Below are 72,089 nucleotides of genomic sequence, written 5' to 3'. Positions count from 1 at the left end.
ACATTCCTATTCATTCTATAAACCAAATATTAAGAGATTTCTTATTTCAAAAAACATTTTCTAAAGCATGCAAACAAAGAACAGAAGATAGTTATAAAATGAAAATATTTATTTAGAAAACGATATATACAGTATATAGAAACAATGATCCAAGCAATATAAAAATCAGGGAAGTGGAACAATAACATCAATTCTAAGATGGCAAAGTAGAAGTGATCTTCCTGACATCTTCTCATCCTGATAGAAATAGTGACAGAAAATCGATTATTTTGTACCAAATCTCAGTCCCATCATGTCATCAGGATGAATTGTGGGGGAGGTCTTGCTCCTGCTGTCCCCGGTGGTTCTGGTTCTCTGGGTTGGACTCCTGACCTTCTCCTGGGTTCTGCTCCATGGTGATGGTCATGTCTCTTCCCTGGGCACTGGGCAGTGGCAGGCGAGGTGCCCAGAAGTGGAGCCGCCCGTCCTTGGACATAGAGCACAGCACGTCCTCGGGATTCACGTCTTCTGGGAGCTCGGCTTCTCTGCGCCACTCTCTGTATTCCTGGAAGAAGCCGCCATTCTCCGTCTCCCTTTTCTTGTCGGATTTTCCCGCCACAATCAGTCTCCTTCCTTCCGTCCTCACTGTCAGTTCTTCTGGAGAAAACGGACTCACATCCAGGGAGAGCTCAAAGTTCTCCTTCCCGTCTTTGCCCTCGGTGGGGGATTTGTCTTGGGGGGCGGTGGGGTGTCCGCTCTGAGCCCCCCTCCCCCTCCTCATGTCCGGGTCATTGGCCAGGAGATGGTAAGCCTGGTGGAAGCTCTGCTGATTTTATCATCCAATCATGTGCAAGCTAAAATGCTGGTTTTATTTTTCCTTGCATGTCCCCCTCGGATCTACAGCAACTTTACTTCCAAGTGCACTTGCAGTGCAAAGTGGATTTTCCTTTAGTAAATAACCCCCATTATGTAGATTAGAACAATGTATATATTGTATATATAGATCAGATACACACGGTGAAGCTGATCTCTAGGACAGACAATATACACAGCATTTTAACCCTTTCCTAACAGCTGAGCACTGCTGGGAAGTCCCTTTATTTTGTACAAACAACATTTTTTTAGCCATTGATGGTGAGACCTTCCTGGGAAATAATGGAGAGATCATCCGATTCAGAATTCTCCATGTGGGACTTTATCCAATGAAATGCCACACATTAACCACGTGTCTATCTGCATTTATGAACACCATGGTAGACAAGTGGTTACATCAAGCACACAGCTGCTTCGGCATCTTTGTGCTTGACACCGGCTTTAAAAGCTGGCAAACAGATTTCCAATAAAAGTGATCAGGTGGCTCCCGCAATTGTTCCCAGGCTCCCCTATGCCACCTGGGAGAGACCATCCCATTCAGAATTCTACATGTGGGACTTTATCCAATGAAGTGGCACACATTAACCACGTGTCTACAAAGGTGCATTTATGAACACCATGGTAGACAAGTGGTTACATCAAGTACACAGGTACTTCGGCATCTCTGTGCTTGATACCGGCTTTAAAAGATGGCAAACAGCTTTCCAATAAAAGTGATCAGGTGGCTGCCGCAGTTTTTCCCAGGCTCCGCCTATGGCACGAGTGTGCCTGGGAGTGTAGGTAACGGTATGTATAATGGAACTCAATGAACATCTATTCCCAGAGAAGTCCTGCAAGCAATAACCACGGGAGCAATGTGTAATAAATTACTTCCACAGTCACAGCTACTAAAATAAAGTTTGCTTTGGGATTTATTTTGTCCCTTAGAAGCTCCTATAGCAGCCATGTCAGCATTTAATCTCCCTGGCGGTTAACCAGAGTCTGGCTCGGGTTGGGATTTTGCTAATACAAGCGGTAACCCCGAGCCAGACTCGGGATCGCACCGCTGGATGCAGGGAGGACACAGGGAGAGTTACTTACCTTGTCCCCTGGATCCAGCGATGTCCCCCGCGCTGTGTGATCGAGCTGTCCTCCGCTTGATTCACAGTGCCGAATGCCACCGAGCTCCATTCCCTGTGACGTTACGGCGCACGGGAGCGGAGATCGGCGCCAAATTCAAAAAAGTAAAAAGACACAAAACACACACAGTACTGTAATCTTACAGATTACAGTACTGTATTAAAAAAAATCACACACTCCCTTTGTCCCTAGCTGTCTGTGCAGTGCCCTGCATGCACTTTTATATTATAAATACTGTTTTTTTCTGCCTGAAATTTGGAGATTGTCCATAGCAACCAGAAAGTGTCCCTTTTTCAGTGTTTTAGGATTTGATTACATTATTGAATAATTTTATTATTCTTTATTATATTATAAACTTTATCACACCCGGGATGTCTGCTAGACTCTGGTTTGAACAGATTTAAGTGAGTTATTCCTAAGAATTACAGGACTACAATATAAAACGGCAAATTTCCATGCAAAATAATTGTACCGCTTTCAGCACCTAAAACCAGAATGAATCATACCGCCAGGGAGGTTAATACTGTTGATGAATTTGTTGCAAATCCTGTACAGCCCACAATAAATGGTTTACAAAGATAATTGTAAAACGGGCGTGTAGCTAGAGCAATCACAATCATTCTGGTTGGTGTGCTGGACAACCTGTTACCGAAAAAACACTCTAAAAATGAATGTCTAAAATGCACGTTAAAACATGCATCAACGCACATCAACACACATTAGCATGCGCATAAAATGGATGGAAATGTGTATTCATTTTCCCTGCATTTTACTGCAAGTCAGCGTCACCTATAGAGAATTTTCAGTACCGTCATTTTTGTAATTCCATAAGCATGCGCAAGACTTGACATGTTTGGTATCCATTTACTTGAAACAACCCATCTTTTATATTTTGCCAAAAAACTCAGTATAATATTGTATTTGTTTGTACTAAAATAAATTTGAGCGTATTATTTTCTGAAGATAAAAGTTTGATAAATAACTGCACAAATATCGTGCAATATAAAAATTGCAACTGCCACCATTTTATTCTCCAGGGTCTCTGCTTTCAGAAAAAATAGACTTCTGGAGGGTAAAAAATGCAGATTTTAATGTGAGCAGAAAATGTAAAAAATTTGAGTAGACAAGTGGTTAAAGTATAATTGTAAAAATAACTTTAGGCTGGTCCTATGCTCGTCTGTGGCTGTCAGGCACTATTGTTCACTCTCACTGTCCATAATCAAAAGAACACAGAAGCGCTCCAACTACCTGTATGTACACTATAAAGCTGGCCATACATTAATACAGTGGTGTGAAAAAGTGTTTGCCCCCTTCCTCATTTCCTGTTCCTTTGCATGTTTGTCACACTTAAGTGTTTCGGAACATCAAACCAATTTAAACAATAGTCAAGGACAACACAAGTAAACACAAAATGCAATTTGTAAATGAAGGTGTTTATTATTAAAGGTGAAAAAAATCCAAACCATCATGGCCCTGTGTGAAAAAGTGATTGCCCCCCTTGTTAAAACATACTATAACTGTGGTTGTCCACACCTGAGTTCAATTTCTCTAGCCACACCCAGGCCTGATTATTGCCACACCTGTTCACAATCAAGGCATCACTTAAATAGGAGCTGCTTGACACAGTAAGGTCTACCAGAAGATCCTTAAAAGCTACACATCATGCCGAGACCCAAAGAAATTCAGTAACAATTGAGAAAGAAAGTAATTGAGATCTATCAGTCTGGAAAGGGTTATAAAGCCATTTCCAAAGCTTTGGGAATCCAGCGAACCACAGTGAGAGCCATTATCCACAAATGGCGAAGACATGGAACAGTGGTGAACCTTCCCAGGAGTGGCCGGCCGCCCAAAATTACCCCAAGAGCGCAGCGATGACTCATCCAAGAGGTCACAAAAGACCCTACAACAACGTCCAAGGAACTGCAGGCCTCACTTGCCTCAGTTAAGGTCAGCGTTCATGCCCCCACCATCAGGAAAAGACTGGGCAAAAATGGCCTGTATGGCAGAGTTCCAAGGAGAAAACCACTGCTGAGCAAAAAGAACATCAAAGCTCGTCTCAATTTCTCCACAACACATCTTGATGATCCCCAAGACTTTTGGGACAACATTCTGTGGACCGATGAGACAAAAGTGGAACTCTTTGGAAGGTATGTGTCCAAGTATATCTGGCGTAGAAGGAACACTGCATTTCATAAAAAGAACATTATACCAACAGTAAAATATGGTGGTGGTAGTGTGATGGTCTGGGGCTGTTTTGCTGCTTCAGGACCTGGAAGACTTGCCGTGATAAAAGGAACTATGAATTCTGCTGTCTACCAAGAGATCCTGAAGGAGAATGTCCGACCATCTGTTCATGTACTCAAGCTGAAACAAACTTGGGTTCTGCAGCAGGACAATGATCCTAAACACACCAGCAAGTCCACCACCGAATGGATGAAGAAAAACAAAATGAAGACTTTGGAGTGGCCTAGTCAAAGTCCTGACCTGAATCCTATTGAGATGTTGTGGTATGACCTTAAAAAGGCCGTTCATGCTCGAAAACCCTCTAATGTAACTGAATTAGGACAATTCTGCAAAGATGAGTGGGCCAAAATTCCTCCAGGACGCTGTAAAAGCCTCATTGCACGTTATCGCAAACGCTTGGTTGCAGTTGTTGCTGCTAAGGGTGGCCCAACCAGTTATTAGGTTTAGGGGGCAATCACTTTTTCACACAGGGCCATGATGGTTTGGATTTTTTTTCACCTTTAATAATAAACACCTTCATTTACAAATTGCATTTTGTGTTTACTTGTGTTGTCCTTGACTGTTGTTTAAATTGGTTTGATGTTCCGAAACACTTAAGTGTGACAAACATGCAAAGGAACAGGAAATGAGGAAGGGGGCAAACACTTTTTCACACCACTGTAATTTTTTGGTTCAACCAGCAGGATCCAATTCTCCTATCCACATTAATTGGTAAACTGCAATATGTTACTGTTTTGTTTTTTGATTCAGATACACTTTTAATTAAACACAAATACAAAAGCAGCAAAGTAAAACTACAGTTTAAAACTGTAGTTATATAATGTTTGGCTGAGTGTGTCTTCCAGAAATATACAACTACAGAGGAGACTGAAATGACACAGCAAATCTATAAAGTACAGATGAATAGAGAGAAGATCTCCGCAGTATAAAGAATTCTCTGGCAATCTCCAGCTGTCACCTTGCTCCCGCCCACTAGTGTTGTAATCCTCCAGGTTTAGGTTGGCCCCTCCCCCTCCTCCTCCTATCTCAGAATTCTCCAGCACTCTCCAGCACAGAGTACAGAGTTCCAGCCGTCACTCAGAAGTTCCTGGCCCCGCCTCGTATTATACATGATGTGTCCCTCCAGGCCCCTCCCCCTGGCTCCATATATGGAGAGCACATGGAGGGGTACGAAAGTGGCTCAGGCAGTATAAAAGGAGCCGGGCTGGGAGAGGGTCTTATTTCATTTAAAACTGTAAAAGTGTATATGTATGTATATACAAAAGTGTATGTAGTGTATGCACTAAGGTGCCCATGTGGTTTGATCTATATTGGACGAACAAAAAGAATGCTGCGTTTAAGGATATCAGAGCATATTCATAATATTAAAATCCGCTTCAGAGACCACAATGTCTCATTGCACTTTAAACAGAAACATGGGATAGATGCATCCGGATTGGACTTCTGGGGTGTGGAACAGAACCTGCCACATTGGAGAGGGATCAATTTGGTTTGCGAATTATCCAAACGCGAAACCAATTGGATCTACTTGGTTGACGTATTGGCACCCAAGGGCCTAAGTATTGAATTAGATATTAACTGTTTAATCAGTGACACATAGAATGTCTGATGAGACAGTGATCCTGATTGACCCCTCCCCTTCTCAGATATCTGTTTATTATTATAATTTTTATTATAATTTTTATTATAATCTCGGTTTATTGATTTAATGGATGTTTTAAAATGGTATGCGTATATGCTTGTGGGAATATGGGTTTACAGTTTCCCAGAACAGTTTGTTCTTATCTGGGAATAGAAATAAACTCTATCGGCAACTAATTCCGTCAACATACCGATAGTCATGATACTTATTATATCCTCCTTGGAATGAACATTTAGTTTTTAGATTATCCTGGTGATTATTTTATTATTTTATTTTTATCTTTAGTTCTATTGATTTTTGGGGTCCTCTTTTGTTATTTTTAAGATATTTCTCCCCCGAGAGTATTATTAAGATATTTCTCCCCCGAGAGTATTATGAAGATATTTCTTCCCCTGAGAGTATTTTTGTTCAGGGTGCAATTAGTATAATTAGCACTATAATGAGTTGGTTCATTCTACATATAGTCATAATGAATTAGAATGGGTTAATTAATAACAAGGTTGCGGTCTTTTATATATGCATATTTTTTATTTTCATATTTTTTATGCAAGGAGGGAGAAATATATTTTATATATATGTTTTTCTTTATATATATATATATATATATATATATATATATATATATATATGCATATTTTTTTATATTTTTCTTACATATATGAATTTGGCTATACATGTTTTATACATATTTATATATTGTATTGACATTTCTTTTAATTATTTTTGATGTATGAATTTATATGGCCACACACGGGAAACAGAGAATAGAAGGAGTACTAAAATGCTTAAATTTTCAGTGTGAGTGGACATAAAAATGATTAAATTGTATTAATATATAGTATATACAATGCTGATTGGATAGTGTATGGGGAATACCCCAATCCCAATAGTGTAAGATCGTTCCCGTTTTTGGCCTGATTGTAAACAGTGATTGAGTGGTCATTCATTTCTCTGCTTTGTGATTGATGTCAGATGTAACATTATGTGTAGACCAGTTTAGTTTATTTACCAAAAAAGGTGACGATTGGTACAATATTTCCAGTGTTTAGATTTGGGTTGACAGAGGGATGATGCTTATTGGCTGCCCGGACTATCTGTTAACTATCGAACGCGCCCGGTTGGCTGAGACAGCCGTGGAGCGCATATAAGAATAAACTTCTGGTTGGTGAGTCACGCCCTCAGATGAAGTCGGATATGATGAAACGCATCAGAGTCTTGACCCACCAGAAGTGACGCCTGCGCCTCACGAGAACAATACAGCTAACCGGACGTGAAGGGATACTTCCTGTGTTTCTATACGGACGGATATTCCTAGTGTTTCAGCGGACGATTCGGTTTACAGGTACAGTGCACTTTCTTACTACATGCTCTATGTTATATTTTATTTGGTACACATATTTTAAAAAGGGTTATTGGGCTATTTAAATAAAATTTTTAAAGCGGGATCACACTATGTGGACATTACTGTTTTTCATATATTTCCCGGAGCCCTGGTGAAATTAATCCTGACATCTAGTGGATGGTGGAGGAATTCTGGAGAGTGTGCTTTCAAGGTGCATTTACTTATTGGGTCTGGTGAGTGTATCCCCAAAAGGGGATTTATTTACCACACATGGTGAACCGTGATGGAAGCTACATAGATCACAAGAGACTTTTCTTCTGCTCTGCATCTTTGACCACAACATATGAATGTAATGAGTGATATGTACACAAATATGCTTAAAGGATAAGCACTGCTGCAATTTTATTGAGACTTATCTTCTGTATCATGTCCGCAACCTCTGACATCTCCTGTATCATGTCTGCAGTCTCTGAGGGAGTCTGGATAGGAGTCAAGAATGGGAGCACCACCGGAATGGGGGTCATGGGAGAAGTCAGACATGTGTGAACTGTGGTGAGAAGACCATAGGATAAAACCAGAGGAACTGAGCTGGAGCCAACTGACTGAGCCCTACATGGTACACCTGAGGAGGTCAGTGACAGTGCTGCCAGGCCAGCCTGCCAGAGGGGGGTCACTGATGCAAGGGGGGAGTGAATATGATAATGTAAGGGGGCACTGATATAAAGTTTTTCCCCTTAAATCAGTAACCCCCCCACCTTAGTGTATTCTTTAGGCAGAAGGTGGTCTCTGGTCAACAGAGTCCCCGCCCCACCCCTCCCCACGTTCCTGGTGTCCCCCTTGATGATTGACCACTTTTAACTGGAATTTTCTTATATATATATATATGGAAAGGCCAGTATGGTGGCCTGGAATTATGGGTGGAGCCCGGTGGAGTATATAACCAGCCCGTTCGCCTGGCTCCCTCGTCGGTTCCGGTGCGCGATATCTGATACGTCAGAAATCAAGGGCCGACTATCCACAAGACTTTACAGTGAGCCGGGTTCGTGAGTTCCTACGTTTTCGTCCGCCTCGTGTCGACAAAGCCTTGTCGTTCGTCAGCGTCCGTCTGGTTGCCGTCTGAGTCGCTATACTCTAAATCGAATTTTCCGTTGTCGTACAACACGTCTGGGCCGGCTGTCGCAGGTAGGGCTTCGGCACCCTTTTCGTTCATGTGTTATTAAGTCACGTAAACTAGATTCCGGAACTCACGAACCACTCACTCTAGATTACACGAACGTCTTAACTTATATTCGATACCTCATGTCACTACCCCTTCTTCGAAGAAGTCGTTGTCACCTTTTCGGTACTTGTCGTTCGTGCCGACAGGCACTTCGTTTCGTAGCACGTCATTGCTAAACCGAACGACTCATTTCGTCGTGTTCGAATCGATCGAACCGTTTCGAAAGCACAGCTGTCTGCTTGTCACGCTAAATTGAGCAGTCCGGGCAATGTCAATCTCAGGTTGTTCAAAAAAAAAAAAAAATCATTTCATACCGTTTGTACTATGTCCGTCAGGTCATTTCTTTCCATGTCAATCATTGCAGTCATTTCAATCATGCCAGTCGGTTATGTCGAATCATTTCATTTCTGCCACTTCTAACCATGTTATCATTTCTGTCACTTACCACACTCCGATTCGAATCCCGTCGCATCTCTAACGCACCGATTCGCTTCGAAGTGCCCCAAGGTTCGGCCTCATTTCTGTACATGCTCCAGAGACTGAGTCACTCGCAGGTTCAAGCATGGTCCTTGATTCTAGTCTTTGTCATGGCATATCATTTCTGTCACTTATTACGCTCCAATTCGAATCCCATCGCATTCCTTATGCATCGATTCGTTCTGGTGCGCCCAGCTGCTACACCTCATTTCAGTACCCCCCCCCCTTTTGCCTGAGCTCCACGTGGCAGGGTCCCCCCCCCTGCCTGAGCTCCACGCGGCGGGGTCCCCTCCCCCCCCCCCCTGCCTGAGCTCCACGCGGCGGGGTTCACCCCCCGCCTGAGCTCCACGTGGCGGGGTTCCCCCCCCCCTGCCTGAGCTCCACGTGACGGGGTCACCCCCCGCCTGAGCTCCACGTGGCAGACCCCCCCCTGCCTGAGCTCCACGTGGCGGGCTCCACCTCCGCCTGAGCTCCACGCGGCAGGCCCCCCCCCCCCTCTGCCTGAGCTCCACGTGGCGGGCTCCACCTCCGCCTGAGCTCCACGTGGCAGACCCCCCCCCCCCCCCCGCCTGAGCTCCACGTGGCGGGGTTCACCCCCCTGCCTGAGCTCCACGTGGCAGGGTCCACCTTCGCTTGAGCCCCACGTTCTATGTGCAATTTGCGTTGGAAACAAAAAAGAAAAAAAAAAATGGGGAAAGGGAAGGAAAAGGAAATTTTGCATCTGCGGCGCAACCAAGTCACGTCCCTGTCGCCATATGCACGTTATTCTAAATTCGGTTGTCTGCTCGTTTTATTTATGTAGCTCGTTTCAGTTATGTCTTTCATCACATTTCAAGTCTTACCTCCACTATTTAGCTAGACATCTCTCTGCAGGTATAGGAGTCTCATACAAACTCACCTTCATCTCCTCAGATCAGTCGAGTTTTCAGTAGGTCCAACCTGCACCGGGTCGGACGGTGCCCCCTTAGGTTCCGTATAGGAGAAAAACCCGGACCCAAGGATTAATAGGCTCACCAAGCCTGGATTTTGCCACCATGTCCCAGGCTGGCAGCGAGGACTACACGGCTCCGTTGTCTCCGTCTCTCGTCTCAGAGAGCGGCAGCCAAAGGTCCTTCAGATCATGGACCATTCCCAGGCTGACAGCCGAGTTGAGGCGTAGGGGTGTACCCTTCCCAGCTACAGCCAGAAAGGCCGAGCTTTTCGGGCTCCTTTTTCCTCCCCCAGCCGCGGTTGAGGATAGTGTCCAGCAGGCCTCCCTGGGCTCTATCGCTGCTTCCATCACGCAGCTTCACACGCTGGTGTCATCCCTGACGACCTCAATGTCAGAGGTTCAGAGTCGGGTGGCCCTCCTCGAGACCCGCCCAGTTGTTTCTCCTCCTACACCAGCTTTACAAGCAGTGGAGAACACCAGCGCAGGTACCCCCGGGTGTACACCAGTAGTGTACCCTTCTCATTTAATTTCAGCCAACGTCAGGAAGGACATCCTAGAGGGCAAAGACGTCAATCTGGCTTCACTCCTGATATCCATTCATGAGCTGGCAGAAAACAAAGCTTACACTTGGGGGGACGTGTCGGTGGTCCTCAAAGCCAAAGACCCCAGGCTGGACAGGAAGCTTTCTGTCACCGAGTTCACCTTGGCCTTCGGCATGCTGAGGGATGTCATCTGCTCGGCCTCCCCCGGCAGGAGGGAGGAACTGGATCGTTACCTCCACGCGGTAGTTGACCTGGGGTATAAATACGGCGGTTTTTCATTTTATGACTATCACCGCTCCTTCTCCGCTAAGGCGGCCGCCAGGCTTTCCCAATTTCAGATACCTACGGATTGGAGTGTCATGGACACCGAGTTATTCTGCCGACACTTCGCAGGGCTGCGGTCTCCCCTTTGTGCCATTTGCCAGTCGGCTACTCACACCGCAACTTGGTGTGCCAGCTCAGTGGCAACCCCGCCCGTAGACGGTCCATCGACCTCAGGTACCGCCCAGGCCCTACCGGCGCCGGTACGCCTGCCGCAGACGGATAAACTGGGGCGCCCGGTCAAGACCTTGGGAGGCGCAGCCATCTGTAACAACTTCAACAGCGGGTCGTGTAATTTCAGCCAGTGCAGGCTGCTTCATGTATGCTCACGATGTCATAGAGCTCATCCCAGGCTCATGTGCGAGGTCAAGCAGGCTAGAAAATCTTGACTAAGCCGGGTCAACGTGTCGTGGCTCAGTGTCTACCTCGCCAATCATCCCACCCCCTCACTTGCCACCTACCTAGTTCAGGGCTTTACTCAGGGCTTTCATACAGGACTTATCTCTCTCCCTCACCTTACACACGAGTGCCAGAACCTGCGGTCAGCAGCCACGGACGTACAAGCCATCGACCAGCTATTACGGGCAGAGCTAGACCGGGATTTCATCATAGGCCCTTTCACAAAGCCCCCATTTAACACCTGGCGAGTCAGCCCTATTGGGCTTGTCAAGGGCAAGTTCTCCAATAAACTTAGGTTGGTCTACGATTTGTCAGCGCCTTATTCTTCCTCTGTCCCCAGTCTTAATTCTCTTATCCCCTCTGAGGAGTTCTCCCTTAAATACGCATCCGTAGACATGGCCATCCAGGCCATTCTCAAGTCAGGCACAGGAACATGGCTCTCCAAGGCCGACATCTCGGACGCCTTCAAGCTCCTTCCTATCCATCCATCTCTCTGGTGCTGGCATGGCATCAAATGGAGGGAGCTCTACTATTTTGCCACTAAGCTAACCTTCGGGTCCAAGAGTAGCCCCTGGCTCTTCGACTCGTTTGCGCAGGCTCTCGAATGGATCTTGCTGCACGTAGCCCAGTGCCAGGGAGTCATACACTATTTGGATGACTTCCTGCTGGTCGAGTCACCTGGCTCCCTTCCAGGGGATCTGGATAAACTAAGGGTGGTCTTCAATAACCTTGACGTCCCTATTGCTGAGCACAAGGTGGAGGGCCCTGCGCAGGCAATCACCTTCCTCGGGGTCAGCTTAAACACCAGCACTATGCAGGCCAGCCTCCCCCCGGATAAACTAAGCCGCATCAGGTCGGTCATGAGGGACTTCACCCGCACCAGAACTTGCACCAAGAGGCAGCTACAGTCCCTTCTCGGTATGCTTAATTTTGCTATGCGCATCATCCCTCAAGGTCGCGCTTTCGTATCACGCCTGTTAGTCCTACTGTCTCATTCACAAGACCCGGAGCATATCCTCAGCCTGGACCCCGCAGCTATAGCAGATCTTGCCATGTGGGAGGAATTCCTGACGTCCTGGAATGGTGTGTCCCTATTCATTCCCTCCGTGTCCTCCTCGTCACCGCAGGTCGTGACCGACGCAGCGGCCTCCACGGGTTTTGCGGCAATTTTTGGCCACCTCTGGCTCGCAGCCCCTTGGCCTCCTCAGATACTGGCAATTCCGGGCTTCACCGAGACGTCCTCCCTATTCGAGTTGTACCCCATCGTAGCCGCTGCCCACACGTGGGGCCGCAGTTGGTCCGGTCAAACAGTGACCTTTTCAACGGACAATCTCGCCACTGCGGAAATCATTAACAAAGGCAGGTCTAAGTCTCTGGAGATTATGTCCTTCCTGCGGCGACTGGTCCAGCTCTCGTTATTGTTTCAATTTAATGTTCATTGTGCCTTTATCCCCGGTAAATGTAATCGGGCAGCGGACGCCCTCTCCCGCTTTAACTTAGTTTCCTTTTTTGATCAGGTGCCCGGAGCCGGACCAACGTCAGCAGTTATCCCGGACTGGTCTCAACTGACCCTGGATTAACCCCTCACCTAGTAGCCGCGACTCAACTCATCAATCACTCCCTCGCAGACAATACCCGCAAGGCCTACCAAACAGCCTGGAGGGCCTTTAACCGTTTCTTAACATCTCACTCCACAGAGACCTCCCGGGTCAAGCAAGTCCTGGCCTTCATTGCCCATTGCCACTCGGACTTGGCGTTATCCTTTAACACGATCCGACTATACCTGGCCGGGGTACAACATTTTACGTCCCTCCAGGACCCCGCTGGACCCTCCTTGTTCACTTTTCACGCCATTCGGGCCGTCATGCGTGGCATCCAGAAACGCCAGCCTACGGCCTCCCTCAAACGCCTGCCTATCACAGGAGACGTTTTCAGAAACATGTCTGATATTCTGGCCACTGCACCTTTCGGACTCCACACTAGTATCGTTATACAAGCAGCCATATACCTGGCCTTCTACGGCTTCTTGCGGCCAGGCGAGTTTACCTCCAGTAGCCCCTCAGCTCGCACGCTATGCAAGCACCACCTGGTCAGGCACGGAGACCATTTCATCCTACATATAGCAGTATCCAAGACGCAGCAGCTTGGCCCAGGTACGGACATACATTTTTATAAAACTAACAACCGCTGGTGCCCGGTCGCCATGCTCACCCGCTTGTTGACCCTTCTGGCCGATCAACCAGGAACTGGCCCGCTTCTGCCATTCCACGGTAAGCCACTGAACGCAGCCCAGTTCATGGAGCATGTCAGGATACTCCTGGGCATCCTTCACCTCAATCCGGCTCACTACTCCGGACATTCATTTCGGATCGGAGCGGCTTCAACTGCCTCCCGCCAAGGGGTCCCGGTCCACGTTATCAAAAAGTTGGGTAGATGGAAGTCCACCTGTTTCGCCCGTTACATACCCAATCCGCAAGTAGAGATGGCCCAGGCCTTTGTCAAGCTCACCCAGTAACAAACTTGAATCAATAAAGGCATTCCCTACCTGTATGTTTTTGCCCCCTTATTTTGGTATACCCTACGTTAGGCCAGGGCACACTTTCAGGTCCGGTTCAAGTAAGCGAGTTTGTGTTAACCTTGTTTGTCATCCTTATCCGTATCGGTCAGAGGGCTCTGGGCCATAAATGGAAAGGCCAGTATGGTGGCCTGGAATTATGGGTGGAGCCCGGTGGAGTATATAACCAGCCCGTTCGCCTGGCTCCCTCGTCGGTTCCGGTGCGCGATACCCACCCACCCATCCCCTGTCAGGGCATTTCTCAAGCATTATACTCCTCGGGCGAGTACTCATTTCACTCCATTTCATTTTCATTTCATTTATTACTCATTTCTCTATCAAGGGTATGCCCCCTTATTTTGGTATACCCTACGTTAGGCCAGGGCACACTTTCAGGTCTGGTTCAAGTAAGCGAGTTTGTGTTAACCTTGTTTGTCATCCTTATCCGTATCGGTCAGAGGGCTCTGGGCCATAAATATATATATATATATATATATAAACAGCAGCGGAATTATAGGGGTCTCCCAGTTTCTTCCCCTGTCCCCATCCAAAACTATATTTGTATGGGATGCCCTTGCACAGGAGTTTATTTTTTAAATTTCCCCAGCCAATGGACTGGGATGTTGGGGGGAGGGTGAGGTGGGGGGGGGGGGGGGGGTTGGGCGCAGAACCCTCTAGTGGTACTGGGATGTGTACAGTTAGGGATTTTTTTTGTCTAGGAATCTAGGAAGATTTAAGCAGGCTTAGCAGGAAGCCAAACCTGTGTGTTTGATTCTGGACTGGCAGGAAAACAGGAAGAGCTGAGTGACTCACAGACAGCATCACTGAGACCTCCCACTTGTTTCCAGAACATGCTAGAATCTTCTAGAAATAAAGGAGAGGAGAGGTGGATCTGCCTGGTGTATTCTGAGGGTCCCGACCAATCCCCAACTTGGATTGGCAGGAGGCAGGCCCCCTCAAATACTCAGGGTCAGCCCAGCTGGGGAGGAGTTGGTGATTGGGTGGAAGATGGAGATGGAATGTTAGGCTGTCGTGGCCTTTGAGGGAGCTCCCCGGTCTGGGGGGGTGACCTTGGGCCTGGGCTCAGGTGCTTACGAGACCCACTTACAACCCACAGAGGTATCCTGATCAGGAGGTACAGGAGGAGCAAGAGAGGACAGCAGGAGAACACTGTTGGGTAAGTCTCCAGGAGTTCCACAGAAGCAGCCAGGAGGGCTGATGTGTTCACGCAGTCAGGAGAACTGGGGAGGCATACCTGAGAGGACTGGAAGAGTACAGTCTGGTATTAGTGCAGAGCCAGTCGAGTGGACTGTGGTGGCATGAGCAGTGGAAAGAGGCAGCTGCAGCCAGGAGGGCTGGCAGGGCCTGACGATGTGCTGGGATCAGTAACCAGGTGAGACAGCTAGCACTAGGACTACAATTTTTGCTACACCAAAGGGGTCCGCGTTCCCTGCCTGCAAAGGGCATTTGCTAAGGCCTGGCAGAGCCAGTGTCAGGCCTAATCAATAGTGCTAGCTGGTCCTGGAAGTGAGAAATCAAGTGATGTGCTGGAGAGTGATATCAGTAATCATGTGATGTGCTGTAGCTGGAAGTGAGGAGGTGTATATACAAGGATTGTATATAGTTGAAGTCCCAGTCCTTTATTTCTTCAATAAAGTGGGCATCCCGTACTTACCCTTACCCCATCTAAGTTTAAGTCCCATCAATAAAACATAAAAACTAAGTACAAGGACTGCTTCTTGAATCTTGGGTGTCTGAAGATTGTGTACAGGGTGAAAGATGGACTACAACTACCAGCAGCCCCTACCGGGGAACCGCAACATAACCGAACTGAAACATACAGGGGTCAAACTTAAATTCAGGTATATTTTGTAAGGTTGGATAAACCCTTTTCTTTTTAGATTGGGCACTGAGCTTTAAAAAAAAAAACACAGGATACAAACACTTATTTTTTTGGAAGGTTATTCCATAGTTTGTGGTGCATACTAGCTCATTATGCCTTTTGCCTTACAGGGATATTAAAAAAAAAAAAGTGTCAGCGGGTATACAACCACTTTAACAACCAGTTAGGGGGCAGGGACAGTAAACATACAGAATGTAAGGCCGCGTACACACGCGCGGACTGTTGGCCCAACTTTGTCCGTCCAACAGTTTGAGCGAACAGTCCGCTCAAACTTAGCATGGACGGACATGGCCACACACGACGGACGAACAGTTTGCTGAAACCGTGCGCGATGACGTGAACGGCACGTACGACGGGACGAAAAATACGACGTCCTATACACTGCAATGCAACCTTCCGACGTGGAAATCCTTTCTGAGCATGCGCGAGACTTAGTTGGCCGAACAAGCCTACACACGAGCGAACAGTCCGCTGAAACCTTGTTTCAGCGGACAGTTTTTCGGAATTTCCGTAAGACCTTGTTCGGCCAACTGTCCGCTGAAACTGTCCGCTGAAGCCCCACACACGAGCGGACTGTCCGCCCAAACACTGTTCAGCGGACAAGGTTGGGCGAACAGTCCGCGCGTGTGTACGCGGCCTTACACAGCATACAGAGACAGGAACTTTGCCTGTCTCTGCAAACCAGCTTGCATTTGGTTTTAATTACCTCCAGTTTCCTTATCTATGAACTGTATGTAATTATTTTTTAATTTGGTGCAGTAATAATGCCACTTTGAAAAGGCAGCTTTATTAAGAACTACCTAGATCTGCCACAGCTACTGAAAAAAGTGGCAGGGCATTCTGAATCGGATGCAGGACCTTTTAACAAGCCATATCAACAGTAAAGTTGAGCAAATGCTTTACTGAATTCTCTTAAAATAGTCTTCTGAGGTTTGAGAAAATAACTTTCAGCCCCTAGATTGGAAGAAACCTATTTAATATGCAGTCTAATATATTTGTTTGCAGGTTCTAATGAAAATGGAATAAGTGCTAAGAAAGAAAATTACACACATTGCCAATTTGCCACGTGTGACCTTTTTTTTTAAAGAAAACCCCACAAAATGAGTGGGGTGAATGAGTGAGGAAAAGCTTATCAACGGCTCTCCCTGTTTACATTGTGATTGGACACGGCTGATCACATGGGAAAGAGCCTCTCTCAGAGGCTCTTTACCAAGATTGGTGTAGCGGTGTGTTAGACTGACACACCGCACCACCGATCGCCGCGATGCATGCCCCCGCGGGCGTGCGAGAGCGGTCGCTCTGGAGGGCGGTCATATGACGTCCACCCAGGAGAGCCGCGCCGCCCAGCCGTCATTTGACACAGACAAACTTGCCAAACAAAGTTTTAATTCACATTAGACTTCATGGAAATTCAAATTTACTATATGGCTAAAAGTTTGTAAACACCTGCCCCTTACACCTGCTTTATGGCTAAAAGTATGTGGACAACTGGACATCCCTCCAAATGACTGAGTTAAGGTGTTTCCATTGAAGGGTGCTCTTAATTTTAAAGACACAAGGAAATTCTAGACAATTGCGCACTTTCAACCTTGTGGCCACAGTTTGGGGAAGACCCTTTTCTGTTTCAGCATGACTGCGCCTTCTATTCCAATGAGGTTTTAGTGACATACAGAATGTCTGAAAGGGAATGACTTGTACTGTATTCTTTCTTTAGAAAATCCATGGTGCTTTGTGAACCCTTTGTCACACAGTAAATATTTATTTGTAAAACTAAGATTGTGTACACATAATAAAAAAAAGATATTAAACAGTTTAACCACTTGAGGACCGCCGTATTGCCATTGTACGTCAGCACAATGGCACAGGCAGGCATAATCACGTACATCTACGTGATTGCCTTCCAGCGGGTGGGGGGTCCCATCGGACCCCCTCCCGCTGGTTACGGCGGTCCGATTCGGTCCAGGAGCGCTCCGTGATGAGGGGATGGCCGTTCGTTTTCGGCCACCCCCTCTGGATCGCTCCTGGCCAATGAGAAGCTTCCTCCCCTGTGTATTGTTTACACAGGAAGGAGGAAGTGATGTCATTCTCCTCGGGGCGGTCTTTTTGACCGGACTACGAGGAGAAGAGTAAAAGTAAGTCTGCACGAACACTACACTGACATGTAGGTACACACAGGCACACAAACCCCCCCCGATCCCCCCCCCGCCCCCCCTCCCCCCCCAGTCACAGTGTCACTGATTGCATTGATCATTTCTTTACTGATCAATGCATTCAGTGTCAGTTGTGACAGTAAAAACTGTCAGGACAGTTAGTGTTAGGTCCAGGGTAGCCCCCTATCACCCCCCAATAAAGATTTAACCCCCTGATTGCCCCTAGAGTTAACCCTTTCACCCCCTTTTGCCAGTGTCACTAAGCGATCATTTTTCTGATCGCTGCATGTGTCGCTAGTGTCGCTAGGTAGCTAGTTATTTTTTTAGGTTCACCGCCAGGTTTTTATATCGCTAGGTACCCCGATATACTACCCAATAATGTTTTTAACCCCCTGATTGCCGCTAGTTAACCCTTTCACCCCCTTTTGCCAGTGTCACTAAGCGATCGTTTTTCTGATCGCTGCATTAGTGTCGCTACAGTCGCTAGGTAGCTAGTTATTTTTTTAGGTTCACCGCCAGGTTTTTATAGCGCTAGGTACCCCGATATACTACCCAATAATGTTTTTAACCCCCTGATTGCCGCTAGTTAACCCTTTCACCCCCTTTTGCCAGTGTCACTAAGCGATCATTTTTCTGATCGCTGCATGTGTCGCTAGGTAGCTAGTTATTTTTTTAGGTTCACCGCCAGGTTTTTATATCGCTAGGTACCCCGATATACTACCCAATAATGTTTTTAACCCCCTGATTGCCGCTAGTTAACCCTTTCACCCCCTTTTGCCAGTGTCACTAAGCGATCGTTTTTCTGATCGCTGCATTAGTGTCGCTACAGTCGCTAGGTAGCTAGTTATTTTTTTAGGTTCACCGCCAGGTTTTTATAGCGCTAGGTACCCCGATATACTACCCAATAATGGTTTTAACCCCCTGATTTCCGCTAGTTAACCCTTTCACCCCCTTTTGCCAGTGTCACTAAGCGATAATTTTTCTGAACGCTGCATCAGTGTCGCTAGTGTCGCTAGGTAGCTAGTTAACTAGGCTCCCAAAAAGTCCCCCACATGTGGTATCCCCGTACTCGGGAGAAGCAGCAGAATTTATTTTGGGGTGTAATTTGACTTCTGCCCATAGCATGTGTGAGCAATATATCATTTAGTGACAACTTTGTGCAAAAAAAAAAAAGTTTGTAATATTCCCGCAACTTTTGGCAAAATATAAAACATTCCATGGACTCAACATGCCTCTCAGTAAATAGCTTGGGGTGTCTACTTTCCAAAATGGGGTCATTTGGGGGGGTTTTGTGCTATTTTGGCATTTTATGGCCTTCGAAACTGTGATAGGTAGTGAGGAGTTAAATCAAAAATTTGCACCCTTAGAAATCCTGAAGGTGGTGATTGGTTTTCGGGGTGCCGTGCGCGACTAGACTCCCAAAAAGTCCCACACATGTGGTATCCCCGTACTCGGGAGAAGCAGCAGAATGTATTTTGGGGTGTCATTTCACATATAACCATGGCATGTGTGAGCAATATATCATTTAGTGACAACTTTTTGTAAAAAAAATTTTTTTTTTTTTTTTTGTCATTATTCAATCCCTTAGGACAAAAAAAATAAATATTCAATGGGCTCAACATACCCATCAGCAATTTCCTTGGGGTGTCTACTTTCCAAAATGGGGTCATTTGGGGGGGATTTGTACTGCCCTGCCATTTTAGCACCTCAAGAAATGAGATCGGCAGTCATAAATTAAAAGCTGTGTAAATTCCAGAAAATGTACTCTAGTTTGTAGACGCTATAACTTTTGCGCAAACCAAAAAATATACGCTTATTGACATTTTTTTTACTAAAGACATGTGGCTGAATAAATTTTGCCCTCAATGTATGACTAAAATTTAGTTTATTCGATTTTTCTTATAACAAAAAGAAGAAAATATCTTTTTTTTTCAAAATTTTCGCTCTTTTTCCATTTATATCGCAAAAAAAAAAAATCGCAGAGGCAATCAAATACCATCAAAAGAAAGCTCTATTTGTGGGAAGAAAAGGACGCAAATTTCGTTTGGGTGCAATATTGCATGACCGCGCAATTACCAGTTAAAGCAGCGCAGTGCGAAATTGCAAAAAGACCTCTGGTCCTTAAGGTGTTTATTGGTCCGGAGCTGAAGTGGTTAAAAAACATAAAATAAATAATATTAGAGGACATTAATTCTCTGTATGCCAGACAAGAGGGTCTAATGAAGTAAATTTCCCCCATACTCCCAATCTAATCTTCATTTATACAATGCTGGTAATTACAGCAATAAATACGGACATTGCTTGCAATTTGCATGCTAATGAGATATTTGTTACAAGAACTTTGAGCTTTACATCCAATCACTGTCCAATGTCTCATTCACATGGGTGTTGAGGCCTGTACATCCTGAATGGGTAATTTGTTCATTTGGCTTGAGCCACCAGATGCTACATGTAGGAAGTCTATAAGGTATAAACAAATGGCCAATTCACAGTTTATGGGCTTCAGCGCCCATGTAAATGAGGCCTATACCTTGCCACATTAACCTCTGTAACATTTCTAAAATTCTTAACTAATGGTACCAAAAAGCTATTTATTCACTTTCTGGTTATCTCCCACTTTGGCTATTGCAACTCCCTTTTTGTTGGCCTACCTTCACACAAGCTAAGCCCCATTAAGTCTGCTTCTGCTAGACTCATCCACCCTACTAATTGAGCTGCGGCTGCTGCCCCTTTCTGACAATCTCTCCATTGGTTACTGCTAGCCAGGGGTCAAGTCCTGGGGAAAAAAGTGCGGGAACTCCCACCCAAGAACCACTCCCCCACCAAAAAAAATAAAAATGATACGCTCATATGCACGAACGCTTCAAAAATTGTATTTTTCTTACAATTTTCGTATTGTGTGTATGAAGTGTAACTGTTAGTAGATAAAAAAAATCCTCAATAAACATAAATACGGTAATTCTCTGAATAATCAGCATTCATTCATTGTGCTTCCATGTAAATGTGAACATCATGTTCTGATCTTTATTGGGGAATGTTATTTTGTATATAGAGTGTTTATGTGGTGAATTTACAGTTTTCATTGAACAGAGTTTGGATAACACAGGGTTAAACGAAAAGGTCATAAATGAACTGCACATTATCTGGACAGAATGCTAGGGGAGATAGTGATGTGTTCCTGCTTAGGAGATGTATGTTAGCTTGGGGGGCTGCAAACACTGCAGGGCTCCAACACACACTTGCTGCTATTCCAACCCTTCACATATTTCCACATAAACTTCCCTCCTGGCATTAAACTTTGCCAGGTATTGTGCTCAGCTTACCACCCCAAACTGATGTTCCTCCCTCAGCTCACTTCTCTCCCTGTATGTCCTCGGAGCAGAATAGCTGATCTACCCATCAGCTGGCTGTGATTGACAGGTAGATCAAAGCGGAAGCTGTCATGAGGCCTCCTACTGGCAATGCCCGATTGGTCAGGTGTGCGCCACTTACTATTGGGAGCTGTGTCAGCAGCTGCTAGTGTAGCACCTACCACACAGCTCTCATACTTCAAAGTCTTGCAGGATGTGGCTGCTAATGGGAACTGAGTTCCTGTTGTGGAAAAAGCACAGGAACTCCGTTCCCATGCGTTCCCGCAGGACTTGAGCCCTGCTGCTAGCCCAGCAAATAAGATTTTAAATAATAACATAAAAATTAATCCACAATTCTTCATCCACAGTTCATTCCTCCCAGGACCTTCTTCTCTCTAATTCCCTTATCACCTCCTCCCATGCCCGCTTCCAGTATTTCTTCAGAACCTCACCCATCCCCTGGCACTTCCTACCCCAATCTGTCTAGCTATCCCCTGTGCACCTTCAGACGAGCCCTGAAAAATCAAGTCTACCCCTCCTCCACCTAAAACTGTACTTCTACTCTCTCCATCAGCTCATCCTTCACAGTTATTTTGTACATCTTGCTTCTTCCTTTTGGATTGTAAGCTCCCACAAGCAGGGCCTTTCCAATCCACTTGTATCAAATTGTATTGTAATTGTTCTTTCTCTCTCTATTTTTTATAATTTGTGAATTACTGTAATAATTGTTGACACTATATACTGCAAATTCTGAATAATAATAATAAAATCAGAGAATTAGCAAAAAGTATTTTCAGTGCAACAGACTCAGTTACAATAATTGACTAATACATATGAAAGTCTATAGCAGGCAGCAGTCGAATGTATGAAATCACAATAGTCAATTTGAACTCTGGCCATAATTACTTCCTTTTAAATACATCCACAAAAGTTAAAGTGTTTAAATTCCCTTTGTGTGCACCAAATGCATTTGCGGGTATAAATATTACTTTGTAAAGTAGTGGTGACATCATCACTGTGCAGTACATAGCCGGTATAGAGAGTGGGAGGGAGGGAAAAAGGCAGGCTCCACTTGCTACAGACTGCCTGAAGAGAACTACAGGAGGGGGCGGAGACAAGATCAGTGTCCCTGCACAAGGAGAGAGAGCAGCAGTGAGCGGTCTTTATTACAGGAAGCTCCTGCACAGAGGCAAAGTGCAGGATTTTCATGGGGGATTTCTGCACAGATCTGGGAGAAACACAAAGGATGTCAAGATATTAGGTAAAAGTACACTTAGCCTTTGTATTTTGACAATTCAGTGGGCCATGGCTGAAACGTGGATTTTTCTTACGTTGAAAGTCACCAATGCTAAAAAAGGTAGTAACACTACAATCGGGATGAACCATATCCTCTTTCTATTATGATCTGTGAGAGCAACAAACATGATTGTTACAAAAGACTCTGTACAGACATAATTGACATGTTAGCTGTAAATACGCTATATTACCAAAAGTATTGGGACACCTGCCTTTACATGCATATGAACTTTAATGGCATCCCAGTCCTAGTCCATAGGGTTCAATATTGAGTTTGCCCACCCTTTACAGCTATCAACTCTTTTGGGAAGGCTGTCCACAAGGTTTAGGAGTGTGTCTATGGGGATGTTTGACCATTCTTCCAGAAGTGCATTTGGGAGATCAGGCACTGATGTGTGCTTACTATACCTATATACATGCATGTATTTTTGTTGGGTGGTACTAACAGTGGAGCTTTTACCTATGCTGCATTATGCTTGATGTCATATGATGGATTTAGATATTTGTACTTATTGAATCAGGCTCCATGCACACTGGGCTTAAAAATACACGTTTTGGCAGAAAAAAAACGCTCATATAGAGCACTTTTGTACAGGCGTTCAGGAGCGTGTAGCGTTTTATTTTTCTAATGCAGCGTACATACAACCGGACATATTTCGACAGCAAAGGTCTGACAGAACAAATCCACCAGACAATTAGATTGTGTGTGGGCTTCATCGGACCTTTGCTGTTTAAAAATCAGATGGACTTTAGATTTAAAACATGTTTCAATTCTTTCCGACGGACTCGAGTACGGTCGAAAAATCTGTTCATCTGTATGCTAGTCCGACAGACGAAAATCAGTGTTTTTTTAAGCCCAGTGTGCATCGACCCTAATTGTATATACTGTATATACCTATACAACTTTATTCCAAAAGCATTTTTGTTATGTGGTGTGCTTACTCTATATATTTAAAACTTTTGGACTAGGGACTTACCACACCTGAGCTCATCCCTAATGACAACAACTATCTAATGTTAGCTGTACTTAGAGCAGCTATGTCACATAAAGCTTGTAAAGGCTTATGTCCGAAAGGGATGGTGTGGCTAAAATCAGAAAACTGGGACCAGGTGTATGCTTTAGCCCAGGTTCACACTGATGCGTTGTGGGACACCTCATGTAAATCACACAAGAATCTTAGCGCATTCCTGTTCAAATCGCAAATATTGTCTCTGGGGTGCGATTTGACCCATGGATTTGTATGGCTCAAATCGCACCACATTCACACCACACTCATGCAGGACCCTTTTTTGTCCACACTTGTAAACCGATTTCGGGTTGTCGTTAACTTAACATACACTCTGCAATCAATCTGCATGAACAGGTTGCAATTATGATATGATGCGGAATCCGCAGCAAATTCACTGCAAATTTGCACCGCATCTAGTGTGAACTGAGGCTGAAGTGAATTTCATAGTGAAACAAAATCTAAACATAAAAATATAAGTGAACCAAAAGCCCAGTGACAGAAAGAATACTTGACTAATCAACGTAACAAACAGAAAACCTAACTAACTATACAGTATAAAATATATGCAAAAATGGGGAACACAGGAAGCCGGGGGAAAACTGGAGGTGCAGGGAGCAGATGGGAAGTGGAAAATCAAAACTGGGAACAGGAACAAGGGAGAGCAGGTACAAGGCAGCAGGATACAGGGTACACCATACAGGACAGAAGCAGGAACAGGATAATGGCTAGCAGTATCTGGCAGCAAGCAAAACAGTGGAGTGAGGGGCACTAGTAGGGGAGGACCTAAATACCCTCCCAGCAGCCAGCATAAGGTGGAAACTGATTACCGGGGTCTGCTAGCTGCTTTGAGACACGTGCTGGTGGACACTGGCATTACAACTCCATGCCCAGGGAACCACAGTGCCACCAACAGTTTCTGACAGCTTATTTGCTATAGACAGCAGTAGAATAATAGGTGTCCAGAAGATAGAGAAGAAAGAATGAAGAAAGGGAAGATGAAAAAACAAAAGGGTAGGGGAGTCAAAATCTTTTGTCATGTTATTTCCTGGATTGAAATGCTGCTTGATGAAGTTCTGGGGTCAACTGTAATTAGGAGCCAAAGGCCCTGCACCCTGGGTAACCCACCTGAGAGGGTAGCAAAGCTTTCTTTATCTAAATGCCCAGCCCTTTTGATCAGAAGCCCAAGCACTATATGATAGTGAGCCCACCAGAAAGTCAAATAAAATTTACTTTCAGGTAAACATTTCAATATTTACAGTATCTCACAAAAGTGAGTACACCCCTCACATTTTTGTAAATATTTTATTATAGTTTGACAACACTGAAGAAATTACACTTTACTACAATGTAAAGTAGTGAGTGTACAGCTTGTATAACAGTGTAAATTTGCAGTCCCCTCAAAAAAATTAAACAAACAGCCATTAATGTTTAAACGACTGGCAAAAGTGAGTACACCAATAAGTGAAAATGTCCAGATTGGGCTCAATTAGCCATTTTCCCTCCCCGGTGTCATGTGACTCATTTGTGTTACAAGGTCTCAAGTTTGAATGGGGAGCAGGTGTGTTAAATTTGCTGTTATCACTCTCACTCTCTCATAATGGTCACCGGAAGTTCAACATTGCACCTCATGGCAAAGAACTCTCTGAGTATCTGAAAAAAAGAATTGTTGCTCTACATAAAGATGGCCTAGGCTATATGAAGATTGCCAAGACCCTGAAACTGAGCTGCAGCACGGTGGCCAAGACCATACAGCTGTTTAACAGGACAGGTTCCACTCAGAACAGGCCTTGCCATGCTCGACCAAAGAAGTTGAGTTCATGTGCTCAGCGTCATATCTGTCATATTCAATAGGTTTTCTTAGGGAAATAGACGTTTGAGTGCTGCCAGCATTGCTGCAGAGGTTGAAGGGGTGGGGGGGTCAGCCTGTTAGTGCTCAGACCATACGCCATATACTGAATCAAATTGGTCTGCATGGCTGTCGTCCCAGAAGGAAGCCTCTTATAAAGACGATGCGCAAGAAAGCACGCAGTTTGATGAAAACAAGCAGACTAAGGACATTGGTTACTGGAATCATGTCCTGTGGTATGGTGTCAAGCGTGTGTGGCGGCAACCGGGGAGGAGTACAAAAGCAAGTGTGTCTTGCCTACAGTCAAGCATGGTGGTGGGAGTGTCATTGTTTGGGGCTGCATGAATGCTGCCGACACTGGGGAGCTTCAGTTCATTGAGGGAACCATGAATGCCAACATGTACTGTGACATACTGAGGCAGAGCATGATCCCCTCCCTTCAGAGACTGTGCTGCAGGGCAGTATTCGAACATAACAACCCTAAACACACCTCCAAGATGACCACTGCCTTGCTGAAGAAGCTGAGGGTAAAGGTGATGGACTGGCCAAGCATGTCTGCAGACCTAAACCCTATTGAGCATCTGTGGGGCATTCTCAAATGGAAGGTGGAGGAGTGCAAGATCTTTAACATCCATGATGTTGTAATCCAGGAGTGGAAGAAGACTCCAGTGGCAACCTGTGAAGCTCTGGTGAACTCCATGTCCAAGAGGGTTAAGGCAGTGCTGGGAAATAATGGTGGCCACACAAAATATTGACACTTTGGGCCCAATTAGGACATTTTCACTGAGGAGAGTACTCACTTTTGTTGCCAGCGGTTTAGAAATGAATCGCTGCGTTTTGAGTTATTTTGAGGGTACAACAAATTTCCACTGTTACACAAGCTGTACACTTACTACTTTTGTAGTAAAGTATAATTTCTTCAGTGAAAAGATATAATAAAATATTTAAAATAATATGAGGGGTGTACTCACTTTTGTGAGATACTGTATTTGAAAGGTTTAGTTTGTGCTCCTCTCTGGCTTATTTGTACTAGTGGCCTAACTTCATTGACTTGTGAGCTAATCCCCATGTCTGAGTACCATCACCTGTCAGATAAAACGACTTCAATGGACACAAGGTAAATTTTATTGGACCAGGTGTGAAAAGATGAGTCAAGCTCGCTCATCCATAAGTTAAGCCTCTAGTAACATCATAATAACAAAAAATCACAGGAATGTTTGCCTTTTTCTGAAACTACAGTTCAGTTATTAGTTGTGCCAAATAATACTTAGCAAGGTCCTTTAGTTGCTAATCAGGAGAAATTTTTTGTATGGGTCATGCTTACCCCATGGTACAATACGTTCCTCTGCAAGGCTACTGTGATCGATGTGACAGGAGTAGGCACCATCATCTTCTGGATTCACTTTCATGGAGACTCTGAACTGGTAGGTGCCGTCATTATTGCGCAGGATAGGTGTAGACTCAACAAGGTTAACCACATCTTGCCCGTTCTTCATCCATTTCACATCCACCTCCCGTGGGTAGAACCCGTAGACCCAACAGTGGAGGACTGTGATACCTCCTGATTCCTGAGCCAAAATCTTTACCTCTGGAGCAACTAAACAAACAAGACCAATGTTTGGAAAGGCAAAGAACAATATGTTTAGAGCAATAATCATCTGGAACAATTTTTATTTTTATTTTTTTATTTCTGTATGCTGTTTATAGTTAAATAGTTGGCAATGACCCACACTGGCTTACTATACCCTGAAATGACAAATGTTTCTATATGTACTGGAAAGAGTACTTGCCATTGAAGCGTCAACTGAATTTTTCAGAAACAACTGGAGACACTACGTAGTTTGCTAATAGTAACATTTCTGAGATATATACAGTATCTCACAAAAGTGAGTACACCCCTCACATTTTTGTAAATATTTTATTATATCTTTTCATGTGACAACACCGAAGAAATGACACTTTGCTACAATGTAAAGTAGTGATGGTACAGCTTGTATAACAGTGTAAATTTGCTGTCCCCTCAAAATAACTCAACAGACAGTCATTAATGTATCAACTGCTGGCAACAAGAGTGAGTACACCCCTAAGTGAAAATGTCCAAAATGGGCCCAAAGTGTCAATATTTTGTGTGGCCACCGATATTTTCCAGCCCTGCCTTAACCTTCTTGGGCACGGAGTTCACCAGAGAATCACAGGTTGTCACTGGAGTCCTCTTCCACTCCCCCATGATGACATCACGGAGCTGGTGGATGTTAAAGACCTTGCTCTCCTCCACCTTTCATTTGAGGATGCCCTACAGATGCTCAATAGGGTTTAGGTTTGAAGATATGCTTGGCCAGTCCATCACCTTTACCCTCAGCTTCTTTAGCAAGGCAGTGGTCGTCTTGGAGGTGTGTTTGGGGTCGTTATCATGTTGGAATACTGCCCTGTGGCCCAGTCTCCGAAGGGAGAGGATAATGCTCTGCTTCAGTATGTCACAGTACATGTTGGCATTCATGGTTCCCTCAATGAACTGTAGCTCACCAGTGGCGGGGCAGCACTCAAGCAGCCCTAGACCATGACACTCCCACCACCATGCTTGACAGTGGGCAAGACACACTTGTCTTTGTACTCCTCATCTGGTTTCCCGCCACACACGATTGACACCATCTGAACCAAATACGTTCATCTTGGTCTCATTTGAGGTCACAGAGGAAGTCCATAGGCATTTCAACATATAATTGCTGGAAACACTGAAATCGTGTATATGGAACGATTACAGACAGTCCTAGAAGATCACATAAAACTTTACCAAGTTGGGACTTAGAATCAAGGTCTAGGACAGAGGAGGGTTGGTATCTGTAGTATGGCAGGAGCACAGCAAGTGAATCACAGTACAAGTGCAGTCTTAAAGCACAGAGAAAATCTTCAGTTTAAAAGCTGATTACTACCAACATTACAAAGTCCAGTTCACCAATTGGATATTCTTCTCCCTTTACTCACTGACTGTTCTCTATTCAGGGCAATGCATTGAACCAGATGGAAAGGGTGAGATGTAGGGGAGTGCTGTCCCATCATCCCCGTACACACAACCTGATTATCCGATGGGATATCTGTGATGTCAGGCTGTTGGCGGAAAATCCAACCGTGTGTATGCCCCATCGGACATTTGTTGTCAGACTTTCCGCCAACAAATGTTGGCTAGCATGTCTTCAAATTTTCCGCCAACAAATGTGTGTTGTCGGATTTTCCCAATCGTGTATACACAAGTCCGTCGGACAAAAGTCCAAAGTCCAAACATGAATGCTCGGAAGCAGAAGTAGTCGTTCTTGTAAACTAGCGTTCGTAATGGAGAATTAACATTTGTGACGTGGCAAATTATGAAATCTCGAAATGCAGCGCACATTCTCTTCTTTAATGGGATAATAAATGAAGCTGCTTTGCTGGTGATACTGATTGAGTTATTGCAAACACATTTTCAAAGGCTTTTTTTTTTTCTAGTGATAAAGAATAATATTATTGTTTTTTATTTGTGCAAGTTACCACAACACCATTATCCTGTAGTTTATATGATCAAATATACAACTATGTTGGTGTCCCTTGTCAATTTTACATTGTATTTTTTTAAATGCAACTGCCTACTCCCAAACTGTAATTTGAAGTAAAACACATAGCCAAGTATTATTCTACACAATTTTTTTATTGTGCATTAACCACTTCTGGACCGCCGCACGCCGATGTACGTCCCTACTTTGGGGGGCGGATATCGTTGTTATGGCAGCAGCTAGCTTCAGAAATTAACTGAAAAGCACAAAATGAAAAGTGCGAAATGAAAACACGAAAAAAAAGCACGAATCAACACTCACCAAACTTCTACTAACAGGAAATTAGCAGAAGGAGCCCAAAGGGGGCGCTAAAGAGCTGAAAAACCACGGAGTACTTCTAGTACATCACTACGTTTGTAATTGTTGGCCATGTTGGCCGTGTGTATGCAAGACAAGTTTGGGCCAACGCCCTTCGGACAAAATTCCACGGTTTTGTTTTCGGAAAGTCTGTTCGTGTGTATGAGGCCTAATGAAAGACGCTCACCGTGAACCCAGCGTCCAATAGCCCAGGCAGTAATCCCTAATAGGGATAGATTCCTGTCAAGTGGTGATAGGGAGAGAGGAAATGATATCCACCGCAAATAAGTGTGTCGGCGTGTCAGCATTTTGGCTTGCTGGCGTTGTCTCTCTCACTGCAAGGCGCCGCTACTGATCAATGAAATTCTGCACACCAGTTGCCCAGCCGACCTCCGCAATTGTCTGGAGGGGGGGTTTGTGTTGTGGCCAATCTGTGTAAAAGTTACAGATAGTGTGGTGGCATCATTCTGACGCATTTTTAACTAGAAAATCTAGTTTCTTCAGAGCATCAAGAAACTAGATTTCCTACTGAAACGCGTCTGACGAATATCTTCCTCCTCTAGGAATTCATATATTGATTAGCTGGTTTATGATTTGAATGAGGATGAATGACTGTTGTGGTCATTTGTGTCTTGATAACGTTATCATATTTTATAATCTAGTTGTGGAGGTATTTTTTTTATAAAATTTTTGGTGGAATTTTTTCATAATAAAGAAAATATTATTTTTTGTTATTACCAGGTTGTTCCTTTTTGAAGAATCCTTTCTGGTCACTCTAGTCCTTCTCCTTTTTTCCTACTGGCAGCACTCGTACGTCTATTTCCCTAAGACAGCCTCTGGATATGACACTGAGCATGTACATTCAACTTCTTAGGTTGACCACGGTGAGGCCTGTTCTGAGTGGAACCTGTCCTGTTAAACCTCTGTATGGTCTTGGCCACCGTGCTGCAGCTCAGTTTCATGGTCTTGGCAATCTTCTTATAGTCTAGGCCATCTTTATGTAGAGCAACAATTTTTTTTTCAGATTCTCTGCCATTAGGTGCCATGTTGAACTTCCAGTGACCAGTATGAGAGAGTGAGAGCGATAACATCAAATTTAACACACCTGCTCCCCATTCAGACCTGAGACCTTGTAACACTAACGAGTCACATGACACCGGGGAGGAAAAATGGCTAATTGGGCCCAATTTGGACATTTTCACTTTTTGGTGTACTCATTTTGCCAGTCGTTTAAACATTAATGGCTGTTTGTTGAATTTTTTTGAGGGGACTGCAAATATACACTGTTATACAAGCTGTACACTCACTACTTTACATTGTAGTAAAGTGTCATTTCTTCAGTGTTGTCAAACTATAATAAAATATTTACAAAAATGTGAGGGGTGTACTCACTTTTGTGATATACTGTGTATATATATATATATATATATTATATATAATGTTGCTGGATTCTCAGAGGGCTCCGAACGTAACGTCACTGGCTCCACCCAGGGTCCCAACTTTTTAGGGTGGAGCCAGTGACGTTACGTTCGGAGCCCTCTGAGAATCCAGCAAGGTGGCTTGTCTGGGGAAATGCCTCCCACCTTATCCAGCTGATTGTTTTTCAAGCGCTAACTATCGGCTTGGGTTATGTGAGTGCAATTGGTGTGGATGTAGTTCGCAGAACCTATAATCACTGCGCAATGAAAGTTTTTGTTTCACTTAGTGCCATGATCGGATCGAATCTGAAGCAATTCGATCGTGAGTGTTGATGTCCCGGAAAGTTTCCTCTCCTCTCTATTGTGGGAAACGTTCATAAACTATACCATCTTATGATAGTGGTGGGACTGTGTTTCTTTTATGAATCAGAGACTGCACTCTGTAAGTGATATCAGTATCCATCATATGTAGTGTTATTTATCACCATCCTGTTTTTGCAGTACGTTGAGTAGGAGGTGTTTATAATAACACTAGTTAACATATATATATCTTCCTCTAGGATGTTTAACCTTCTGTGATTATTATATATTATCTCTCATCGGATTGGTTTTTATATGTTGTTGCTACATGTTTTTTACATATTCCTGACACCTTTTTTTAATCTTTGGGTTGTTCGGGAAACAAGTTGAATGCCAAGAAGCACAATAGCACTTTCCTCTTCTTTGTTTTTGAATATTTATTGCTTATTTGCACATTATTTGTGATAAGTGCACAATTTAGTTTGCACCTTGTTAAAGAGGAGCTGCACCTAAAAAAAAAATATTAAAAGCCAGCAGCTACTAATATTGCAGCTGCTGACTTTTAATAATATCACACTTACCTGTCCCAGGTTCCAGCGATGTCGGCGGCAGATAACGAGCGATCGCTCGTCTCGCTGCAGCCACCGCCGCCATCCTCTGTCAGGGAATCGGGAAGTGAAGCATGAGGGCTTCACTGCCCGGTTCCCTACTGCGCATGCGCGAGTTGCGCTGCGCTTCTCTTATGGTCCCCCGCTGTGTCTCTGGGAACTGTGTGTTTCCCAGAACACAACGGGGGGCGGAGCCATGCGGGGGTGGGCGGAGCCATGCGGCGGTCTGGCCGGAAGTGGGTGCAGATACCTGGATTATCCAGGTAACTGCACCCCCCTCCCCCCCGAAAGGTGCCGATTGTGGCACCGGAGGGGGGGAGGGATAATACTAGCGGAACTTCCCCTTTAGGGTGAAGAACCGCTTTAAACTGTTTACACAATTTTTCCTATGCACTTTAAATTATTTAATTATATATGACACTATTGTAATTTTGCTCCCTCAAGTAGGTTTGGGATTGGGAGCTTTGCTGCTCATGAGCCAGGTGGAACAGCAATTAGCACAATAGCACTTTGTACTGGATGTGAAGGAGGTTTGTTGCCAGTGACATCCATTATTGTTTATTTGCACATGTTTTTGTGAGAAGTGCTTAGTATTTTCGTATTTTTGGTTAGTGCACATAAATCCGTTTGCACTTTATATATATTTTTGCTTATTGTTCACATATCATTATTGCATTTTTTGCACAGCACGGTGTTCAACATATATCCCCATAGCAGTCCCAGGATTGGTATCCTTGTTTTTTCCGTTGTACATTGTGTAATAGGAAGTTGACCAGAGCGCATCATTGTATATAATTAATTTTTTGTGGTGACAGAACGCTGACATGGTTGCAGCCTAGTCATTTGGGTGTTTCCTATACATGTATGGTAATCCTACATATTTACTAATATCAGCGCTAAGGTTTCCCTTTATCAACATGTGTATATATGTATATATATATATATATATATATATATATATATATATATATATACATATGCTTAAAAAAAATAGAAGGGTTATTAATTTATTTTTATCAATTAACAATATGGAAAGTAAATGAACAGAAGAGAAAATCAAATCAATAATCATCCTTCCAGAACCCTACCCTCTATGCACATCCCGCAGCACACATCAAGCTCACTCTGTGACCGCTGTGTTCTTTTGGCACAGCTGATCACAGATCGGGGTAAAGGGCCAATCACAGTGGCCCTTTACCATGTAATCAGCTGTGTCCAACTACAGCTGATCACATGTAAACAGACTCGCCAGTTACTGGCAGTCCTTTCCTCACACGTTGTGTCTGTGGGAGGAAAGGAGAGCCGTTACCCGGCAAGTCTGTCAGCACATCATTTACACTGATGATCAGTACCCTGATTATCAGTGCAGCCCCATTAGTGCCAATCAGTGCCCATTAGTGCAGCCTATCAGTGCTTCCTCTTATCAGTGCCCATCAGTGCAGCCTCATCAGCGCACATCAGTGAAGAAGAAACATTTCCTAATTTCTAAATTTAATAACAGCTGAAAATTGTCCTGGGCAAGAAGGGGGTGGAAGTGCCCAGTATTGAAGTGGTTAAAGAAGAGGGAGAACAGTGGTTCCCAACCTCAGTACTCAAGTACCCCTAATGCTGCGTACACACGATCAGACTATCCAGTGGACAATCCACCGGACTTTGCAGCGGAGGTCCGCCGGACTTTCCAAACAAGTGGACTTGCCCACACACGACTGGACTAGGTCCGGCGGACAATCCACCAGACTATGGCGGGGGTCCGCCGGACTTTTGAATGACCAGACTTGCCCACACAAGTAAAGTAAAGTCTGTTCATTTTGAACGTGACTCCAGGTAGCCGGGACTAGCGAAGGAAGTCAATGTCGCCGCCTCCATCGGCGAGATTGACACCTCATGAGCCCCGTCTCCTGGTATGGATTTAAAGGGGAACCCCTATGCCGAAAAACGGCGTGGGGTCCCCCCAAAGTCCACAGCAGACCCTTATCCGAGCACGCAGCCCGGCCGATCAGGAAAGGGGGTGGGGACAAATGAGTGTCCCCCCCATTCCTGAGCCGTACCAGGCTGCATGCCCTTAACATGGGGGGGATGCTTTTGGGAAGGAGGGGCCCTGCCTCATCATGTTGCTGAGGACAAGGGCCTCTTCCCGACAACCCTGGCCGTTGGTTGTCGGGGTCTGCGGGCGGGGGGCTTATCAGAATCCCTTCTTCTTCTGCCTTCTTCTTCCTTCCGATGTTGACAGGACGCTCTCTCCGGCCGTAATGGCAAGGACGCGTTGTGTGGCAACTTATATAGGGATAAGGGGCGGGGTCACCGCGTGATGTCACATGGTGACCCTGTCCCTTATGATGTCACAGCCCCAGCATCCTCCAGGACTGTGACATCAGCCGATGACCCTGCCCATTATCCCTATACAAGTTGCCGCACAATGTGTCCCTGCAATTACGGTCGGAGAGAGCGTCGTGTCAGAGGAGGAGGAGAGACCAGGTCAACGCTAGTAAAAAAGTGAATGGGTAGGGGTACATCGTACCCCATACTCATTAACATAGGGTGGGGGGCCAGGATCTGGGGGCCCCCTTATTAAAGATCGGGATCTCATCGCAGGATACAGGGAAAGTTACTTACCTTGTCCCCTGGATCCTGCGATGTCTCCCTCCTGTGTGTGCGAACTGTCTCCTCGTTCGATTCACACAGTGCCGAGTTCCGCCGGGCTCCATTCCTTGTGAGCATTGCGATGCACGGGGATGGAGAACGGTGCCAAATTTAAAATAGTAAAAGCACAGTACATATACAGTACACTGTAATATTACACATGCCCTTTGTCCCTAGTGGTGTGTCTGGTGCCCTGCATGCACTTTTATATTATAAATACTGTTTTTTTCTACCTGGAATTTGGAGATTGTCCATAGCAACCAAAAAGTGTCCCTTTATGTCAAAAGTGGTTTTAGGCTATCTAGAAAACAGCGATAATAAATTAGAATCACTTGCAGAATTGAGTGATAGTGATTTGTGGGGAAATTCGCCATCAGACACTAAATCCAATGACAGTGACAATTCTGCAACTGAGCAAATTTGAGTGTTTTTGATTTGATTACATTATTGAATAATTTTTATTATTATTATACTATTATTTGTTATAATTATTTATAGTTATTTATTATATTATAATTTATGATTTATTTTTCAAACTTTATTATACCTGGGATGTCTTCAAGACTGGTTTGGACAGATTTAAGTGAGTTATTCCTTATGCAACGTACACACGATCGGACTATCTGCCCATGTGTGGGCTCCGGCGGACTTTTTTCCCCCAAAAGTCCGGCGGATTTAGAAAGAAGTTTTGACTCAAAATTGTCCGCCGGACTAAGCAGTCGGCGGACAATCCAGTCGTCTATGTGCTAGTCCGCCGGACTTTTGAAATGAACGGACTTGCCCGCACTCAGAGGAAAGTCCGTTCATTTTGAACGCGGCTCCAGGTAGACGGGACTAGACGGGACTAGCGAAGGACACCTCACCAGCCCCGTCACCTGGTATGGACTTAAAGGGGAAGCCCTATGCCGAAAAAACGTATCAGACCCTTATCCGAGCACGCAGCCTGGCCGGTCAGGAAAGGGGGTGGAGAAGAGCGAGCCCACCCCCGAGCCGTACCAGACCGCGTGCCCTCAACAGAGGGGTGCTTTGGGGAAGGGGTCCCTGCGGCCCCCCACCCCAAAGCATCTTGTCCCCATGTTGATGAGGACAAGGGCCTCTTCCCAACAACCCTGGCCGTTGGTTGTCGGGGTCTGTGGGCAGAGGGCTTATCAACACCTCGCTAGCCCCGTTGCCTGGTATGGATTTAAAGGGGAACCTCTACACTAAAAAAAACGTCTTGGGGGTCCCCCCAAAGTCCATAGCAGACCCTTATCCGAGCACGCAGCCCGGCTGGCCAGGAAAGGGGGTGGGGGGTGGGGACGAGTGAACGCCCCAACTCCTGAGCCATACCAGACCTCGTGCCCTCAACACTCAACATAGGGGGTGGGTGCTTTTGGGAAGGGGTGACCTGCGGCCCCTCCACCCCAAAGCACCTTGTCCCCATGTTGATGAGGACAAGGGCCGTTGGTTGTCGGGGTCTGCAGGTGGGGGGCTTATCGAAATCCGGCAGTGGCTTCACAGCCGGGCACCCACTGCGCATGCGCGAGCCACGCCACGTGCCGTGACTGGCTGCGCAATCATCTGGGACCTGTCACGTGTCCCAGGTGATTGCCTAGGGAGGGGAGAGAGGCGATCTTCCTTCCTGCGCCGAGGGAAATGACGTCAGGAGTCCAGGCACCAAAGGAGGCAGATTACGAGGGACCCCCTAGCAACAGGTGAGTAAAAAAAAAAATCTCCATTTTTTTTTGGGTGGAACTCCACTTTAAGTCTTATTATCTCACCTCTCCTCTCCGGCTCTCTTCTTTCATAATCAAGGTATTTCTTTAGTAATTCCACACAGCTAATTTCCAGAATATGCTTCCATCTCTGACCTGCCCCATCCTCCGCAGTATTCCATCGCTGCGTGCTAATCTGAGCTTCGTACACGCCGGGCTCAAACACCCATCTGTCTGTATCCAGTGTGATAAAATCTCTGCCATCGTAGCCATACCGATAATACAGCCTGGTACTGTTATCATGCCTTAGCTCACATCCGTACATCAGCTGGACCACATGGAAACCTGGAGAAAAACCAGAAGAAAGCTCCTCTAAAGAGGATTTGTCATGAAAGATATATTGTATGGATACAACCCCAATTCCAAAAAAAGTCGGGACGCCTTGTAAAATCTATATCAATATAAATCTATATAAAATCTATATAAAAACAGAATGCAAAGATTTGCAAATCTCATAAACCCATATTTTATTCACAACAGAAAATAGAAAACGTCAATATATCAAATGTTTAAAAAAAGTACCAAAAAAAAAAAGGTAATTTTGAAATTGATGGCAGCAACACATCTCAAAAAAGTTGGGACAGGGCCATGTTTACCATGGTGTAGCATCCCCTCTTCTAACAACACTGTAAATGTCTGGGAACCAAGGAGACCGGTTTCTGGAGTTTCAAGAGAAGAATGTTGTCCATTTCTTTCCTGATATAGGATTCTAACTGCTTAACAGTCCTGGGTGTTCTTTGTTGTATATTTTGTTTCAAGATGGGCCAAATATTTTCATTTGTTGAAAGGTCTGGACTGCAGAAAGGACAGTTAAGCACCTGGACCCTTCTACTATGAGGCCATACTGTTGTCATAGATGCAGTATGTGGTTTAGCATTTTCTTGCTGAAATATTCAAGGCCTTCCCTGAAAAAAGACGTTGTCTGGATAGAAGGTTATGCTGTTCTAAAACTTGGATATATCTTTCAGTATTGATGGTGCCTTTCAAAATGTGAAAGCTGTCCATTCCATACACACTAGTAAACCCCCATACCATCAGAGATGCAGACTCTTGAAACTGAGTGCTGATACCAAGTAGGAAGGTTACTCTCCTCTTTAGTCTGGAAGATGCAGTGCCCATGGTTACCCGAATCAAATTTTGATTTATCTGACCAAAGAACAGTTTTCCACTTTGCAACAGACCATTTTAAATGAGCTTTCGCCCAGAGAAGATGGCGGAGTTTCTGGATCATGTAAAGCTCTGTCATGCAAACTGTGTTCACAGACAGGAAGTTGTGTAAGTATTCCTGACCCAATGCAGAATCATGCCTATTTTTAACCACTTGACGACCAGCCACCGACATACTGCGGCAGGCCAGCTCGTTCCTGAAAATCGCCATAGCTGGACGGTCCCTTTAACAGCTATAGCAGGCGTGCACGAGCCCGCTGCACGGCGAGGAAGCTGATGTGTGTGGCCCGTGGCCGTGATGTCCGCTGGCCACCCATGATTGCTCCACAGAGTGCCAGAACAGGGATCTGTCAATGTAAACAAACAGATCCCCGTTCTGACAGGGAAGTACAGAGTGATTGTTCCAAGTGATCAGTGATCTCTCTGTACTCCCAGTCAGTCCCTTCCCCCCACAGTTAGAAACACCTCCCGGGGAACATATTTAACCCCTTGATCACCACTACTGTTAACCCCTTCCCTGCCAGTGTCATTTATACAGTAAGTGCATTTTTATAGCACTGGTCGCTGTATAAATATCACCTGTCCCAAAAAAGTGTCAAAAGTGTCCCATCTGTCTGCCATAATATCGCAGTCCTACTAAAAATTGCTGATCACTAATAAAAAAAATATTTATAATAAAAATAACATAAACCTATCCCCTACTTTGTCAATCAATATACGCTTATTGCAATTTTTTATATTTTTTTACCAAAAATATGTAGAAGAATACATATTGGCCTAAACTGAGGAAGAAATTAATTTTTTATATTTAATTTTTTACTTGAAAATTTATTATAACAAAAAGTAAAAAATATAGCGCAAAAAAAAAAAATGCAGAGGTGATCCAATGCCACCAAAAGAAAACTCTACTTGTGGGAAAAAAAGGGTGTCAATTTTGTTTGGGTACAGCGCAATTGTCAGTTAAAGTGACGCAGTGCAAAAAAGGGCCTGGTCATTAAGGGAGAAAATCTTCCGAGGCCAAAGTGGTTAATGTAGTGCTGTCTGAGGGCCAGAAGATCATGGCATCCAATATTGCATTTCGGCCCTGTCCCTTGAGCTCAGAGATTTCCTCAGAATCTCTGAATCTTTTGATGCTATTACAATGTAGATGATATTTTAACTAGTTAAGGACTGGAAGGATTTGCCCCCTTAATGACTAGGCCAATTTTTGTGATACAGCACTGCGTCACTTTAACTGACAATTGTGTTATGCAACGCTGTACCTAAACAAAATTGGCATCCTTTTTTTCCCACAAATAGAGCTTTCTTTTGGTGGTATTTGATCACCTCCGCGGTTTTTATTTTTTGCGCTATAAACAAACAAAGAGCGGCGATTTTGAAAAAAAAAACTAAAAATGTTTTCTTACTTTTTGCTATAATACATATGCGAAAAATATATATATATAAAAAAAATTATTCCTTCCTCAGTTTAGGCCAATATATATTCTTCTACATATTTTTGGTTAAAAAAAAGTGTAATAGGCATATATAGATTGATTTGCGCAAAAGTTATCGCGTCTACAAGCTATGTTTACACTGACAAATCCCTGTTCTGCCTCTGTACTAGGTGATCACGGATCCGCCGGTGGACAGCGAGTCCACCCAACCCCAGGGCTCGCTTCCGCATCGTGCAGCAGGCGCGAGAGCAAGCCGCTGGCAGCATACCCCCTGCATGCAGCTGCGTGAGCCACTGTACAGCTGCGCTGATTTGCGCAGTAGAGCCAATCTGCCACCCTATAAGGACGGTGGCTGGTTGGCAGTGGTTAAAGCAATGCTGTATCCTGGTCTAGGCCAACAAGGCCCAGGGCTAGGGCAGTACTTTGCAGGGGGGCATCACGTAAAGAGTCCCCGTCGGCTCGCGTTACATTGTTAGTGTAGCACCAGTCTTAAGGGGCGGACTGGGCTGAGAGGCAAATTAGTCTAGCCCCCAAGCGGCCTCACTTCTAATTTTGACTGTCCTCTCATCCAGAACCACAAACCTTCCTCACTGTGCTATATGTTTTCTGCTGCATCATTGGCATGGTTATATCTTCTTAGTCCTCTCCATAAAATTATCAAAAAATTGTGCTTAAAGTAGAACTATAGGCAACACTGTTTTTTTTTCATTTTGTATAGAGTAAGGGAGGGTTATAACCCCTGTCACTTTATTTTTTACCATCCCTGTCACATTGCAGAGATTTCCCTTAAATTCCTGTCCCATAGCCAAACAAGAAGTGAGAGGAAATCTATGCAAATTAAGGGAATCCATTACCCATCCCCCTAGGCCCTCAGAACTATTGTTCCCACTCAAAAATTTCAGGGTGGGTCTTAAACAGCAAGGGGTGTGGCCTTGACAGGAAGGGGTGGGTCATATTTAAATTAGGGGTGCGTGAGTTTAGTCAGGTCTAGGGCAGCACAAAACCTAAATACACTACTGGATTAAAGTCTGCAATTTTATGTTGAGGAACACTATTCTGAAATTGTTTGACAATATTTAGATGCAGCTTTTCACAGATTGGTGAACCTCTTCCACTCTGGTTCTCTATGATACCTTTTTATACCCAATCATGTTACTGACCTGTTGCCAATTAACCTAATAAGTTGCAAAATGTTCTTCCACCGCTTCCTTGATAGTCCAACTTACTTTGTTTTGTTGTCCTGTCCCAACTTTTTTGAGACATGTTGCTGCTATTAATTTCAAAAGTATCTTATTTTTTTGTACATTGTCTCAGTTTATACATTTGATATGTTCTATTTTCTATTGTGGATAAAATATGGGTTTATGAGATTTGCAAGTCATTGCATTCTGCATTTATATAGATTTTACACAGCGTCCCAACTTTTTTTGAATTGGGGTTGTAGATCGATAGATCACTCTAACCTCCAGTCTGGTTAAATCGACTCATGGCTGTCTTGATATTGTGTTTGAATGCCATCGTCCACCAGTTTTTGTGTTGATACAAGGTATCTTCCCAGTTTTTTAGATCTCCTTTGTCCATCCATGAAACCCCAGGTCGAGTTTCACCAGTGTCGCTGCTGTATATGGTTGTCATCTGGTCATCCAAGTACTGGACAATAGAAAACACAGGCAGTCCAGGCACTGGATCGGAGATTCCTGTGAAGGAATAATGGAGTTGATGGCTACCTGCAAGGGACATACAAGACCTCAGGTTCAAAAAGAAGGCAGAAGGAAAGTGTTTCCAGTCCAAGAAGGCATACGGCTGTGTTTATACATTTGCTCTTTAGAAATGCTGGCTCTGCTTCCCTTCGTGTTGCATTCAAATTGTACTTTACTATTCTTTTTTCTTATTGCAAGTCTAGGAGTCAGGGCTGACTGAGACAATAGACTCAATTGATGGCTATTTTGTTTGAGCTTTTCTCAACGGTCTGCATAGGGGGTGTCTGTTAGGCAGGGTGGTGGTGCAAGCGACACCTAGAAGAACAGTGCAAGTCCTATGTCACAGTACTGGACACCAGGAAATAACAGAGAAAACAGTGGAGTACCTAGTCTGTCCCTCATTGCCAGGAACCTGTCCCTAGGTTAATATGTTGTCCCTACCCGTGATGGTACCTGATGGCATCCTTCACATATACCCGCTCAAAGTCCATCACGTCATATGACAGGGGGCGGGTGTGAGGCGTTAAAGGAGAATTAACCAAAAAAAAGGTAAATTAAATCCACAAGGACTTTTTTTTTTACCACTACTATTCCTTTATATTGGATTTTAAAATGTACAAATGCAGCAATCAGAAGAAAGGTTTAGCAAAGGGAAACACTTTTTTTAAAGATAAAAAGTGCATTTTATATACAACTATATAGATCAGACTAAAATGAGGGCCAAATGAGGTGGAATAAGGGACAGAGGGACATTGCTCCAAATCAGGCACAGTCCCTCCAAATCTGGGAGAGTTGGGAGCTGTGTTACAATAATAATTCTAAATATGCTTGGAGTTTGCATGTTCTCCCTGTGCCTGCATGGATTTCATCCAGGTACTCCAAAGACATGCTGGTAGGTTAATTAGCTCCTGTCTAAATTGACCCTAGTATGTGTATTTATAAATGTGAGCTAGGGACCTTAGATTGTAAGATCCCTGAGGGCAGGGACTAATGTGAATGTACCATATATATGAAAAGTGCTGTGTAAATTAACAGCGCTATATAAATACCAGTAATAAATAAATAATAAATGTGTAGTAATGTAGGGTAAAGGCATAGATGTGTAAGCCCCTGGCCTGGTCACAGCGGAGCAACTTGTCATGCGTTTTGACAGTTTCAAATCGCATGACAATTTGCACCCTATTGTTTGCATAGGAAGTGATCAATTTGGATTTTGAGAGTAATTCCTGCACTACTTTTGTGACTTGCATAGACATCTGTACATGTAGTCGTACAGATGTCTTCCAAGTCGCACCTAAAGTAACATTGAAATGCTACTTTTAAATTGTGCTACTTTAAGTGAAGTTGCGCAATTTCAATGTTGCGATCGGTGTGAATGGGGTGTAAGTGTAATTGCCCTTACTGGACACTAGATCGTGCCTGCCATAGTGGAATGGTTTGGTCCAGGACCACTTGGATTAATATGCAAAGTAGGTGCCTAGGAGCCACTAAAAGGTCTCCATAGATAGGATGCCCCATAGGCAGGGGATACATTGAGTTGCGGGGCACCCTAGGTAGTAGGCCAAGCTTCCTCTTTTTCGTGGTTATTGGAAGCACTGAGAACCAAAGGACAGCAAGGTGTAAGCTTCATTGATATATCTCAGAGCTCCCTTAAGGGGGAAGCATTCAGGGAGAGATGCAGCACTTTATGGACTATGTACATCACTGGCTAGGGATGCAGGACACTAGGTAAAGCTTGTAAGGTCTGGGCTATTCTTCGATTCACATGCCCTCTTTACCAATCAACAGTTTAGTTTATATGAACGGCAATGTACTGTCTCCTGGGACCTAGATGACAGTAAGCCATAGCGCATAACTGTCCCTGACTTTGAGGATCTGTCCCTCATTTGGAACAAAGTCCCTCTGTCCCCCTTTCCTTCTAATTCGCCCCTTATTTTTGTCTGTTCTATATAGTTTTATATAAAAGTCACTACTTATCTATCAAAAGGTGTTTGGCAGTGCTAAGCATATTATCCCATTTCTAAATTGCACCATTTGTAAATTCCAAAAGCCAATAAAAAGGAATAGTAGTGGTAAAAAAAAACCTTTAAGGGGGTGTGGCAAGGGGTGCGTCCTATGCCTACATACTTTTGCTAATAGGTGTTCCTCATTCCATCTCACAAAGTTGGTAGGTATGGTAAGCATGTATATATGGAAGTGACTAACTGCTCAAGCAAATATTCAAAAGGCCTGCCTGATCCCGAGGTCAATCTTCCTAGATATCTCTAGTTTCTGGATGAACTCTGAACTCCTTGCTCCTTTACTGAACGCCTCGGCACTTCATGTTTGCCAGGTTTTGCTATTATCTTGTCTTTCTTGCCCCCACTACACTTTGGGGTTTATTTAACAAAGGCAAATCCACTGTAAAGTACAGGTGCACTGCAAGTGCAGGAAGTGCAGTTGCTTGAAATCGGAGGGGGGCATACAAGGAAAATAAAAAAACAGCATGTTTGCTTGCACATGATTGGATGATAAAATCAGCAGAGCTTCTACTCCTTTCAGATCTTCCTCTCAGATCTACAGCGACTAACCTGATACATTTGGCTTCTGATTTCTGACTATGCTTCAGCTTGCTTCCATACTTCTACTCCCTGCTGGTACAATATATCAAACCTGTCCTGTCAAAAAACACAAACTTGCCTGCTGTTTCAGCTACTGGATTCCAAAGCTGACTAAAGATCATGACAGCTTGTAGCAGGAATGGTAAAGTGCAGCTGAAGAATGCATCATAAACCAAGCTGGATGCCTCAGAGGGGTGAGATGAACAAAGGCAAATGGGACAGGCCTCAGGGAACTATTAAACCCCGTACACACGAGAGGACTTATGTCCGACAGACTTCCGAAGGAGTTCTGCCGGAGTTCTGCCGGAGTTTTCGACAGAGTTCTGACGGACTTTTCGACTGAGCGGACTTGGCCACACACAATCACACTAAACTCCGACGGATTCGAACGTGATGACGTACGACTGGACTCGAATAAGGAAGTTCATAGCCAGTAGCCAATAGCTGCCCTAGCGTCGGTTTTAGTCCGTCGGAATAGCATACACACGAGCAAATTTTTTCGAAGGGACCGGGTCCGGCGGAGTTCCGTCGGAAAAATTTGAAGCATGTTCCATATTCTAAAGTCCGTCAGACTTTGGCGAATCAAAAGTCCGTTGCAGCCCACACACGATCGAATAGTCTGACGGAATCAGTCCGTCGGACTTTGGATGTTGAAAAGTCCGCTCGTGTGTACGCGGCATTAGGTCCTCCAGATATCCCCAGGACTCTTATGTCCAGAGTATCACAGTGTGTTTGGGGGACCACTTCCTTGTCCGGAGATGAATGAGTTAGCTATTACAGGTGCTGATCAGGAAGCCTAGCATGAGGCAGACCACTGTTACACAGAGTTAACTAAAATAAAGGGTAACTTCAACTATTCATGAAAAATGAAAAGGTGAACTAACTCCAAATATCCTGGTCAGCTCAGTGGACCCTGCTGAACATAACATCTGTGATGTGCTATGTGCCGATGTAGCGGTCTGTACACTGTACACAGCAGTGCACAACCTTGGAGTGAGTATCCTTCATAATGTTCACAATGGCAAATGCATACTTGCCAACTGTCCTGAATTTCCTGGGACATTCCCAGGATTTAGACCTTTGTCCCGGTCTTACTGTTTCCCAGGAAATCTGCATTTTCCCGATTTTATTGCCCTGCCGCTAGAGGTCCGTGCCCATCACTAGGCAATGCTGTCTCCGTCGCGCCCATTTTACTGAAGTCCAGCTCATGAAGAAGAAACAAGAGGTGGAGCCCGTGTGCCAATGAATGTGGCTGCCAATAGAAATTGAGCTCCATCTCCTCCCTCGCACTATGCCACGTTGCGTGACGATAGTGGGCGGTGCTGTGGTGACGCATATATGGGCGTCTCTCCGGGCGTTCTTGGCACTCAAGGCTTCCTGTACTTTTCACTCCACACCGTGCTATTTCTCTCTCTCTAGCTGGTGTGTGGTTTTCACAGGTAATTGTCTTTGTCACACTTTTCTTTGTTTGGCCAACCTAGCCTCTATTTTCACAAATTGTTTTTTGTCACTATTTTTAGGCAGTCTATTACTGCCAATTGTTGATTCATCACCTTTTTCTCCACTAGCACGGTGTGCTTTATTTCATATCTTCACTTTAGTCACCCCTAGTGATTTCTTATTCAATCTTGACTGTTTTCTTTACAGAGTACCCTTGTGGTCCCTAGCCCGCCCTGATTGTAGCCTGCCTGGGTCGCCACCATTGCTGTCTGCCACGGCCCCCGGTTGGAGGCCATTTCGGACGCCTTTGGCCCCTTCCCGCCCTATCATTAGTCAGCTGCTCTAATCAGTAAGTTTGCACTCTTGTGCGGTTGGGGGTATTATCCTACCCCCGTTTATGGGTTTTATTTTATTACTTTATATTACTATTTTTTTCATTTTTCCGTTTTGCTCCTTTTTTAGATACTCACGTGCATGCTCCTGACGAGTGGCGCATCAGCCACGAAACGCGTAGAGCTATTTGTTGCCGTGCATCTACCCAATTTTATTTTTGTTCAGTTATTACTTCATTCCTACCTCATCTGGCTCAGCGAGGCCATAGGTCCTGCAGATATTAATGTGCAACATTGATTTTATCCAAGCTTGTCCATGTTGAACTATGGAATTTCACAATGATTATTTTTTGAGACACCATTGTTATCAAATTGCTTAATGTTTACTATTGTGTTTATTTATCTACCATGAATACCAGTGGTTATGTCTTTTGATGTCCCTGTTGTCATTTTTGCTATTATTTTAGTTATCATGTTATACATTTTATTCGATAATAACAATGTATTATACTGCTATGTGAATAAAATTCCTCTGTTCAACTGGTATTATGTTTTGCTATCATGTGCCTCATATAAAGTCCCACCTTTCTTGTCCCCCCCTCCGTTGAGCTCCATTTCTATTGGCAGCCGCTTTCATTGCCACCTGGGCTCCACCTCTTGGTTCTTCCCCTTTGGCATCCACAAGCTGAGTGAGACTCTGCTCTGTCTCACACTCACTGCGGCTGCCTCCTGTCACAAGTGTGCCTCCCGGAGAGTGAAAGTCTGAGCAAGCAACTCTCTGGGCAGCTGCACGCTGAATCCTCTGCTCATCGCCCAGTGCATGAGGGGAGGGGGTGGGTTGTCCTGGGGGGTCTGTACATATGGGGGGGTTTGTCCAGGTGGGGGTTCCTCAGGGGTCTGTACATATGGGGGGAGGTTTGTCCGGGGGGTCTGTACATATGGGGGGTGGGTTGTCCTGGGGGAGGTCTGTACATATGGGGGGAGGGTTGCCCTGGGGGGGTGAGGGTTGTCTTGGGGGTCTGTTCTGTTGGGGGGGTCGGTACAGATGGAGGGGGGATGGTTTGCCCATGAAGGTCTGTACTGAGGGAGAGGGCCTGCACTGAGGGAAGTCTGCACTATGGGAGGGGGGTCTGCACTTAGTGAGGGGGGTCTGTACTGCGGGAGACACCATGTTTTTATGCACCAGGTGACATCAACCCAAGTGATGCCACTGGTAACTGGGGACAATTGGTGTAAGGAGGGACTCTGCTGGGGATGCCTGGTGTAAGGAGGGACTCTGCTGGCGACACCTGGTGTAAGGAGGGACTCTGCTGGGGACACCTGGTGTAAGGAGGGACTCTGCTGGGACACCTGGTATAAGGAGGGACTCTGCTGGGGACACCTGGTATAAGGAGGGACTCTGTAGGGGACACCTGGTGTAAGGAGGGACTCTGCTGGGAACACCTGGTGTAAGGAGGGACTCTGCTGGGAACACCTGGTGTAAGGAGGGACTCTACTGGGGACACCTGGTGTAAGGAGGGGTTCTGCTGCCAGGGACACAGATCTGTAAGGAGGGCCTCTGCTTCAGGGGGCACCTGATATAAGGACGAACTCTGCTGGGGGCACCTGATGTAAGGATGGACTCTGCTGGGGGCACCTGATGGCATCTGGCAGACGACACGCTGGGGCCAGCTGCCATCAGGGGCCCCACTGATTCAGGATTATGGTGAATTGAATGATTTCATTATATATTACAATGTAATAATTGTAATAATGCGCTTCACTCTTCCTGACACCACAACCATGGTGCTGGGATGATTGAAGTGCTAACACGTGGTGTTTTGGAGTATCTTTATATGCTGATTTGTTAAACTCTGGAATACACATTTCTGTTGTGGTGTAGGATTTGGGCCTGCTGTCCCTCCATTCCTCTTTCCTTCCCCCCTCCTTTCTCTCTCCCTCCCTCTTTTCCCCTTTCTTTCTCCATCTCTCATTCATCTCAGAATCTAACCACACCCTCATTTTAACCACGCCCATATAAGCTACAACCACTATTTCACGTAACCAAGCCCATTTTTGGCGCAGCTTCACATTTTATTTTTTCTTATGTCACACCAACAAACGCATGCCCCGTCCCCTAATTATAATAAAACTCTGCCTATAGCCCAAAAAGTGTTCCTAAAAAATTTTTTTACAATGTTGGCAACAATGCAAATGCTCATTGATCAGTGCAGTAATGCTACTATGCTAAACAAAGAGAAGTACATCTGAAACTTCTTCCTCCAGTAGAGTGCCCCAGAAAAAAAAAGAACTTCTTATTGGTCAGTGCCATCATGTGATTACAATGACCAATGAGCACTTATAATGACTCACTCTGGGCTCTGTATTGCAGTGTACAGTGTACCTTGACTGGCAGCATGAGGCCTCATGGCTGCTATGATCAGCTGGATCTACAGAGGTGGGCAGACTACTACACCGGTGTTGTGTCGAATACTGTCCCCCGTTGGATAGTGTCTGCCCTGTTCTGCGCTTGTGCAGTACGGAAGACAAGGAGATGCCAAAAGTCTCTGAAGATGAACGGCGCCTGCGCTCTGAGTCCAGGTTCAAGCCCCACCATCCAAGTGGACATAGAGTTAGAATAAAAAATTGCAGAGTGAAACGAGGCCGTGACCGAAGTATGGCGAGCGAAGTGAGCCCGCGAGGGGCCGTCTTACTAACTGCTACCGTATGTCCACTTGGATGGCAGGGCTTCAACCTGGACTCAGTGCGCAGGCGCCGTTCATCTTCGGAGACTTTCGGAGTCTCCTTGTCCTCAATACTGCGCAAGTGCTGCGCCAGCACAAGGGATCGTGGCCGCTATGGTCATCAGGGTCTACAGAGGTGGGCAAACTGCTACACCGGCAGCACAAGGGATCGTGACCGCTATGTGCAACAAGGACCAGAGGGGTGGCCAGGATACTTGGAATTAGTTCACCTTTTCATAAGGTCAATCATTAGCAAGCTACAGGGCCGTCTTTAAGGCAGGGCAAAAGGGGCAGCTGCCCTGGGCCCTGTCATTGTTGTGGGGCCCAAAGCAGCTGCCTCCTACTTGCCAACTATGCCAGTTTAAATTCCCTTGTCCCTTGAAGTTTTAGTCCCGTGCTGTGTCGCGATATCTCAGTGTGAAGGGCTGGTACTAATGCTGCCCTATTGTTGTGCACAGAAGACTTACCTGCTGACCCTGTGTTTACATGTAAATAGCAGCGGCATTCATATGTAAATTGCAGCGGCATTCATAAATTAATAGTTGTGGCCGGCGGCATTGATATGTAAATAAAGATAGCACTCATATGTATATGATGCCCACCTGCAGTGAGGAGATGATGTGGTGTAACCTCTAGCAACCAACCAGCAAGCAGTATTACTGTACATTACTGTATGTCTCATAGCAGGTGTAGAGTGAAATTGCATGGGGGGGCAAGAAAATATTTGCCCAGGGTCCAATCAATATTAAAGACGGCCCTGGCAAGCTACAATGTATACTTCTAAATTACTTCATAGCACAGAATTGCAGAAAAAGTCACAGCGGATCTCTACAATGTCAGTATAACAGGAGAATCCCCACCCCCTGCTCCAGAAAAAAACGAAATATTAGAGGTTTTGGGACTCTATGAAAAGATTTAAAGGATCACATTGTTTAACAAAACACTCTCTGTTAAAATACAGATGGATTGGCTTCTACTCACCGGCATACTCTCCAGCCACCGCCCAGGCACAGAGAAGAAGAAAGCGTACTCTTATCATTCTCCGTAGTATCGGTGACTTATCCCCCTTACTGGAGATCAGAATCCACAGCCTGGTGAGGACAGAAGATCAGAGATTCAACACCTTCAAATCAGATTATTATCCCCCATTAAGTGCCAAACATCAAGAACAGCAGTGACAGCGACCTGTATTGGATTGTTTCCTGTAACTGTACACCAGGGCTGAGCTGAGGAGAAAGCAACATTCCAGCGTCTCCAGTGTTTACTTCCCTATATAATCTATTGTATATATTGTGATACATTTCCACTTCTCTGACACACACAGATCTACCTGTCATACACTGACCTACCTGACACACACTTACCTACCTGTCATACACTGACCTACCTGACACACACTGACACACACTTACCTACCTGACACACACTGACCTACCTGACACACACTGACTAAGGATGAGCCGAACACCCCCCCCCCCCCCCCCCGGTTCGGTTCGCACCAGAACCTGTGAACAGGCCTAAACTTTGTGTGAACTTTAAAACCCCGTTAAAGTCTATGGGACTCGAACGTTCAAAATCAAAAGTGCTAATTTTAAAGGCTAATATGCAAGATATTATCCTAAAAAGTGTTTGGGGACCTGCAGGGGCATAACTAGAAATCACAGGGCCCCATAGAAAAATGTTGTATGGGCCCCCCCCCAAAAAAAAAATAATCAACTAACGCTATTGAACAACAGATAACTACACTCATGTGGCACAGTACCCAGGCAACAGCATATATTAATTTAGAACAACAAAATAAAAACACTGCCAATAAAATCTACCGGTTACATTCAGTAAAATTTAGTGTAAGTAAAGTCAAAAAAGTTTTTTTCAAGTTTTGCATGGATTAGGGAATGATAAGGACTTCAGTTAGGTTTGTATGTCAATCCAGGCTCCATTCAAATAATTTCCCGCACTTCCTGTCTGTAAAAAATTCTTCAGCAGGGCAGAAAGTGATGTTAAATCTCTCTAAAGAAACCTCAGAATTCTGCACCCTTGAACCTGGCATTGCTCCTCCTCTCTTTGTGCCGAAATTATCCTAATGAAAAAATATAGCAAACACTTTCTTCACAAAAATAGCAAAACAGATGACAGTCACCCCCTCCCTTCCTACCTCCTGTCCAGACTCCAGACCCTCCTCATGTGCCAAATATGATGTCCCTTCACAGGCGCGCTCGAGCATTCTGCCCTGCCCACTCTGCTCTCTGCTCCTGCTGTATGCAGCTGCGTGTGTCGGGACACGGCTGGACTCGCGGGGCCCAGGAGGCTTAAGGGCCGGTTCACACAGCGAGGCGATGCGAGGCGACACGGCTCGCCTCGCCTCGCTCCCGCAAGTCGCCCCCGTTCTGTACAATGGAACCGTTCTGAGAGGAGCGACTCGAGTCGCTCCGACTCAGAAAAAAGGTTCCTGTACTACTTCTGGGCGACTTCGGGGGCGACTTGCATTGACTTCTATACAGAAGACCTCTGCAAGTCGCCGCTGAGGTCCCCGCAGGTCGCGGCGAGGCAAGTCGGAGACGCCTCGCCGCGCCTCGCTGTGTGAACCGGCCCTAACAGTAAATTAAAATTTTTTCATCCTCACCATCCTCACCAGGCCCCAGAGGCGGCTCTAGGCTTTGTGAGGCCTTAGACAATACCTAGACATGAGGCCCCACTCACACCCATAATGGGAAAAATAATTCAAGCGATAAAAAAAGAAAATTGTATAAATTACATATATTAAGAGCTTTAAAGTGCTGGTGTCGGTGCTCCCTTATCTCAGTGCTGGTGTCAGTGTTCTCTATCTCAGTGCTGGTGTCAGTGCTCTCTATCTCAGTGCTGGTGTCAGTGCTCTCTATCTCAGTGCTGGTGTCGGTTCTCTCTATCTCGGTGCTGCTGTCGGTGCTCTCTATCTCAGTGCTAGTGTCAGTGTTCTCTATCTCGGTGCTGGTGTCGGTGCTCTCTATCTCATTGCTGGTGTCAGTGTTCTCTTTCTCGGTGCTGGTGTCGGTGCTCTCTATCTCAGTGCTGGTGTCAGTGTTCTCTATCTCGGTGCTGGTGTCAGTGCTCTCTATCCCAGTGCTGGTGTCAGTGTTCTCTATCTCGGTCCTGGTGTCAGTGCTCTCTATCATGGTGCTGGTGTCAGTGCTCTCTATCTCAGTGCTGGTGTCAGTGTTCTCTATCTCAGTGCTGGTGTTAGTGCTCTCTATCTCAGTACTGGGGTCAGCGCTTTCTATCTTGCTTCCGGTGTCAGTGTTCTCTATCTCAGTACTGGGGTCAGTGTTCCCTTATCTCAGTGCTGGTGTCAGTGCTCTCTATCTCAGTGCTGGTGTCAGTGTCCTCTATCTCAGTGCTGGTGTCAGTGCTCTCTATCTCAGTACTGGGGTCAGTGTTCTCTATCTCGGTGCTGGTGTCAGTGCTCTCTATCACGGTGCTGGTGTCAGTGCTCTCTATCTCAGTGCTGGTGTCAATGTTCTATATCTCGGTCCTGGTGTCAGTGCTCTCTATCACGGTGCTGGTGTCAGTGCTCTCTATCTCAGTGCTGGTGTCAGTGTTCTCTATCTCAGGGCTGGTGTTAGTGCTCTCTATCTCAGTACTGGGGTCAGCGCTCTCTATCTTGGTTCCGGTGTCAGTGCTCTCTATCTCAGTACTGGGGTCAGTGTTCCCTTATCTCAGTGCTGGTGTCAGTGCTCTTTATCTCAGTGCTGGTGTCAGTGCTCTCTATCTCAGTACTGGGGTCAGTGTTCTCTATCTTGGTGCTGGTGTCAGTGCTCTCTATCTCAGTGCTGGTGTCAGTGTTCTCTATCTCGGTGCTGGTGTCGGTGCTCTCAATCTCGGTGCTGGTGTGGTGTCAGTGCTCTCTATCTCAGTGCTGGTGTCGGTGCTCTCTATCTCGGTGCTGATGTCAGTGCTCTCTATCATGGTGCTGGTGTCGGTGCTCTCTATCACAGTGCTGGTGTCAGTGCTCTCTATCTCGGTGCTGGTGTTGGTGCTCTCTATCTTGGTGCTGGTGTCAGTGCTCTCTATCTCAGTGCTGGTGTCGGTGCTCTCTATCTTGGTGCTGGTGTCAGTGTGGGAGGTAGCAACGGAGAAGCCAATCAGCAGGCATCGCCAGCACAGGATGCAGAGCATCCGTCCCAATCCCCCCCCCCCCCAGTGGAGCCCTGCATAGGCAGGGGTAAAGGCAGGGTGAAGGGAGGGGTCAGGGGCTGCCAATCACAGGTGGACACACTGGGACACTGACACAAGACTGAGCTGTCCTTACTGTTAATGACACATCAGGTGGAATGGAGTGGAGGGGGGGGGGGTGGGGGCAGGGATGGATATAAAGATCAGTCTGGCTGAAGGATGCTGCAGGAACATGGATGGGGGGGTGGCTCTCTCTAATAAAAAAAATTGTTGGTGGTCGCTGGCTGCAGAAAAGGTTGTGGCATGGTGGTAGCTTTGCCGCTCCCTGCAGCTGGAGCCCCTGATTCCCCCCCCCCCACATCAGCACTGATTGACAGCCCCAGAGGGGTGCAGCCCAGACACCTCTTCTCTCCTACCTTCCCTTCTGTCAGATCGACTCCATACAGCGCTCGTGAGGCCCCCTCCGTGGTACCTTCCTCTCCTTCTCAGCCAGATGCCTCCTCCGGGGTGTGCGAGGAGCGCTCCACTGAGCACTCCAGTGGTGGGGGGGGGGGGGGTGACGACTGGGGCACGATCTGTGTCTCCGGAGCAGAGGAAATTGTGCCCAGACTGCTGGAATCTCCTCCCCTTCTCCTCCCTAAGCCCTAAGACACACGGTCGGAGATTCCGACAACCAAATCCGTCGGATTTTGTCCGACTGATTTTGTCCGAAACTGTTGCATACACACGGTCGGACAAAGTTGTCGGAAAATCCAACGTGATGACTTATTTCGTTACGACGGGACTACGTTCACACTAGTAGCCAATAGCTTTGGTGTAGGAATTTGATCTGAGCATGCGTGGCACTTTGTCCGATCGGAATTCTCTACACATGATCGGAGTATGTCCGATCGGAGCATTTTGTCGGAAAATTTTACCAACAAGTTGGAAAACTTGGTCCGTCGGAAACAATCCAATGTAGACCACACACAGTCGGAATATCCGACAAAACGGTCCGATCGGACACATTCCGTCGGAATCTCCGACCGTGTGTACAAGGGCTAAGACAACACAGCACTGGCCCGCCTCCTCCCAAGACAGCCACGCTCTGACTCCTCTATTCACTGCTTGGCTGTAGAGATCACAGGCAACCCGCTGCTGGCCGGAGCTTAACACCGCACTCACGGTGACATTTTTCAGCAGAGGCGGCTCTTCAAGTAGCCTAATTGCCTAATTAGAGAGATGCCTCTGCCGGGCCCCACTCGGCTGCGGGTCCCATAGCGCCTGCATGGGTTGCTATGGCAGTATTTCCACCACTGGGGACCTAGGTCCTGTCCCAGGGGACATGTATCAATGCAAAAAAAAAAGTTTTAAAAACTGCAGTTTTTCGGGAGCAGTGATTTTAATAATGCTTAAAGTGAAACAATAAAAGTGTAATATTCCTTTAAATTTCATACCCCTCAAAGCACCATGTCCACATGTTGATGGGGACAAGGGCGTCATCCCCACAACCCTGGTGGGTGGTTGTGGGGGTCTGCGGGCGGGGGGCTTATCAGAATCTGTAAGCCCCCTTTAACAAGGGGACCCCCAGATCCCGGCCCCCGTTTAAAATGGTAAGGGGGTACAAAAGTACTCCTACCATTTCACAAAGAAAGTGTAAAAAATTGTTAAAAAACACACACAACGTTGGGAAAAGTGCTTTATTAAAAAAAAAAAAAAAAAAGATTCCAGCGTTGGTAATCCACTCTTGCTATCCAGTAATGATGGCTGATTTCTTCTCCGGGGTCCAGCGATGGGTGATCTCTACCTACCTGACACACACTGACCCACCTGACACATACTGTCATACACTGACCTATCTGACACACACTGTCCTACCTGACACACACTGACCTACCTGACATACACAACATACACTGACCTACCAGACACACACTGACCCACCTGACACACACTGACATACACTGACCTATCTGACACACACTGTCATACACAGACCTACCTGACATACACAACATACACTGACCTACCTGACACACACTGACCTACCTGACATACACTGACCTACCCAACATACACTGACCTACCTGACACACTTTGACATACACTGACCTACCAGACCTACCTGACCAGACCTCAGATGACATGACCTCCTCCTGCAGCTCAGCCATAGTGTGCGGTGCTCCCATCACAGTAGAATAGACAGCAGGCACTCCAAGCAGACAGAGCCATGACAAGACAGGACAGGAGAGGAGAGGAGAGGAGTGCCGCCCACCCGATCGCTGAGTGGGGATCTTCTCACAGTGGCGTGGTGGCCGCATTGTAATTCCCGCCTTCTGGAGCCTGCAGTGCCTATGATGGATGCCACATGTCCCGCGGTCCCACTATTGGACCAGTGGGATGTCCTTCATAGGTACTGCAGACTCCAGAAGGCGGGACCTGCTATGTGACTCGGCTATGCTCGGGGTCAGATCGCTCTCCGCTCAGCGGCGCTCGGGGCTAATAATAGAACTATGCATGCCCGAGACCTGGGGCATTTTGGGGACCCACTCGGGGCTCCAGTCCCCCTCAGGGCCCCTCTCCCGACCAGGGCCAGATTAACATAGGAGCTTTTGGAGCTGCAGCTCCAGGCCCCTGCCTTTAAATCGGCCCTCCCAGCCAGCAGTATAAGCCCAATCCACATGTGAGCTCAGTGACTGGACTCTTATCTCCCTTCCCCTCTTTTTTAACTTTTTTTATCCAGCAGTAGCTGTTATAACTGCAGTCAAAGTGTTTAGAATTGTGTCATCAGCCTGTGGTAGTGCTTGGTCCCTTGTGCTTTTAGGTGGTTCACACTGATTTGCTATGTTTTGGCCCATTGCTGGTGTAGCCACAGTTTTCCTGCATTTTACCCACAGTCCTATTGATTTCTATTAGGTTGTGTGTTTTTTCCAAAATTCCTGCACGCTGCATCTTTGGCACACTGTCAGAAAATGCAGCAGAAACCTGCAACCTAATATAAATCAATAGGACTGCAAGTTAAAACTGCAGATACATAAGCAGTGCGGCCGACTGCAGCACACCAGTGCTAGCCCAAAGACTTGTACACACCCCCCTCTGTAGAACTTGGTCTAATCAATACTCCTGGCATTCATTTTACACACAGTCATCCCTGCTCAGGAGGGGCGGGGGCTCACAGAGCCCCCATCCCTGCTCAGGAGGGGTGGGGGCTCCAGGGATTTGATTGACTATGGTGTAACGACATATTCGGCGACCCATCAGTTTACTGTTATAAATACGTGTAAAATGCAAAACTGCGGTGGGTGTAACAACATGTCCGCTTTCCTCCTTCTTAGTGTATCCTTACTGTGGATGATTAGGGGTGTAGCAAGATGGCGGCAACGGAACGTCACTTCCGTAGAAAACTGCGATGGGTCGCCAAATATGTTGTTACAGTGGCAAGTGGCACACTGTATCCAGTGACAGGCTGCTGGTGGCAAGTGGCACACTGTATCCAGTGACAGGCTGTTGGTGGCAAGTAGCACACTTTATCTGGTGGCATGCTACTGGTGGCAAGGCTAAGGGTGGCAAGTGGCACACTGTATCTGGTGGCAAGTGGCCCACCGTATCTGGTGGCAGGCTGCTGGTGGCAAGTGGCACACTGTATCTGGTGGAAGGCTGCTTGGGGCAAGTGGCACACTGTATCTGGTGGCAGGCTGCTGGTGGCAAGTGACACACTGTATCTGGTGGCATGCTGCTGGTGGCAAGTGGCACACTGTATCTGGTGGAAAGCTGCTTGGGGTAAGTGGCACACTGTATCTGGTTGCAGGCTCCTGTTGGCAAGTGGCACACTGTATCGGGTGGCAGGCTGTTGGTGGCAAGTGACACACTGTATCTGATTGCATGTTGCTGGTGGCAAGTGGCACACTGTATCTGGTGGCATCCTGCTGGTGGCAAATGCTGCACTGTATCTTGTGGCGAGTGGCACACTATGTCTGGTGGCAGGCTGTGGGTGGCAAGTAGCACACCGTATCTGGTGGCAGGCTGTGGGTGGCAAGTAGCACACCGTATTTGGTGGCAAGCTGCGGGTGGCAAGTGGCACACTGTATCTGGTGGCAAGTTGCACACTGTATCTGGTGGCAGGCTGCTGCTGGCAAGTGGCACACTGTATCTGGTGGCAGGCTGCTGGTGGCAAGTGGCACACTCTATCTGGTGGAAGGCTGCTTGGGGCAAGTGGCACACTGTATCTGGTGGCAGGCTCCTGTTGGCAAGTGGCACACTGTATCTGGTAGCAGGCTGTTGGTGGCAAGTGACACACTGTATCTGGTGGCAAGTGGCACACTGTGTCTGGTGGCAAGTGGCACACTGTGTCTACTGGCAGGCTGTAGGTGGCAAGTAGCACACCGTATCTGGTGGCAGGCTGTGGGTGGCAAGTAGCACACCGTATTTGGTGGCAAGCTGCGGGTGGCAAGTGGCACACTGTATCTGGTGGAAAGTTGCACACTGTATCTGGTGGCAGGCTGCTGCTGGCAAGTGGCACACTGCATCTGGTGGCAGGCTGCTGGTGGCAAGTGGCACACTGTATCTGGTGAAAGGCTGCTTGGGGCAAGTGGCACACTGTATCTGGAGGCAGGCTGCTGGTGGCAAGTGACACACTGTATCTGGGGGCAAGTGGGACACCATATCTGGTGACAGGCTGCTGGTGGCAAGTGGCACACTGTATCTGGTGGAAGGCTGCTTGGGGCAGGTGGCACACTGTATCCGGTTGCATGCTGCTGGTGGCAAGTGGCACACTGTATGTGGTGGCATGCTGCTGGTGGCAAGTGGCACACTGTATTTAGTGGCAGGCTGCTGGTGGCAAGTGGCACACTGTGGTGGCAGGCTGTGGGTGGCAAGTAGCACACCGTATCTGCTGGCAGGCTGTGGGTGGCAAGTAGCACACCGTATCTGCTGGCAGGCTGCGGGTGGCAAGTGGCACACTGTATCTGGTGGCAAGTGGCACACCGTATCTGGTGGCAGGCTGCTGGTGGCAAGTGTCACACTGTATCTGGTGGCAGGCTGCTGGTGGCAAGTGACACACTGTATCTGGTGGCAGGCTGCTGGTGGCAAGTGACACACTGTATCTGGTGGCAGGCTGCAGGTATTAAGTGGCACACTGCATCTGGCGGTAGGAGATGGTGGCAAATGACATGCTGCATCTGGTGGCAAGTGATAAGCTCAGGTTCCCACTGATTCTGCATGATGGTGAGCTGAATTATTTCACTATATATTACAATGTAGTAATTGAAATAATGGAATTTGATCATCCTGACGCCATATCAAGCATAGTATCAGGAGGATTTTAAATGCTAACACCAGCCATTTGCCTGAAAATTCACCCCCAGCACCTATTTCCCCATCAACCCCAAGACTACACCCCCCCCCCCTCATCTTTTTTTGGGAAGGGGGATGTCCCTGAATGGCAGTTTGGAAATGTGGCCTCTCTATGTTACTGTTAGTGAGAGACTGCATAGCAGGTGGTATTGGTGGTGTTGCTGCTGCTCAAAGGCTGCATGGCTGATATTACTGGTTAGAGTATATTTAATTTGTTTTAGCAAAACATTTTTGCATTTTCATTTTGTTTCCATAAAAAGGCCCACCAAAATCCTCAGCACCAGGCCCATGATGCTCTTAATCTGGCCCTGCTCCCGACGCCACTGCTAAACAGTGAACCAAAAATAATTACTAAAGATGTATTAGAAACAAACATGAATATATAGCATCTCAGAGCACTAACAGTATGAACAGAACAGAAACAAATAGCAGGTTAAGGCCCACTGATGCAGTGCGAAATTCGCAGCATTACTATGTGTTTCCCACGCCGCTTTAAAATCGCACCTTGTTAATGCGAAGCACTGTGGGTGTGTAGTTAATGACACCCCAAAAATTGGTTCACAAAACAATGCGATTTGCAGAATCGGATTGCATGAGTGTGAACACCCATGCGATCCGATTCTGGTGTGGCAAAAAAGTGTGCGGTGCGATTCCTCTCTGAATCATATGTAGTTCCTGCACCACACCATTGTGAACTGTGCTTTGGTGGCCCATTCAAACTAGTGCTAATCACTGCTAGGGCACATAGGAAACAATTGTTTTCTATGTGCCCCATTCTGACTTCTTGAGTACAGGGGAGAATAGGCTGCAGGGACCAGTTTAGCACCACAGAGGAGCCTACAGGAGTGGAGGATTGGATAAGTAAAACTGCTTTACCAAGCCCCCCTGGACAGAGTGGGTGCACAACCCACTGCATGGAGAATTTTTACTTTTCTAAGAGTTTGGCTTTACAATGATTACAATTTGGTTTGGTTAAAGCTGAGGTTTTGGTAGGAATTGTATTGCATATTTACATTGGTCCAACTTGGATCAATGTAAGTATGCATATCTTATACCTGAGTGATCCCTGTGTAAGTGAACGATCGCTGTAGTAGCAGTTCTAGTGTTAATACAGTGATAGCAGTGGTTTCTAGGATCCTGTGCTGAGCAGCTATGATTCTGAACAAAGGTGGCCGTTCGCTCTGCATTGCTGTCATTTACAGAAGGTCTTGTATTTTTTTCAGTGAATACAAGCCATTCTCTGATTAGAGGTGGTGGAGAGGCAGGGCAGTGATGTCACAAGCTCCACCTTATCCAATCAGAGAATACCTTGTATTCATTGCAAATAAAGTAGAAGATATTCTATAAATGGTGGTCATGCCATAGGAGCAACCCCCTGTTTTGACTATGCAGAAGAGTGGCATTGGAGGTGTGCATGGAGGAACAGTAACTCTAAGGCAGCCTTTCTCAACCAGGGTTCTGTGGAGCCCTAGGGCTCCAGCTGCAATTAGAAAATGGACCTGAAAGTTGCCAATAGTGAGGCAGTGGTCAGGGCCGGATTAACATAGGGGCTATTGGAGCTGCAGTTCCAGGCCCCTTTCTCAAGATAGGCCCATTTGCACAAAAAAAAAAAAAATAATCAAAAAAAAAAAGATTGACTTTGAGGATTGTAGCTTGGCTATCAGGAGTCACAGAGACCCCACATTTAGGGGGTATGTAGCTAAAGACCCACTCCAGCACTGGTTAAAATATGGGGCTGCTATCATCTATGGTTCCGGAGATACGGGGCTCCTTGTGCAGCCTGTCAGAAGCTACATACAGAGCGGCAGTATAAATACAAGCTGGAACACTCTGCAGCAGACAGAGAGGATGAACTCACAGTGCTTATAATAATTATTTGTATATTACTTATGATAATTAACCCCTTGCCACCCAGGCCCATTCTGAGACTTCTCTCCTACATGTAAAAATCATCATTTTTTTATGCTAGAAAATTACTCAGAACCCTCAAGCATTATATATTGTTTTAGCAGACACCCTATGGAATAGCAACTTTTTATGTTACCCGATATTTGCGCAGCAATTTTTCAAACTTTTTTTTTGGAAAGAAACTGTTTCATTCATAAAAAAAAACACTAAAGTTAGGACGATTTTTTGTTGTGTACTAAGCGATGCTTTAAATTTTTTTACAGTTTACATGTTTAGAGTTACAGAGGAGGTCTAGTGCTATAATTATTGCTCTCGCTCTAACGATCGTGGCGTATGTAACCTGTGTGTATCTGGCTCTGATACTAACCAGTGCCTACCCAGGGACTGACTAGTATCTCTCCCCAGCCTGTCCCCACACACCCTCTCACCTGCTGGCCTGTGAATGGGGCAATCACTCCCGCAGTGTTATTGTGTTCTGCCAGTGAATACAATGATTAGTGTTGCTAACTATAGCTGGCAGCACTGATTGTTTTGGGGGAAAACCTGACAGGCTGGTTGTACTCAAGTCGGTTAATAGGTTGACTTGGATAAAACCAGCTAGCCCATATATAGATCGACTATGGCTGGTCTCTGCTTAATTGCTGTAATTTCAATCCAAGTCTGGCCCGCTTAACCACTGTCATACTCTCCACACTTCTCTCCTGTACATACTGCTCACTGTCATACCCTCCACACTTCTCTCCTATACATTGTGCCCACTGTTATACCTCCAACACTTCTCTCCTATACATAGTGCCCACTGTCATACCCTCCACACTCCTCTTCTGTACATACTACTCACTGCCATACCCTCCACACTTCTCTCCTATACATAGTGCCCACTGTCATACCCTCCACACTTCTCTCCTATACATAGTGCCCACTGTCATGCCCTCCACACTCCTCTCCTATACATACTACTCACTGTCATTCCCTCCATACTCCTCTCCTATACATAGTGCCCAGCGTCATACCCTCCCTCCACACTCCTCTCCTGTAATTACTGCTTACTGTCCTACTCTCCACACTTCTCTCCTGTACATAGTGCCCACTGTCATACCCTCCACACTCCTGTACATATTGCTCACTGTCATACCCTCCACACTCTTCTCTTATACATAGTGCCCAATGTCATACCCTCTACACTCCTCTGCTGTGCATAACCCCCACTGTCATACCCTTCACACTCCTCTCCTGTACATAGTTCCTTCTGCCATACCCTCTGCACTCCTCTCATGTACATAGTGCCCACTGTTAGACCCTCCACATTCCTCTCCCTCACCTGCACATACTTCCCTCTTTTATACCATCCATACTCCTCCCTATGCCTCTTACCCACAAAAACTGTTCTTTAAAATTATACTGAATATCCTCAATTTTACCAGCTCTAGAATGGGCACTTTTGTCAGTTCAACTAAAGGAAATCTCACAGTCCTCATATTTGTTCTGCCCCATTATTAGTACTTATATAATTTTGTTATTACTATTGTGATGTATAGAGGAACACGGGGGATGTCAGCGACTCTAAATATAGCACTTGTAAAAAAAAGCGTCCCTGAAAATATTTTTGAAATGTTGACAACTATGTACTTAGGCACTTCCCAAGGGACACAGAGTCAGTAGGGGCCCCATGAGAGGCTCCTGTGATATTAAAGCGGTAGTAAACTTTTCTAATATTACTACTTTTTAGATTCCATGGGGTAGGTTATGCCATAATGTACAAGTATGCACAGCATATTAGCGCATTAGGGTACACTTAAATTGTCAGACTGAGCCCTCCAGTGCTGTGCTGTGATCAATCCGGCGGGGCCCGGGCACTTCCATCTTCTCCCGGTCTTCCTTCTGGGTTCTGTGCCTTCGGTCACTTGCCTTGGCCAGGCTGTGTTGATGTCATTCCCACACATGCTCATGTGCATCCTCTTTCTCCCATCCCCCCCTTTCTCTCTCATCCTCCCTCCCTTACCCCTCACACCTCTTTCACCCCCCTTTATCTCTCTCTCTCATCCTCCCTCTCTCTCTTTAATTTAATTTGTTGTAACAAAAAATATTTTGCATTTTTATTTATTTATTGTTTATAAAAGGCCCCACCAAAATCCTCAGCACCAGGCCCATGATGTTCTTAATCTGGCCCTGGCAGTGGTACATGAACCCAAAGTACAAATACTAGGGGGTGTCTCCACACTACCAAATTAGCCAAATAAACCAAAAATTGGAAATAACATCTTCATATGGTCACTGCAATTTATTCAAATATAAAATATAAAAGAGTTTTACACACTAGTGTCTGTATATGATATCCACAAATCCCCCCCCCCCCCACACACACTTTTCCCCATAAACCCCCTCCCCCCGTACTCTCTAAAAACAATACCACTGACCCAGGACCCCCCCCCCCCCCAGCTGATGGTGGCCAATCAATGGCATGCAATAGAACACCACCAATATAAACATTTTTAGCCACAGTGGGCTGGCTGATCATCCCAGTATGAGAGCGGGTGTATCCTGTATTGTGCAATATTGTCCACCGCAAAATAATAAAGACCGCCACCATGCTGATCCAAATTACAGCAAAAGAAAAAGAGGAATTGCATGACTATATCCTACCATAATATGGACTTTAATGACACCCACATGAGACAGATGCTTCAATATTTAAAAACTTGTGAGCCGTCTGGGGGACAATTATCCATACCCATATATTACATCATATATTCAGGATACCCCAGATCTACTGAATGGTTGAAGGGGTATTGTTTTGCCATCAAATACTGTTCTGGCTGGCGGTTGACATTGAAGCCCTGTACAGTAGCATACGCCATTCCTGAGGGAAGTTGCATCATTAAGGTTGGTGTAACCTGATGCGCTTAAACATGGTGACACCCCCCCACACCATACTGTATGTTATATACACTGGTCTGTAAATAATGTACAGTATAGTGTCAGGGTACAGACTGGTCTGCATATAAAGTACAGTATGGTGTCATCAGGGTACAAACTGTACATTATATGCAGGGCTGGTGCAAGGATTTTTAACACCCTAGACGAAACCTCATTTTGTCACACCCCCTTGACCCCACCCCTGACTCCACCCCCTTTCACCTACCCATGTAAACCTCACGGCTCCACTTCTGGGCATCTCGCCTGGCACTGTCCGCTGCCCAAGGAAGAGTCATCACCATCACCATGGAGCAGAGCCCAGAAGAAGCTCGGGAGTCCAACCCGGAGAACCAGAACCACTGGGGACAGCAGGAGCAAGACCTCCCCCAAAATTCATCCTGACATGATGGGACTGAGATTTGGCTTCATCACAGATCACATTCTTCTATCTCATTCTATTGCATTGCTATTCTATTCTCACCCTGAGATGTAACTTCATGATTTACTCTTATTTTGATCTCTTATTTATATTATACAATCTCTGTTTTTGTTTTGTAACATATTATTTTTTTAAATAAATATTTAGATTCTAATGATATTGTCTGTTTTGATTTGTATGAAGTCGTATAATGGGATATGAGATGTTTGTGTAGCGCCACCCCTGCAGGGGCCACTGTAATATACGGGTCTTCTGTCCCACACCAGTGATGACTCACCCTCCCCAGGATCTCAGTAACACGAAAACACTGTTTAAACTTTTAGCTGGGCTTTATTAGAACTAGCAAAAAAGCCCTGAAAAGAGATAAACTGATTAACAGAATACAAATATTAAGTGCAATAGTATACTACAACTTCTCAGTAAAGGAAAACAGGATTTGTGTTCATTCACTTTAACCGCCAGTGGGAGGCCTTGCCTGAAATGCACCGAACAAGTGGTGAACAAACTGTACAACACAATACAAAGAATAACGTTCAATAATTTCCCAAAAGTGATATTACTGACTATAAGATCCTACCTAAGTCTTGTAGGTTCTAGCTAACCACTGGCCAGTGGGAATTCTATTCACACAAACACACACACAGAGTCTGCCAGCGTTGGGGCCCTTTAAATCCTGTGTTTGAGTACTCAGACTTTTGTGAAGTAAATTTGTAATCCACAGAATGGAAAGGGGTATCTTCACAAAGTGTCACAAAGATTAACAGATGTGGAGATCCACCTTCAGATAAAGCTGCATTAACAGTAAATAGGACCTAGCAGCTAGATCCACATACACAAGGATGGCAGAAGATCTCTCACCATTAGAGGCACTTGATATATCTTCCTTCCAGCAATTGGTAGATTGATTGCTGTCTCAGTTGACTGGATGGTGATGTGAGCATCACATGGCACAGAAACCTCCAAACAGGATAATGATGATGATTGCTGCAGCACTGAAACTGGTCTCTAGATTTCTCTGCACTGTTAGCACATCTTCAGTAATCAGGCAGAATAACACACTGCAAACTCCCCTCTCAAGTGTGCACCTTCCTTATGAGAGTCACAGGCTCTGCCAGTGTTCAAGAGATAAACACATGGGATACTTTCTTCTGTCTGCCTGCCACCATGCCAGTCTGTCTCTCCTCCTGTGTCCTTCTCCTTCTCCCCCAATCACAGCTCTCCTGAGTAGCTATCCAATCCTGTCTTTCATTGTTTTTGTTGTTAGGGGTGGGCTTCTTTCTTAGCTACAGCAGGACCCAATCAGCTTAGCCAGAAAATGCAATGCAATGTTTCAGAGAGCAATATTCTGCATATATTACAGAGGCAATACTAAGCCTGTGCTACATTTGTAATCTATGTAGAGGTGTTAGGGAAATGGTCCTGACTAGGAGGATAGTACTGACTATGAATACAAATGATAGATATTAAAGAGGAAGTAAACCCTGATGGGTTTACTTCCTCTTTTTTTCCCTGCAAAGGTAAAGCATAATGGACTACTATGCATCGCATAGTAGCTCATTATGTGTCACTTACCTGACACAGGAGCCAGCAAAGTCGCCGCTGATCCCTGTAGTCCGCCGCATCCATCTTGCTGGTGGCGTCTCGCAGCTCCGACCAATGACAGCGGCGAAGCCGCGATGACGTCACTCCCGCGCATGCGCACGGGAGTCGCGTCTCGCAGCTCCGCCGCTGCCATTCGGCGAAGCCGCGATGACGTCACTCCCGCGCATGCGCACGGGAGTCGACAAATTAGGCAAATCCATTCTTGGACTTGCCGCATTTAGTGCGCCTGCGCGCCGCTGTCTACGCTTACCTATAGGTACAAGTTGTTTGGAAGGGTTTACTTCCCTTTTAAAGAGAACTCCAGCCATATCTTTTACATTGTGTAATGGGGAAAATATGTAAGGTTTTTGTTGCTTCATTTGACTATATTGGACAAGTTTCTACTCTCTTTCTTCTCCAGAGACATCTGTCTCCAGGATAGAAAGTGAGGGGACACAGACAGCTGAAAATGCCTGACAATTTCCAAACCTTAGCCAACATAATAAAAAGGTAGTATCTAGAGTTCCACTTTAATCATGTGTGTACCCACCTGTATACACCTCTTTATTGGCAGGCCACTTTTCGGTTTTCAGTGTTGTGATAGTTTGACTCACATGGTGATGCAGCACTGTACCAAAAGGAATATATATATATATATATATATATATATATATATATTGTAAGGGATCTTCCCGGGGTAGGGTGTGTTTGGACACAGTTCACAGCAGACTTGGAATTTGATAAAGCAGATCTTGGCGTTTATTCGTGGTACAAACAGTCCAGCAAACAAAATATACAGCAACACCGTGCTTTCTAAGTACAACAAAAATAAAAGTCCTAGCCCGGCTGGGCGCTTACTAACAGGTTCTGCTCACCTATCTGACACTTACAAACACAGCGTCTTTCGCCTGGATATCGCAGGGTGAGTTTTAGCTCCAGCAGTGGCTGTGCTTGCAGCTTCCTTCAACACACAGATTGTTCATTCCCTGGCTGAGAAGCAATCACCTGCAGACCCTACAGAGCCTTTAGCTTCCCAGGCTAATTAGGATCCAAGCTCACCTGATCCCAAACCCAGAACTGGATCGGGGGATGTGGAATGACAGGTCCCTCTACCAAACCTACCTGCCATTCCATATAAACCCAGGCCCGGCAAAATTAAATAACAACTCAGCAGCATATCGCTGCTGAGAAACTGATCCATCCTGGATTTACCATCTCACACTGTGTAGCAACCTAGGTGAGATGTACACCCCCTCGATCACTTCTCCAGTGACATGTCTACATATCCCCCCCCTCTTTTTCAGACCGGAGGGCTGAGCCTTTTGTCCCCACAGACAACTTACCCTTGACAATGCGTCAGCATTTGCCTGTAATTTCCCTGGCCTGTGTTCTACAGTGAAATTAAAGTTTTGTAGGGAGAGAAACCATCTAGTCACTCTTGCATTTCTCTCCTTGTTTAACTTCATCCATGTTAGGGGGGCATGGTCTGTCACCAACTTGAATTTCCTGCCTAGCAAGTAATACTTTAACGATTCTAGGGCCCACTTCACTGCCAAACATTCTCGCTCCACAATGGCATAATTTTTCTCGGCCGGGGTTAGTTTTCTACTCAAGTACGTCACCGGATGCTCCTCACCATTCACTATTTGTGAGAGTACTGCACCTAAGCCTGTGCTAGAGGCATCTGTCTGAACCAGAAATTCTCGCCTGAAATCGGGGGTGACTAACACAGGTGGTTGGCACAAGGCAGACTTAAGGCTTTGGAAAGCCTCCTCGGCCTCTGGGGTCCACGTGACCATTGCTGTCTTTCCGCCCTTTGTCAAGTCAGTTAGCGGAGCAGCAACTGAGGCAAAGTTCGGCACAAATCTACGGTAATAACCCGTAATACCCAGGAAAGCTCTAACCTGTTTCCTTGTCAGGGGTCTAGGCCAATTCTGTATTGCCTCAATTACCCCCAGAGCAAGCATACGTTTTACCTCGGCAGATACGGCTTCCCTACGTGCCTCGGGTATCCTATAGGGCTTAAGGTTTACTCTGCTTCTAGGCTCAGTTTCAATGTGATGATGGATGAGGTGTGTACGCCCTGGGAGGTCAGAGAACTTGTTTTTGTTTTTCTGTAAAAATTCCTGAGCCTCCTGTTTCTGTGACACTGATAGAGTATCACCTACCTTGACTGGAGGGATTGGTTGTGACAAATTATTAACAGTATTTGTCGCCCCCAAGGATTCCCTGTCTTTCCAGGGCTTGATCAAGTTTATGTGATAAACTTGGAAAGGCTTCCTTCTACCTGGTTGGTGCACCTTGTAGTTCACCTCACTGATCTTTTCAACAATTTCATAAGGACCTTGCCACTTCGCCAAGAATTTACTCTCAACAGTGGGGACTAGTATAAGGACCCTATCGCCTGGGTTGAATGTCCTGATTCTTGCGGACCGGTTGTAAATTCTACTTTGGGCCTCTTGAGCTCTCTGGAGGTGTTCCCTTACCAGGGGCATTACAGTGGCTATACGGTCCTGCATTTGTGCTACATGCTCAATAACACTCTTGTATGGGGTGGACTCATTCTCCCATGTCTCTTTTGCAATGTCTAGTAGACCCCTAGGGTGATGACCATAGACCAACTCGAATGGTGAGAACCCTGTGGACGCTTGGGGCACCTCCCTAATAGCAAACATGAGGTAGGGTAATAAATGATCCCAGTCACGACCATCTTTTGCCACCACTTTCTTCAACATATGTTTCAAAGTTTTATTAAATCTCTCCACCAATCCGTCCGTCTGGGGGTGGTACACAGAGGTACGGATGTGTGAGATTTTAAATAGTCTGCATAATTCCTTCATTACTTTCGACATAAATGGCGTACCTTGGTCAGTTAGGATTTCTTTGGGGATCCCAGTCCTAGAGAACATATAAAACAACTCACGTGCAATTGTTTTAGATGCAGTGTTTCTTAAGGGTACAGCCTCAGGATAGCGGGTCGCATAATCCAGGACTACCAAAATATACTGGTGTCCTCTAGCTGACTTTACAATGGGACCCACTAAATCCATGGCAATACGCTCAAAAGGCACCTCTATAATAGGGAGCGAAACCAAAGGACTGCGAAAATGTGACACTGGGGCACTAACCTGACATGTGGGGCACGACTCACAGTATTTTTTAATGTCATCATATATGGCCGGCCAAAAAAACCTCTGGAGAACCCTCTCTCGCGTTTTGTCAGTCCCCAAGTGTCCCCCAAGAACATGGTTATGTGCCATGTCAAGCACCTGACGCCGGTACGGCTTAGGTACCAGAAGCTGTTCCACAATCTCATCTTTAACCTTATTGACTCTATAGAAAAGATCATTAGTCACCGAAAAATGTGGAAATCTTTTTTCAGCATCTGGTTCCTGAGGTACCCCGTTCATAACAGCAACCTGCTCTCTCGCATTTTTGAGAGTGGGGTCCTGTAATTGTGCAGTCCCAAAACTATCGCTAGACACCTCTAAGTCTAGTATATTTTGCTCAGTGGGAGGAGCCTCCTCCTCCCCAGCCAGGACCTGCAAAGGAAAACAATCATTTTCATCCTGCACATTTTTATCATTCACAGTGGACAAGGCAATAGTGATGGCCGAACGGTTCGCCCGGCGGTCGTTTCGCGGCGAATTTCCGACTTTCGCCGTCCGCGGGTTCGAACGCCTTTTTCCGTCGTTCGCCCCGGCGGACTTACGTGTTTAATGTATACAAGAACTTTAACCTTTCGTGACACGTTTATCATGTGTTACAGGACAACCAATTGAGACATGACAGCTCATGGACACTTGGACATTCCCCCTAACCTATAAATACACCCGATCCGGTGGCCATTTTACATTCTTTCTTCTGTCACTGTAGGGAAAGGATCCTGTGTGGAGTAGGGACAGAGAAAACGCTAGCTATTTGGTACACAAAAGTTCTTTTCAGGACTGGTATAGGTGTTAGGTCAGCAGCCTGAGTTTCTTTTGTCAGTTTAGATAAAGGGACAGAGCGCTGTATGCTGCTATTTTAGGGACAGCTCAGCCAGATTAGTCTTTCTTCATCATCATCATCATCATCATCATTAGCTGTTACTATCAGGTCCACAAAAGAGCTGTTCCAGCTAATCGTTCCAGCCTACTCTTTTTTGCCAATTTGTATAGGGACAGGCAGGAAGCAGTGTGTCAGGCAGTGAGGATAATTTTAAAGACTTGCTGTTACTATTAGTTCCACAAAGGTTCTTTTCAGGACTGGTATCAGTGGTACGGTAATAGGCTTGTACACGTATAATATTCTTTCTTCCAAATATAGAAAGAATATTATACTTGACTGCTGCCCTTCTGCTGCAGTCTGCTAATCATTCACAACTCACTTGTTCCACAAAGCTCTTTATCAGGACTGGTAACTTGGTCTGTCTAGGGTGCTACGGTACATAGGCTTGGGTGCGGTACAGTCTGCTGTTCTGTAAGGACCGCTATCGGTCCACAATAGATAGGGTTGCCGTGCACTACTGCTGACCGCTGCCCTATACTGCAGCAGTCCTTCAGCGGTATAGGGACTGACGCACAGTCTGCTAAACACTAATACACAACCTGCTTGGTCCACAAAAGTTCTTATAAGGACTGGTAACTTGGTATAGGGTGCTACGGTACATAGGCCTGAGTGCGTTACAGTCTGCTGTTCTGTAAGGACCGCTATCGGTCCACAATACATAGGGTTGACGTGCACTACTGCTGACCGCTGCCCTATACTGCAGCAGTCCTTCAGCGGTATAGGGACTGACGCACAGTCTGCTAAACACTAACACACAACCTGCTTGGTCCACAAAAGTTCTTATAAGGACTGGTAACTTGGTATAGGGTGCTACGGTACATAGGCCTGAGTGCAGTACAGTCTGCTGTTCTGTAAGGACTGCTATCGGTCCACAATACATAGGGTTGCCGTGCACTACTGCTGACCGCTGCCCTATACTGCAGCAGTCCTTCAGCGGTATAGGGACTGACGCACAGTCTGCTAAACACTAATACACAACCTGCTTGGTCCACAAAAGTTCTTATAAGGACTGGTAACTTGGTATAGGGTGCTACGGTACATAGGCCTGAGTGCGTTACAGTCTGCTGTTCTGTAAGGACCGCTATCGGTCCACAATACATAGGGTTGCCGTGCACTACTGCTGACCGCTGCCCTATACTGCAGCAGTCCTTCATTGGTATAGGGACTGACGTACAGTCTGCTAATCACTAACACACAACCTGCTTGGTCCACAAAAGTTCTTATAAGGACTGGTAACTTGGTATAGGGTGCTACGGTACATAGGCCTGAGTGCGTTACAGTCTGCTGTTCTGTAAGGACCGCTATCGGTCCACAATACATAGGGTTGCCGTGCACTACTGCTGACCGCTGCCCTATACTGCAGCAGTCCTTCAGCGGTATAGGGACTGACGCACAGTCTGCTAAACACTAACACACAACCTGCTTGGTCCACAAAAGTTCTTATAAGGACTGGTAACTTGGTATAGGGTGCTACGGTACATAGGCCTGAGTGCAGTACAGTCTGCTGTTCTGTAAGGACCGCTATCGGTCCACAATACATAGGGTTGCCGTGCACTACTGCTGACCGCTGCCCTATACTGCAGCAGTCCTTCAGCGGTATAGGGACTGACGCACAGTCTGCTAAACACTAACACACAACCTGCTTGGTCCACAAAAGTTCTTATAAGGACTGGTAACTTGGTATAGGGTGCTACGGTACATAGGCCTGAGTGCAGTACAGTCTGCTGTTCTGTAAGGACCGCTATCGGTCCACAATACATAGGGTTGCCGTGCACTACTGCTGACCGCTGCCCTATACTGCAGCAGTCCTTCAGCGGTATAGGGACTGACGCACAGTCTGCTAAACACTAACACACAACCTGCTTGGTCCACAAAAGTTCTTATAAGGACTGGTAACTTGGTATAGGGTGCTACGGTACATAGGCCTGAGTGCAGTACAGTCTGCTGTTCTGTAAGGACCGCTATCGGTCCACAATACATAGGGTTGCCGTGCACTACTGCTGACCGCTGCCCTATACTGCAGCAGTCCTTCATTGGTATAGGGACTGACGTACAGTCTGCTAATCACTAACACACAACCTGCTTGGTCCACAAAAGTTCTTATAAGGACTGGTAACTTGGTATAGGGTGCTACGGTACATAGGCCTGAGTGCGTTACAGTCTGCTGTTCTGTAAGGACCGCTATCGGTCCACAATACATAGGGTTGCCGTGCACTACTGCTGACCGCTGCCCTATACTGCAGCAGTCCTTCATTGGTATAGGGACTGACGTACAGTCTGCTAATCACTAACACACAACCTGCTTGGTCCACAAAAGTTTTTATAAGGACTGGTAACTTGGTATAGGGTGCTACGGTACATAGGCCTGAGTGCAGTACAGTCTGCTGTTCTGTAAGGACCGCTATCGGTCCACAATACATAGGGTTGACGTGCACTACTGCTGACCGCTGCCCTATACTGCAGCAGTCCTTCATTGGTATAGGGACTGACGTACAGTCTGCTAATCACTAACACACAACCTGCTTGGTCCACAAAAGTTCTTATAAGGACTGGTAACTTGGTATAGGGTGCTACGGTACATAGGCCTGAGTGCAGTACAGTCTGCTGTTCTGTAAGGACCGCTATCGGTCCACAATACATAGGGTTGCCGTGCACTACTGCTGACCGCTGCCCTATACTGCAGCAGTCCTTCATTGGTATAGGGACTGACGTACAGTCTGCTAATCACTAACACACAACCTGCTTGGTCCACAAAAGTTTTTATAAGGACTGGTAACTTGGTATAGGGTGCTACGGTACATAGGCCTGAGTGCAGTACAGTCTGCTGTTCTGTAAGGACCGCTATCGGTCCACAATACATAGGGTTGACGTGCACTACTGCTGACCGCTGCCCTATACTGCAGCAGTCCTTCAGCGGTATAGGGACTAAGAGTTTTGTCACAGGGTGATTTAAAAAATGACAGGCAGAGGAAGAGGCAGGCCCTTCCGCAGGGGTGGTAGGGGTAGGGCAGGAGCAACAGCCTTGAGCCAAAGTGGGAAGTTGCAGAAGGTGCGTTCAATTACTTTAAAGGACGCACCAGACTTGGTTGAGTGGCTCACTCAGCCTTATTCTTCTGCACCCTCCTCATCCTCTCGATCTGCACCCTCTTCTTCACTCTCTGCTATGTGCACCCCCAAAGACACTACCACCAACAACACCACCACCACCACATACCTTCCGCTTGAGTGCAAATGGGGGCCTTCATGCTCCAGTGTTTTAATAGGGACCCCCGTATAAAAAGCATGAGGGTCAAGGACCAGTACTGGGTGGCAACGTACTTAGATCCCCGGTACAAACACAAAATGGCGGAAATGTTACCGCCGTCGCAGAGGGCTGTCAGAATGCAGCACTTCCAGGCCTTGCTTCGAGAAATGCTGCATTCTGCTTTTGCGTGCGCTGGCAGAGGAGCAATTCCCACTCCCAGAGAAGGATTTGCGGGTACCAATCCAACAGCGCCTGCAAGAAGAGGCCGGTTTGAAGATGTGTTGGTGACTTCGGATATGAGGTCATTCTTTCAGCCGACCCATCGACAGGTGTCATCCGGATCCAGCATCAGGGAACGCCTAGACCGTCAGGTGTCCGACTACATTGGGTTAACGGCCGATGTGGACGCTCTGAGGAGTGATGAACCCCTAGACTACTGGGTGGGCAGGCTTGACCTCTGGCCAGAGCTTGCCCAATTTGCAATCGAACTGTTGGCTTGCCCCTCATCCAGTGTCCTGTCCGAAAGGACGTTCAGCGCAGCAGGGGGGATTGTGACCGATAAGCGTACTCGCCTAGCTCACGACAGTGTTAACTACCTCACATTTCTAAAAATGAATGAGGCATGGATCTCGGAGGAATTCAACACATGTGATCAGTAGACCATGTATATGTCTATAAACAATTTTTGGAATCAAGCACACAGACCTTCTTAATTCATTTGGCTCACTTCCCTGACCCAAAAAAGCACACCGTACTATATGCCCCTACCCTCCTCTTTGAAGAGGTTGAGCGGTGTCATATTTCTACTGGGGCTGCTTATTATGAGGGGTTCCCACCATCCCTGTGCTGTGCTGACTTCCTCCTGGGTGTTCTTATTATGAGGGGCTCCCACCATCCCTGTGCTGTGCTGACTTCCTCCTGGGGGTTCTTATTATGAGGGGCTCCCACCATCCCTGTGCTGTGCTGACTTCCTCCTGGGGGTTCTTATTATGAGGGGATCACACCATCCCTGTGCTGTGCTGACTTCCTCCTGGGGCTGCTTACGGTGCTGCTGTCAGCGCTGTATGTCACGGAGCTGCTGTCAGCGCTGTATGTCACGGAGCTGCTGTCAGCGCTGTATGTCACGGAGCTGCTGTCAGCGCTGTATGTCACGGTGCTGCTGTCAGCGCTGTATGTCACGGAGCTGCTGTCAGCGCTGTATGTCACGGAGCTGCTGTCAGTGCTGTATGTCACGGAGCTGCTGTCAGCGCTGTATGTCACGGAGCTGCTGTCAGC

The 72,089-nt window shown here is 46.0% G+C and overlaps 2 protein-coding genes across 6 annotated transcripts; both read right to left on the bottom strand.

The window, feature by feature from the left end:
- Positions 1-152: 152 nt before the first annotated feature.
- Positions 153-2,786, bottom strand: LOC143932996 (heat shock protein 30C-like). Its single transcript, XM_077455916.1, has 2 exons — positions 2,781-2,786; positions 153-805 (listed from the first exon to the last, which is right to left on the bottom strand). Exons 1-2 carry the CDS (start codon positions 2,784-2,786, stop codon positions 299-301), a joined length of 513 nt encoding a protein of 170 aa, XP_077312042.1. The 3' UTR covers positions 153-298.
- A 17,766-nt stretch (positions 2,787-20,552) lies between these two features.
- Positions 20,553-63,306, bottom strand: LOC143934285 (zinc-alpha-2-glycoprotein-like). Of its 5 annotated transcripts, none has more exons than XM_077457752.1 (6): positions 62,798-63,306; positions 48,178-48,287; positions 39,865-40,098; positions 35,805-36,110; positions 26,522-26,794; positions 20,553-22,450 (listed from the first exon to the last, which is right to left on the bottom strand). In XM_077457752.1, exons 2-6 carry the CDS (start codon positions 48,233-48,235, stop codon positions 22,341-22,343), a joined length of 981 nt encoding a protein of 326 aa, XP_077313878.1. In that variant the 5' UTR covers positions 48,236-48,287; positions 62,798-63,306; the 3' UTR covers positions 20,553-22,340. The 5 variants fall into 5 exon arrangements, with proteins under 5 accessions (XP_077313878.1, XP_077313877.1, XP_077313874.1 ...); XM_077457751.1 differs by having other exon boundaries at positions 39,865-40,128; positions 62,798-63,304; XM_077457748.1 differs by lacking the exon at positions 62,798-63,306 and adding an exon at positions 48,382-48,454 and having other exon boundaries at positions 39,865-40,128.
- Positions 63,307-72,089: the final 8,783 nt, after the last annotated feature.

The sequence above is a fragment of the Lithobates pipiens genome, unplaced genomic scaffold (genome assembly GCF_037356315.1).
Source record: "Lithobates pipiens isolate NorthernLeopardFrog02 unplaced genomic scaffold, aLitPip1_a1.2 Scaffold_27, whole genome shotgun sequence".
NCBI classification, from domain to species: domain Eukaryota; kingdom Metazoa; phylum Chordata; class Amphibia; order Anura; family Ranidae; genus Lithobates; species Lithobates pipiens.
Note: the sequence above shows the minus strand (reverse complement) of the source record. Positions and strands in the feature narration are given on the sequence as shown.

Coding starts and splice junctions, on each gene's coding strand:
- LOC143934285 (XM_077457748.1), bottom strand. CDS start 48,440: ATGTTGCTTTCTCCTCAGCTCAGCCCTGGTGTACAGTTACAGGAAACA. Junction 40,129..48,177: donor GGTGGCTGGAGAGTATGCCG/GTGAGTAGAAGC, acceptor TGTCCCTTGCAG/GTAGCCATCAACTCCATTAT. Junction 36,111..39,864: donor TCGATTTAACCAGACTGGAG/GTTAGAGTGATC, acceptor AATCCTCTTTAG/AGGAGCTTTCTTCTGGTTTT.